We start from the raw sequence: 72,089 nt of genomic DNA, 5'->3' as shown, positions 1-72,089 counted from the left end.
CAAGAGAGTCAATTAGAAAACCTAAACAGAAATTTAGTTCATAAACATGACTAAATCAAACATAAACATAGAATCAAAAGATAAAGTAAAAGAAAAAGAACTCTGAATTTTCTTGTTGTTTCTTCTCTAGCCTCCTTGCTTAATCTCCTCTCCCTCCTAAAAACGTCAATAAAGAAGTTTTTATAGACCCTAATTCATTTTTGCATGAAAAGACAAGATTACCCCTGAAAATTCCCCTAAATTGTGTTTCCGTACGGACCCTAGCGCTGGGGCGCTACGGGATAGCGCTGAGGCGCTGTAAATAAGTCTCAAAACACGTTTTTGGAAAATTGATGGCGATGGGGCGCTAAAACGTAGCGCCTAGGCGCTATAACCTGCATCAAAATATGCTCTCTGTTTCTCGGCAGCGCTGGGGTGCTACTTTGCACAGAATAAAACTGACTCGTTTTGAACAGCTTGCAGCGTCAGCTCATCGAATTTTGATCATAACTCCTTCAATATAACTCCGAATTGAATGATTCAAAAAGATGTGGAAATCTAAGAGAAATATCTACAACTGCTTTTTCCAGACTTGTTTCCAGAAAGCGATTAAATCTTTGTCAAAATGTGGCATAAATTCTCAGACTTGCGTTATAGAACAAAAACGACGTCGGTTGAGCCTCTTTAATGTAGTATCTTCCACACATGATGTCTTGAAAGTCAACAATCAACACTAAATCCATCTTATTCATCATTTTTAACATGTTTCTTCTCATCTCATGCCATAGTATGCACTTGACCATTAATACCTGAAACAAAAAGAAAACAAGCGTAAATCTTCACTGAACAATCCTAAATAACTAAAAACACAACCTAAAACGTTCCCTAAAACAAACCTAAAATGACCCTAACACCTACCATACTGCGATATATCGCCTGGCGTATGTACTCGATAAAAATGCAATATCTAATGTCGTTTCTACTTCAGCCAAAAATTGAAACTGCTCATGCGGCGATATATCGCCCAAGACAGGTGATATATCGCCTGTACCAAATTTCCAAATATTCACCAATTTTTACTACTCAAACAGATATATATCAGCATTCTCATACTAATCAGAATTATTACGACACACTGCACAAGTTCACCAAACAGATTAAATAAAAACTTTCTCTTGAGAAAAACAACCAAATCAAACTAAAAAAGTTATAAATAAGTGTATATTTTGTACGCTTATCACACCCCCAAACTTGACTGGTTGCTTGTCCTCAACCAATCAAAAGAAAAAAAAACAAAGAAACAATCCAAAACTAGAAAAAAAACTATTAGATGACTTAACTTCACAGAAAAATTTAAACTTAGACTAGGGGCATAACTTTTCTCAAAAATTCCAATTCTTCTTCAATCGTTCAACCAATGCTTTAGATCATGTGACTAGAATTTCAACATATCAATAATTTCTCCAAATACCGTCATTCATGCAAATACACATTTTATTTAACAAATATCGTACAAAACATAATTTTACAAGTATTAACATTCATTCATACCACAAACCCATCAAAATTCACCATAAGCTTGCTCAATTAACTTGTCTCCAATAATATAAAATCTGTATCAAGTAGATCAAAAGGACTTTGATAGGCTCATAACATTAGGCTTAGGTAAAGGTAGATAAATAGTCATTTAGGCTTAAAATTACCATAAGCATATAAACCTCAAAACCAACCAAATTTCTCTTCACCACACCAAAAATCACCCTTTTATACAATTAGAGAGAGAGAGAGATTACAACACTTTCATCATTTTCTACTTTTCTTTTTGTATTAATTTTTTTCTAGACTTATCATTTTTTTTTTTCAAGTCACACTCCCCCAAACTTAATATTTTCCATATATATATATATATTTTTTCTTTCAAGGAGTGTGACAATCAAATTTTTTTTTTATAATCTCAAAAACTTCTCTCTCTCTTCTTTTTGTACAATCATTCATACCAAAACTTCACCATTTTCTATTCTTCTTTCCCACAAATTATATGCTTATGATAACAAAGGAAAAGGAAAAATAATAAAGTTAGGAAATTTAGGCACAAATAGTACAATCCAGAAAAAAAAAACCAAAGGTTTAGGCTCAAAAAGGGTAACTAAGGATAAAAATTTTATCGGTTAGCTGGAAAGGCTCAAACGTTTACCAAAGAAAATTGCCTACATCATCTCTTCTTAATACTTCATTTAGAATTTCGTCTGAACAAATTAACTGAGCAAGTTCTAGCTTATTTCAATATCCACCAAACATACCAATTCCCACAATACTTATAAACTTATATAATGTAAAGCATAAATTAAATAAAACACATATAATACAACAAATGACAATACTCAGATCAATTATCAATAGGTTAAGCACACAATCTACATATCCAAAGCATCAATCTAACAACATCAAAGAATTAGCATAATTCATCATTGAAGCCCCACCTGTCTTAGTCAATAATAGTTTCGTACAGTCATCCAACATTAAGAATAAAAATAAATAATCAAAAGAAAAATAAATAGTTCCCCAAACTTAAAATAAACAGTGTCCTCACTGTTGCATGAAATCCAAAGGAACTTAACGAAAAGAAGAAAAAGAAAATAAAATAAAATAAAAACCTGACAACAGAACAGTTACTTGTCTTCTTCAGAATCTGGAGGCGGTTGATATGGTTGGCGCAATTTTGGAGGACATTGTGGAAAATCATTAAATCCTGTGTATCGCGCAAATGCCCCACAAAAATCTTCCATGTAATTCGTCATGTGGAACTGACGATCTCTAATATCTGCCTGACCATGCAACAACAACTGTTGTTGTCTCTTTAAATCTTAAATATCTTGTTGCATGGTGCTATATTGCCAAGAACTAGAGCCTTCAGTAGCTCTAGAAGCGGATGGTTTTCTACCCTTTCTCTTCAGCCGAGTAGACTCAGGTTGTTCAGCTGTAGGTGGCAATGGCAGCAGACTCGAGTCTACAGGCTCATATCCCAAACCAGTTGGCCTACGAACACCCCCATAATTTTCATCCTGATGCAACACTAACTGATGACTAATTACGGGAGATTGTTCACAGATTTCATTAATATTCATGGGCACCCCTTGATCCTTACATAACTTGTAATCAGTGAAGAATGTCCATGACCACCAGATGTGGCCCCTCGCGCAATATAACTAATACTCTCTGCGATAAGCCTCCCAACGTTTATGGATTTCCCTGAACAAATACAATATAACAAGTATAGGCGTTCAATAGTTACCTCCATTTGTTGAGTGGAAGGCATAAGAGTACTAATGACGAACCTGTTCCAAAGCCGCCCATACGGACTCAAACATGTGGCCTTGATAGATCATGGAGTGACCATGTCACTCCCCATTTTGTATGTAGAGCCGTGTTTAGTCATTTCCTTTAAGAGAAAATCATAATCCTTGTCATCGACTCCTGCGCGATAATCATCATCCCATGGATCATTGAGGCCATAGAACATGTTTATAACTTAAGGAGAATAACAAACCTTTTTACCCCGAACTAAGACTGTATGATCATCCCTCTCCACAAAAGCATTTGCATAAAATTCCCTTACCAAACTGATATTGGCCAAAAGTTTGGGCTCACACAATTGCTGCCAATTTCTATTAATAATCATCTGCGGAAGAATGCCATCCAATTCACTTGGCCGAAAGTGAGACTCCACAATCACTGTTTTATTTTTAACAATCCATTCCTCAAATTTGTTTAGAGCAATGGGGTTAACAACCGTATGAGGAATAGTGACATTTTCTCGTTGGACAGTGGACATGGTCTTCGCTTTCTTAGGTGCCATGGAGTTGTTCAATCGCAAAAATACAAATAACAGTTGTTGAACACACTGACAACCCCAAATCAACTCAGAAACACCCAAGAATCTCCAAAATATTGCAAAACCGTTCACTGAGTACTTTTATCGAACACGTAGTGTGCAATCGTGAAAAAGTGTCCAAAAATACTCAAACAACCCCACAATCTTTCCCAACTATATATAATAATCTCCCAAGATAACAAAAGCAAGAAACACAAACCAATCTCACAATAATTCCTAAAAATCCGTCCAATGCCCAAAAGAAAACCTAAGTTCTTCAAATTTCCTCAATATATCATCGGACACATCAAAACCCAACAATGTACCTTAAAAATCTTGAATAGGATGAGGAAAATGGTCTTCAATCACAGCAATAGTCGGACCTTTGATGCTTGATGGAGATGATTGGATGCTTGGATGAATGATTTGCTTGAGAGGAAAAATGGGATGCTTGAATGAATGCTTTGGTTCTAGAAGAGTGGGTCGAATTGGGGTTATTTTTGGGGGAAAATAACAGATATTAGGCAATCATGTGTTCCCCACGTGCCATTTTTTTTTTCAAAAAATTTGAACATGCGATATATCGCCTATATGTGGTGATATATCGCCACAAGCTGTATAGCCCAGCGTCGTCTCTGTCCAAAATGGCGATATTTCGCCTCGACCACCAGCGATATAGCGCAGCCCCATTCACTTGTGCCGATATATCGCCATTTGTAGGCGATATATCTCCTGGGCACCTGCAAAAAATTGTTAGCAAAATTGCAAAATTCTCCTCTGAATCTGTTGTTCATGCGATATATCGCCTGGTGTAGGCGATATATCGCCTAACCGCAGTTTAAAAATGTCTATTTTTTTAACGTTTTTCACGGTTCTATTACATTAAAAGAAATAATAAAGAAAAAATAAATAAATAATAAAAATAGAATGTCAAACGAAAACAAAATAATATAAACTAACTAAGAATTGTTCATAAATTTTAAAACTAAAAACAATTGAAAATTAAAAATAATGAGATGCCTCTCAAATGCGCTGTCGTTAACATCATTTAGCCGGACGCTTCTTTTCTTGACTTTAAGAATCCACCAGTGTAATATTGACCTTCTTCTCAATTTCGTCTCCATAGTAATGCTTCACCCGCTGTCCATTAACTTTAAACGGCGAAGAATCACCTTGTTGAATCTCCAAAGCCCCGTATGGAAAGACTTTTGTAACAATGAATGGCCCCGACCATCGAGACTTTAATTTTCCTGGAAATAACTTGAGACGGGAATTAAATAACAGCACCTTATCGCCCACTTGAAAAGTCTGATTGACAATATTATTGTCATGCCATTTCTTTGTCTTCTATTTGTACATTCTTGCATTCTCGTAGGAATCATGACGCAATTCATCTAGCTCATTCAGTTGAGCTAGCCTTAATGCTTTCGAAGCGACCAGATTGAAATTCAACTTTTTTAACGCCCACTGCGCCCTATGCTCCAGTTCAAATGGCAAGTGACAAGCTTTACCATATACAAGACGATAGGGAGACGTACCAATTGGCGTTTTAAAAGCTGTCTGATAAGCCCATAACGCATCATCGAGCTTATTCGACCAATCATTTCTATTAACTTGCATCGTCTTCTCTAAAATCAGCTTAATCTCACGATTTGACACTTTCGCTTGCCCATTTGACTGCGGATGATATCCCAATGCCATCTTGTGTTTAATTCCATACTTCTCCATTAAGGAATCGAGAATCCTATTGGAAAAATGAGTCCCTTCATCACTTATAATCGCTCGAGGTGTGCCAAAACGAGAGAAAATGTTCTTTTTCAGAAACTTGACTACCACCTTAGCATCATTAGTTGAAGCAGCTACTGCTTCAACCCACTTACTTACATAATCCACCGCCAACAAAATATACAAATTACCAAATGACGGTAGGTAGGGTCCCCTAAAGTCAATACCCCAAACATCATATAATTCAACCTCCAATATATTTGTGAGAGGCATTTCATGACGTCTTGAGATATTACCTACCCTTTGACAACGATCACAACATTTCACATAGTCATAGCTGTCTTTATACAGAGTAGGCCAATAAAATCCACATTCAAGGACCTTTGCAGCAGTCCTTGCTCCCCCAAAATGTCCACCAGTAAGTGATGCATGGAAATGAAACAAGATGTCCTTCATTTCTCTTTTAGGCATACATCTTCTGATAATCAAATCTAGACATTGTTTGAATAAGAAAGGATCATCCCAGTAGTAATGCTTCACATCATGATAAAACTTTTTCAATCTCTGCCCTACAAATTCTGGTGGCACTACGTTGGCTGCCAAATAATTCACATAATCAGCAAACCATGGCACCAACTCATCTTCCACTGCAAATAATTTTTCATCTGGGAAACTCTCATTAATCTCCCCTGCAGCAATTTCGGATTCATCCCCCAACTCAAATCTTGATAAATGATCCGCTACCAAATTCTCTGTACCCTTCTTGTCCCGAACCTCCATATCAAACTCTTTCAAAAGAAGTACCCAACGAATAAGTCTGGGTTTGCCATCTTTCTTAGCAATAAGATGCCTAATTGCTGAGTGATCTGTATACACAATAACTTTGTTCCCCATCAAACAAGGCCTGAATTTATCGAATGCATATATAATGGCAAGAAGCTCTTTCTCAGTGGTGGCATAATTCAACTGAGCACCATTTAGTGTTCTGCTGGCATAATAAATAGTCCAAAAGACTTTGTTAACACACTGCCCTAGAACTGCACCCACTGCAAAATCACTTGCATCACACATTAAATCAAATGGAAGCTCCTAATCTGGTGAAATTACTACAGGTGCTGACACCAATTTCTGCTTTAGTATCCTAAAAGCTTCAAGACACTTCTCATTGAACTCAAATGGCACCCCATTCATCAACAATGCCGAGAGTGGCTTAGAAATCTTGGAGAAGTCCTTTATAAATCTTCTGTAGAGCCCCGCATGACCAAGGAAACTTTTCACCCCTTTCACTGAAACTGGAGGTGGTAAGTTTTCAATAATAGAAATTTTAGCCTTATCAACCTCAATACCATTCTTAGACACCTTGTGCCCAAGTAATATGCCTTCATTTACCATGAAATGGCATTTTTCCCAATTCAGGACTAAATTCGCCTCTTCACATCTTCTCAGCACAGCCTCTAAATTCCTTAAGCAATCGTCAAAAGAAGACCCCATAACAGAAAAATCATCCATAAAGATCTCAATGCTTCGTTCCACCATATCAGAGAAAATAGCCATCATACACCTTTGAAAAGTGGCAGGAGCATTGCACAACCCAAAAGGCATACGACAGAATGCAAATGTACCATATGGACAAGTGAAAGTCGTCTTCTCTTGATCCTCAGGAGCAATGGCTATTTGATGGTACCCTGAGTAACCATCTAAAAAACAGTAATACTGGTGTCCAGCCAACCTGTCTAACATCTGATCAATGAAAGGCAGTGGAAAGTGATCTTTTCGGGTTGCTTTGTTCAGGTTGCGATAATCAATACAAATCCTCCAACCAATTACTTTACACGTTCGGATAAGTTCATTATTGTCATTCTTCACTACTGTAATCCCTCATTTCTTAGGGACTACCTGAACTGGCTTACCCAACTACTATCCGAAATGGGATAGATCACACCAGCATCTAACCACTTCAAGATCTCCTTCCTTACCACCTCTTTCATTGCTGGATTCAATCGACGTTGTGTTTCAATGGAGGGCTTACTGTCATCTTCCATCAAGATCTTGTGCATAACTGTCGATGGACTTATTCCCTGAATATCTGCCAACGTCCATCCAATTGCCAACTTATGGGTTCTCAACACCCTTAACAGTTTTTCCATCTCCTCATTAGAAAGAGAAGAAGACACAATGACTGGTAAAGTCTCCTTCTCACCTAGAAAAGCATATCGAAGATGTGCTGGCAATGATTTCAATTCCAACTCTGGAGGTTTCTAAACTGATGGTAATGGTCTTTCAGGTCCTTGGCCCAAATCTTCATATTTTTTATTATAAATTGGCCCTTTAGAATTCATCCACTGTACACACTCTTGGACCTCACTGTCTAACTCAGCATCTATATCATCAATTGTCAAACTCTTTTGAAGTGAATCCTTTGTGAGATTAATATCTGCCACTGTTTTCTCTACCATGTCAACTTTGAAACAGCTGTCATTTACATTTGCAAACTTTAAAGCCTTAAACACATTGAATATCACTTCTTCACCCTGAACTCGAAGTGTCAGTTCACCTTTCTGCACATCAATTAGAGCCTGCCCAGTAGCTAAAAATGGTCTTCCCAGAATGATTGGGACATTTTCATCTTCTTCCATATCTAATACTATGAAGTCTGCTGGAAAAATGAATTTGTCCACTTTAACAAGAACATCCTCTATGATTCCCCTGGGATGTTTAACTGAATGATCTGCTAGCTGTAATGTGAATGTTGTAGGACTAGCCTCCCCCAAACCAAGTCTTCTGAATACAGACAAAGGCATCAGATTTATACTCGCCCCCAAATCACACAAAGCATGCTTACACTCAAACTTCCCGATTGTACACGGTATAGTAAAGCACCCCGGATCTCTCACCTTTTGGGGCAACTTCCTCTGCAATATCGTACTGCACTCTTTAGTGAGCGCCACCGTCTCATAATCTCCCATCTTCCTTTTCTTGGATAGAATCTCTTTCATAAATTTCACATAGCTAGGCATCTGCTCTAATGCCTCAGCAAAAGGAATATTGATATGCAGCTTTTTGAATACCTCTAAAAACTTAGAAAGTTGTTTATCCAGTGTAGTTTTTCTAAGCCTCTATGGATATGGAACTCGAACTGGCTGGTCATCAACAAAGGGAGGACACTTGTTTGAACCCTGGTGGTCTTCAGTAACCCCTTTCTCATTTGTATCTGATTTCTCTCCCAACTCTTCATTCTGAACCACTGACTTTTGTACACTGGGCTGCTCCACTTGCTTACCATTCCTCAACAAAATTGCTTGACAATTCTCTTTAGGATTTACCACAGTATTGCTAGGAAAATTCCCTTGCGGTCTGTTATTAAGCATGTTGGCCAACTGACCCACTTGTGTCTCAAGGTTTCGAATAGAGGATCTGGTCTCAGTCATGAATTAAGTCTGAGTATTAGTGAGAGTCAACAAGGCTGCTTGCAAGTCATTAGGCTTTTCTGGTTGATCTTGCGGTCTAGGCTGGTGTGACGATGAAGCTTGATTCATAGGCTGTTGTGACATGTTTTGCTGGTATGGCCCTTGAAACTGTGACTGTTGGCCCTGATTGTTTCTCCATGAGAAATTAGGGTGATTTCTCCACCCAGGATTGTAAGTGTTGGAGAACGGGTTTTGATATGGCCTCTGAAAATTACCAACTGCCTGTACCTGAGCCTGATCAATTGGCATATTACCATACATGTTGAGCGTTGTACACTATTCATACAAATGAGGCCCTCCACATATTTCACACCCTGCTTGCATCTGTATAGCCTGGGCTTGAGCTGAGATCTTGTTTTATTGCAACTGCTTTGTCAATGAAGCAACCTGAGCAGTTAAAGCAGTGATAGCATCTAATTCATGTACCCCAGCTACTTTTCTCTATGAGGTGTCTCGTTCGGCAGGCCACTGATAATTGTTCATAGCCATCTCCTCTAACAATTCATATGCCTCATCAGCACCTTTACTCATGAAAGCACAACCTGCTGCTGCATCTATTATAGTGCGAGTAGTACCGCAAAGCCTATTATAAAAATTATGGACTAACATCCACTTCTCTATACCGTGATGAGGACATTTCCTGAGCAGGTCTTTGAATCTTTCCCAAGCATCGTACAATGACTCTCCCTCATTCTGATAGAAGTTATTGATTTCTCCCCTTAACTTGGCAGCTTTTGCAGGAGGAAAGAACATGGAGAGAAACATCTGAGCTAGTTCCTCCCATGTATTGATTGAGTTGGCCTGTAGAGAAATAAGCCAACTTTTTGCTTTGTCCCTTAGTGAAAAAGGGAACAATCTCAACCTTATTGCATCATCGCTCACCCCATTAAACTTGAACGTTACACATAGCTCAAGGAAGTTCACTATGTGCAAGTTAGGATCCTCATTCGGGAGACCACCAAACTGGACAGACTGGACCATTTGTATCATCGTCGGCTTAATCTCAAAGTTATTGGCAGTAACAGTCGGCAGCCTAATGCAGGAGTGCACTCCTGTGACAGCAGGGAGCACATAATCTCTTAATGCTCGCACATTTTGGTCCTGAGCGATGTGATTTTGACCATCATTGTTGTTAACCCCGTCTCTTTGGTTGGCAGCCATTGATGCTTCTAACCTCTTATTCCTTCTGTTTTGTCTGCATGATCTTTCAATTTCAGGATTAACAGGCAAAAGGTTTGTAGATCCTTCACGTCGCATACAAAAGATTCACCTATTATAACAAAGCGCGACAACTTAGATTAGTTCAAATAAATAAAAACAGCAAAATTAGAATAAAATTAACTATTTTGATATTAATCGAATATCAATTACCCGACAACCGGCGCCAAAAACTTGTTGCGATTTTTTTACTGCGCAAGTATACGCAATCAAATAAACAAGTAATAGTAGTGGAAATACACTATCGTTTCGTCAGGGAATTGATCTAATAATTACCAATAGCAAACTTTTATTTCTATTTGACTAATAAAAATTTAATGACAATTAACAACGAACAATAAACTAGAAAAGCATAACTTAATTAACGAAATTTAATATAAGAGAAATATTAGAGCATTATAATTTCATCAACCTTCAATTCTATTCAAACAATAATACTACTAATATGTTTCTTTGATCTATGATTATAGCAAGTTTACTATTCACAATTCTATTCTTTCTCAAGATATAAAATATTCAGTTTACCTGCGAATTCTCTACATTTCTGTGATAAATTCTACACATAAACCGCATTAAGAACAAAAACCTAATTGCTACACAGACCAATTTGATACTTTCGTTCTAAATTGAAATCTATGTCTATTGCCTAAAGCTATTTCAATTCTCACTTTTCAGATATTGAATTAAAATCAATAATCATGCAAAAGATGCCCAATCAATTACAAGCATTAAACATAAGAACAATAGATAAACATAAATTCAAAGAATCATAGAAATTGCATTAAAGATTAATAGAATATCCAGTGACTACATTAAAATACTCTGAATAAGAATTTAGTACATAATATTAAACCTCATCACACAATCTAAAATTCAAAAGCATAAAGAAAATAATAAAAGTGAATTCTTCTCTGTTTCTTTTCTCCTTCCGTCAGAACTCCTCCTCTTCTATTTCTTCCAATCTTCTTTTTATTCTTTTTTTCAAAAACCAAAACCTACGAATTTCCATAAAAATTTCCAAAAATACCCTTGTGCCGATATATCGCCTACCATACTGCGATATATCGCCTGCCGTATGTACTCGATAAAAATGCAATATCTAATGTTGTTTCTGCTTCAACCAAAAATTGAAACTGCTCATGCGACGATATATCGCCCAAGACATGTGATATATCGCCTGTACCAAATTTCCAAATATTTACCAATTTTGATTACTCAAACAGATATTGATCAGCATTCTCATACTAATCAGAATTATTGCGACACACTGCACAAGTTCACCAAACAGATTAAATACAAACTTTCTCTTGACAAAAACACCCAAATCAAACTGAAAAAGTTATAAATAAGCATATATTATGTACCCTTATCAATCATCAAATTGATTCTCCACATGATTTCCACCACCATCTGAAATTCCTTCATGTAATCTTTTTTCATTAGTGTCTTGTTCACCAATAACATCATTGATGATGTTAATCATCTCATCAGTCACAGGAGCCCCGTCGTCCACTACCGGAGGCATATCAACTTCACCGGGGTAGGTCCACTTCACGTATCGCTGCAGAAACCCGTATCTGTGTATGTGAGCCTCCACCACATCAAATTTATCATTCAGCATATTAACACATTGAACGCATGGGCATTTGACTTCTCCCGAAGAATTCACATGATTCTTGGCCATTTGTATAAATGCTTGAAGACCATTCCAAAACTCATCAGAGTTACATGGTCTATTAGTTATCCAACTCTTGTCAATCGTCATAACTGATTCAAGTGGAAAATAAATTATCACAATGTGATAATAATAAAAAACTACCTTTATTTGCCAATAATTTTTTTATAACCAAAATACTAATTTTTTTAAGTAAATTATGAAATCTTATTGAATCTTATGAATAAATTATTAAATTTTATGAATATATATTATCAAATTTTAGGAATATATATTATTGTTAGTTATGCATGTATTATAAAGTTTCACTATATAAACAAATATTTAATTATAATTATTATGTTCTTTAATAATGTTCAAATTCTTATTATAATTTTCACTTTTTATTTAAAAAAATAACAATAAAGTTTTATTATATTAAAATTACTAATATAATTTAACTTAATTACCTATTTTATTTACATATATTATCAAATTTTATGAATATATTATAAAATTAATTTAATAAACAAATATATAATTATAAATTTATTAATTTACCGTTAAAGATTATTATTTTAATTTCTACTTATTTTATAAAAAATATTAATAAAGTTTTATACTTGTAAAATTATTATTTTAATTTATGCTTTATAATTTTCTTAATTAATTTTTATTAATTGCTTTAAAATTTATTAATTAAAAAATTTTAATCACACTAATTTTAAAACTACTTTGTAATAGTTAGTTTTTCTAAATCTACTTAAATTTCGGCATCATAACAACTATAATCTAGACTATTCCAAAATTTAAAATATGCATGAAAACATATAAGCCTGTCCCAGAACATACATAAAATCTAGTACAATCATTTAAATTCACAAATAAACAACAAAAACATATTATAAACATATTCCTAAATCAACATATTATTTATCTAACCTAACATAAATAATTCAAAACACAAATTTTATTTAACCAAACATATATACAATTCAAAAAAAAAAAATCTAACCTTACAATTTTTCATAACTTAATGTCAAATTAACTATAAAATTAACAAACATACAAATTTAATTTGAAAACAATTTATGTATACAAATAAACTATCAATATTTATCAATACACTAATAATCACAAACAAACAAAAAACAAAAAATATTAAAAATTGGAAGCAATACCCAAAAGCTAGAGATGATATCCAAAGACTCCAATGCTATCTGAAAAACAAAAACAAAAAACAAAAAATTTAACAAACATTTATCAATTAATATACTAATCAATCACAAAACAAAATATAAATAAAAATTACAAATAATACCCAAAGGCTCAGGATGATATCAATGAATTGGGAAAAGGCTCAGGATGCTCCAATACAATCTAAAACAAAAAAAAAAAATCAGTAAAAAGTTTAACAAACCTATTACAATAACATACAAAATACACATAAATAATCACAAAAAACTCTAAATTTAAAAGAAATAACTAGATTATAAGGGTATACAACAACTAACCTTAACAATGGTGTAATATATGTTTTCCCGGAACGACAATTTCATAATTTTTTCCACTATGTGCATCTTTGTCATTTTTTTTCTTTTCCTTTGATGGAATATTGGATATTCATGATTTCCAATGACGATAAAATTCATGGTTTCTTATGTTTAAATATCTTGGAAATGATTGTAAAATCCCGGCATGATAATGCCAAATAAATAAATAATGACTCGGATTAAAGTTATTCTTTATTTTATGAATATTATTATTATTATGAGTATAATAATAATAATATGGTATGAGTTATTTTTATTTTTTTGAGTTATTATATTATTATTATTTAAATAGATTAAATAATAGTAATTATAAGCAATTATGAAATGACTATAATGTCCCCATTTTTTTGGATTTGTTGAGGGATATTTTGAGGACATTTTATGATAAACAATATTCCAAATATCTGATTAAAAATTCATGATATAACAAGTTATTATTTATTTTAGTTGTTTAATTTTTAAAACAAATCAAAAATCTCTAGTTTTGTGGGAATTAGAGGAAGAATTGTTCTAATATCAACATGTTATGTTTTACTCATTTATTTATTGTTATATCACGATCAAGAGAGGTCTGAGGGAGAGAAATCGGGGGAAGCAAGCTAAGAGAGAGAAAGAACTGTTTTTTCACAATACCTAGAGAGAGAAAGCTAAGGAAGGTTTTTCATGTGATAAAAGGACCTAGAAGTGTTGTTTTCGAAATCCACCATTTTTCACCATTAAAGTTAGGGTTTTTGCATAATTTCGGATTTGAGAGTGTTTAGATGAATTCTGGGTGTATGGAGGCATGTGTACAAGCTTAGGGGACTCCAAGGATTAATTTGGACGGAAGGAATCGGAGTTTAAAGGCTTAGAACGCAAAGTGCATTTTTTTTGCTCCATTTTTGGCGGTACAACAGACTTGGAGAAGAAGACTTCGGAACAAGGGGTTGCGGGCATCTTTTTGGGCTGGGGTCTATTGTTTTGAAGTTCTAGACATAAGGGGATCATTTTCCAAGCAAGAGAAGGGTTGGAACGCAGCAAAACTCAGACCTAGAGTCGTCATCGCCAGAGAAGAAGACAACTCTGGCGAACCCAACCTGAGCATTTCCAGAGGTTTTTTTTTAATGTTTTTCTTGTTTTAGATTCTACATGATAATTTAGAGTGTTTGGTGAAGTTTGGTATTCTTTTGATAAATCCTTGATTTATTATGAATTATTTAAATTTTCTTAGGAAATAATTATGAAAAATACTTAACCTGTTCATAAAATTCTGAGATAATTTGTATATGATCTGTGATTGATATCAAACTGTTATGTATGTTTAGATTGAAGATTTAAACGTTTTTTTTTTTATAATTTTCATGAATTTATTTGGTTATTTCTTAAATAATTATAGAAAATACCTAGGCTAATATAAATGACTCATAATAATTATTGTAAGCATGTTTAAGGGTTAGAAGCTATTCTGTGAAATTTGGGATAAATATTTACTGTTTTATTATTTATCTTGAATTAAAATGGGTTATCTACGTAGATAAATTATAGAAAATAACTTGGTGTTGCTAAAATTATTGTTTATTGTTTGGGCACTGTTCTTATGAAGTTAAAATGGTATCTTAGTGTTTGGTACTGATTTAGAACTATGTTAGGTTGATTTGTTATTTTTGGTTAATTATTTGGTATTTTATGCATGTAAAAAAAGGGGTAATTTATGCATAAATAATTACAATAATTTGTATAAGTTTCTAAGTTATTTAATCATGTTTTATAATCTGTATAAATTGTTAGGAAGCATGTTAGTTTTTGGTTTGGGTAATTTTATTGAGTATCCAATTATTTTGGGAATTATGTGTAATTAAAATTATAATTATTGAAAATAAATAATTATAAGGAAATAATTAGTTTAATCTGACTTTATAGGTGTAAAAATAAACTTAGAATCTGATTTAGTAAATTGTGGTAATTTATTTGATTATGATTGTACGCCCTGGTTTTCCCACGGGCTTCTTAGCAGGACGAGCCTCGGACTAATCAGGTTTAGTCCGAGGCTCCCGCAGGCCGGAGGTCCTATTTCCAGGACGGACCCTTCTCAGCTCGAGGGGGTCCTGTTTCCAGCTCGCATTTGTTGCCCAGGGGCTGAGAGTGACATCCGAAGGCCACGGACGGGAGCAGCTCGGGTTACGAACTGCTCAGGTCACGAGCTTCTCAGGAAGCTCTGACCCTATGGGAAGTCAACACACGCAAGATAAACGTGCATATTCCTGCCATCACGTGCCCGATATCGCCCTGACTTCTCGGACACGCAGCAGGAACGTGCGTATTCAGACACCCACGGACGGGTTGGGCCGTGCGGCCCATTATCTCCTTCCATGCTGATTAGACCACACTTGTGTGTCAGGTTTAGGAATTAATCATGAATGTCACAGAGTTGATATGACAAATGGTAAGGTCACGGGATGACCTCCCTACCAACTTCCAGGTGCCTTCTCCTATAAATAGGGAGACCCTGGGAGTTGATAGGGGTTGGAGAAAATAGTCTTTGAAGAACTATATACTTTGTAAACCAAATACCTAGAGAATATCAATAATATTGACTAGTGGAGTAGAAGGATTTTAACCTTCGAACCACTTAAAAATGTGTCTTGAGTCACCTAGTTCTTTCCAAAAGATTTCATATCTGTGACGGTTCTACTGTTAGTACTAATCTCTTTCTCTTCTTCTCTTAATTACCTGTTGCCGAAGAACCGCGTCAATAATGATCTATTTGCTTTGTGCATAAAGATGATAAGAAATGGGATGATTAGTAGTATAGGTTGTAATTTTGTGGTGAGACCTTGATGTGGTTCATAATTGTGTTTTGAGTGTGTCATTATATTGTTGGGTGTTTAGAATCTAGTTCTCAACAAGGACACTCAGCGAGGGGTTCGAGGTAGAACAAAGGAATATTTTTGCAATTGAGGTAAAAAGAGTGGACATTTGCGGACAGGGTGTATGTTTAAACATACAACCTTGTTTTTTGGTTTGTATTTATTTATGTTATGTATTGTGGTTGATTACTATATACACTTAGTATTGTTAGCATGAGAATAGTGCTAGGGTTTTCACTGCTTGTGTGAGCATAACACTTGCAGGTACACTAAGAGCTTATCATTGGTGAGTACAACTTGTGGTAAGTGAATGCCCCGTTGGATGCCAAGTGTGAGAATAACACAAGGTAGGGCATATTACATTTCATGTTTGATCAACATGAATGTATGGTTGATTATCGTATGTGAGCATAATGTGCGATATGAGACTTTATTTGTTATGTGTGTGAGTGTAACATGCATTGTATCAGTATTATATGAATTGTTATTTCTTAAGGTCTTGATTAAGCTATGTTGTATTATCTGGTTAGGGGGGGTTATGTCCTACATAGCTCTTCTTACTGGGCGTTAGTTCATGGGTACTCTGTGTGCAGGTAAAGGCAAAGCAACGCAGTAAGTGAAGCGGGCTTGAGGCGTGGATGTTACATGTTAGTGGAGGGTTCACAACGTTTTAATGTTTTAAAGACTTATGAAATTTTATCACTTTTGGACTATGTTTTTTTTTATGTTAGATTAAGTTTTAAGACTTGAAAATATTTTATTTTGAAGAAATAGTGAGATTTCATGCCTTGTTTATTTCAATAAAATAATATTTTAAATGGTTATTTTATTTATTGATTTAAATAGACTTTCATAAGTGACATCTCAAGAAATCGGGGCGTTACAATTGGTATCAGAGCATACGGTCCTAAATAGTCTGTGGTAATCCCTAACATGTAAAATACACCACCAAGGATGAGCTCGACTCACTGTACTGTAAGTGTAAGTGGTAATTCTTACTTGTTTGAAATTTGATTTAATGTTTTGCACATAATTGTACTTAAGCGATTGTCTTCGTAAATATGATTTCATGATGGCATTGAATATTTCTTCCTTATGTTTGTTGGTCTGCGTGGTTCAGAAATTAGAAAATGCCTCTTAGAAGATCCATTAGACTAAATGGAGGTGGAGGGTGAGGCCGAGGCCGAGGTGGAGGGCGAGGCTGTGGTAGAGGTCTAGGTGAAGGAGAAAATGCTGAGCCACCGCTAGCACCACAGGGATGGGACGAACGTTTTTCCGCAATGGAAGCAACCATTCGTAGGCAAGAGGAGGTGATCCATCAACTAAGGCACCAGCCTGCGCCGCCAGTACAAGCAGAGCCACAAGTGCAGAATAACAGGCAACTACCGGCTTTAATGGTAGCTCCTGTTGTAGTGGATGGACTAGAGCCATTGTTTGAAAGATTCTGAAAGCAGCATCCGCCTGAGTTTTATGGGAGCACGGATCCAGTTGTAGAAAAATAATGGATTAGCCGCATTGAAAACATACTGAATATGATGAGGGTCTAGGGCAATGAGCGAGCGTTGTGTGCATCTTATATGCTGAGAATGGATGCCCGTCTTTGGTGGGAGGTGGTGCAGCAGGCACATAATGTTAATACCATGAATTGGGTTGGGTTCAAGCAAGTGTTCAATGAAAAATATTATAACTCTACGGTCCTGGTAGCAAAGACTGATGAGTTCATGAGATTGGTGCGAGGAAATCTCTCGGTGACAGATTATGCACAGAAATTTGATCGATTGGCGAAATTTGCACCAAATTTGGTACCTACTGATAGGGTACGGGCAGATTGTTTTGTGAGAGGATTGAAACCAATGATTGCTCGGGATGTGGAGATTGTTTTGAGGGGTGCGTTCACATACGCCCAATTTATAGAAATGGCTCTTACTGCTGAGAGGATCGAGTAAAGAATCTGGAAAGAGAATGCCGCCAGAAGAGATGCAAAGAAGGGTGGGGCAACCGCTTTGAATGATCATAAAAAGAGAGGGCACGAACAGTCGGGACAAGACAAATGACCCAAGCCTAGTAATGAAAACCGTTCAAATGGGGGTAGAAACATTCCAGAATGCCCTAAATGCATTAAGCGCCACATTGGAGAATGTCGGGCCAAGGCATGCTATAAATGTGGAAAAGAAGGGCATATCAAGCGCAACTGTCCATTGTGGAATCAGGCTGGAAACAAAGAAGAGCCAAAGAAGGATGATAAATATGTTCCAGCCAGAGTCTTTACGATCACTCAGACAGAAGCTGACGCTCGCCCTTCAGTCGTATCAGGTCAGATTCCTATGGCCAATACCACATGTAAAGTTTTATTTGATTCAGGTGCATCTCATTCATTTATTTCTAGTAGCCTTGCAAATCATGTAAATGTACCTATAGAATTGTATAATGTGGGTTTTGGGACTATGCTACCATCCGGGGAAATTGTAATATCTAAAAATTAGGTTAAAGTTGTACCTTTATGGATAGATGGGAGGGAATTGTATGTAGACCTGATTGTATTAGATTTATCTGATTTGACGTAATTCTGGGGATGGATTTTCTTTCCAAATACGGAGCATCTATCGATTGCAAACGCAAGAAAGTGGTCTTTGCACCAGAAGGCAGAGATCCGTTTGAGTTCGAAGGCATAAGCAAGAAACCCGGAACTCCTATCATATCAGCGATGAAAGCTAGAGAAATGTTGCAACACGGATGTTTGGGGTATCTCGTGAATATGGTCAATGAAACTGAAGAGACAGAAAGGATACCTGAAGAGACAATAGTTGTAGCTGAGTTCCTCGATGTTTTTCCAGAAGAACTACTAGGTTTACCTCCGCACAGGGAGATAGAATTTGTATTCGATCTGATGCCCGGGACAATGCCTGTATCTCGAGCACCATACATAATGGCACCAGCAGAATTGAAAGAGCTCAAAAATCAATTGGAGGAATTACTTAAGCTAGGATTCATAAGACTGAGCTATTCTCCTTGAGGCGCACCAGTTCTTTTTGTCAAGAAGAAAGACAGGTTTATGAGGATGTGTATTGATTATCGGGAGCTGAATAAGGTCACAATAAAGAACAGATATCCTTTGCCGAGAATCGATGATCTGTTCGACCAACTTCAGGGGACCAAGGTGTTTTCGAAAATTGATCTTCGGTCGAGATACCATCAATTGAGGATAAAGAATGATGATATACCGAAGATAGCCTTCAGAACCATGTACGAGCATTACAAATTTCTGGTGATGTCGTTTGGACTCACAAATGCCCCAGCAGCTTTTATGGACCTCATGAACAGGGTTTTTAAGGAGTACTTGGATCAGTTTGTCATTATGTTCATAGATGATATATTGGTCTACTCCAAGACAGAAGAAGAACATGAGGAGCATTTACGTCTGACCTTGCAACGATTGAGACAACATCAGCTATATGCCAAATACAAGAAGTGTGAGTTCTGGTTATCTGAGGTTGGTTTTCTGGGTCATATTGTCACCGATGGAGGAGTGAAAGTAGATCCTGCAAAGATTGCTACAGTGAAAGAATGGCCAAGACCAAAGAATGCCTCAGAAGTCAGAAGTTTTTTGGGCTTGGCGGGCTATTATAGGAGGTTTTTCGAAGGGTTTTCGAAAATAGCCGCATCGATGACGGAATTGACAAGAAAGAATTTGAAGTTCACCTAGTCAAATAAATGCGAGCAGAGCTTCCAGGATTTGAAGAGTCGACTTATATCAGCACCTGTACTAAGCTTACCCTCAGAGGACGGCCAGTTTATGGCTTACTGTGATGCGTCAAAAAAGGGGTTGGGATGTGTACTGATGCAGTCTAGTAAGGTGATAGCCTATGTTTATAGGCAACTGAAAGATTATGAGCAGAGGTATCCGACACACGACCTGGAATTAGCAGCGGTTATCTTTGCACTGAAGATTTGGCGTCATTATCTCTATGGGGTAAAATGTGAGATTTACACCGATCACAAGAGCCTCAAATACTTCTTCACCCAGAAGGAGTTAAATATGAGGCAGAGGAGATGGTTGGAGTTAGTCAAGGATTATGACTGCGACATACTATACCACCCCGGTAAAGCCAATGTGTGGCAGATGCACTTAGCTGTAGAGGGTCAGGAATGGTTTTTTTTTTTACAAGGAGTATAAAGGAAGATCCTAGAAGACATGGAACGAGCTGGTATAGAACTGATCACAGGAAAACTTACAAAGGTTACACTTCAGTCCACCTTGTTAGAAAAAATCAGGGAAGGACAGAATGCAGACAAGAAGTTAAGTGACCTAAAGCAAGAGATGCAGAATGGGAATGCCAAGGATTTCACTATGTCAGATACCGGACTAATCGGATTCAATGAGTGTATTTGTATGCCAGACAGTGATGAGTTGAGGAAAGGGATTCTAGCGAAAGCTCATACTACCCCATATTCAATTCACCCCAGGACCACTAAGATGTACCACGACCTTAAGGTATTGTATTGGTGGCCGGGAATGAAAAAGGATGTAGTGGAATATGTAGCAAAATGCTTAACCTGTCAGCAGGTTAAGGCAGAACATCAAAGACCAGTGGGGCTACTGCAACCGTTGAATATTCCTGAGTGGAAGTGGGATGAGATATCTATGGATTTTGTGACGGGGTTACCTAGAACCACAAAACAACACGATGCAATTTGGGTAATTGTGGATAGGTATACCAAGTCGGCTCACTTCCTACCAGTGCGCATGTATTATTCTATGTATCAGTTCGACGAGTTGTACATGAATGAGATAGTACGGCTACATGGGACACCGTACTCTATTGTGTGCGATTGGGATGCTCGATTTACATCATCATTCTAGGAGAGTTTGCAGAGAGCAATGGGAACTCGGTTGAAGTTCAGTACAACTTATTACCCAGAAACGGATGGTCAGACCGAGAGAACAAACCAGATCTTAGAGGATATGCTCAGAGCGTGTTTCATTGATTTTCAGGGATCCTGGAATAGATACTTGCCACTGATTGAGTTTTTGTACAACAACAGCTACCAATCTACCATCGGGGTAGCACCGTATGAAATGTTGTATGGAAGAAAGAGTAGGTCTCCACTTCACTGGGATGAACTGGGAGAGAGAAAATTACTTGGACTCGATGCAGTGCAACACACCAATGAGGCTATTCAGAACATTAGGGCTAGAATGGTCACAGCTCAGAGCAGACAGAAGTCTTATCCAGACCTAAAGCGCAAGCATGTTGAGTTTGAAGTTGGTGATCATGTATTTCTGCGTGTGACTCCAAGGAAAGGAATCTCAGTGAAGAGGTTTGGCAAGAAGGGAAAGCTAAGTCCCAGATATGTCAGACCTTTTGAGATTTTGGATAGAGTGGGCAATGTGTCTTACAGGGTAGCTTTACCACCATCATTGTCTGGGGTGCACATTGTATTTCATGTGTCACAACTTCGAAAATATGTATTCGACCCATCGCATGTGCTGAGCTACGAGACCTTGGGTTTGCAGGAGGATTTGTCATTCGATGAGCGTCCAGTGAAAATACTTGATCGAAAGGACAAGGTCCTAAGGAATAAGACTATTTCCTTAGTGAAAGTGATGTGGAGGAACAGTGTTGTTGATGAAGCAACCTGGGAACTCGAATCAGATGTGCTACAGCAGTATCCATAATTGTTTCAGTGAAATTTTGGGACGAAATTTTTTTAGGGGGGGATAATTTGTAATATCTGTTTTCCCAGAAGGACAATTTTGTAATTTTTTCCACTATGTGCATCTTTGTCATTTTTTTTTCTTTTCCTTTGATGGAATATTAGATATACATGATTTCCAATGGCGATAAAATTCATGGTTTCTTATGTTTAAATATCTTGGAAATGATTGTAAAATCCTGGCATGTGCATAATGCCAAATAAATAAATAATGACTCGGATTAAAGTTATTATTTATTTTATGAATATTATTATTATTATGAGTATAATAATAAGAATATGGTATGAGTTATTTTTATTTTTTTGAGTTATTATATTATTATTATTTAAATGGATTAAATAATAGTAATTATAAGCAATTATGAAATGACTATAATGTCCCCATTTTTTTAGATTTGTTGAGGGATATTTTGAGGACATTTTATGATAGACAATATCCCAAATATCTGATTAAAAATTCATCATATAACAAGTTATTATTTATTTTAGTTGTTTAATGTTTAAAATAAATGAAAAATCTCTTGTTTTGTGGGAATTAGAGGAAGAATCGTTCTAATATCAACAAGTTATGTTTTACTCGTTTATTTATTGTTATATCACGATCAAGAGAGTTCTGAGGGAGAGAAATCGGGGGAAGCAAGCTAAGAGAGAGAAAGAACTGTTTTTTTTTTTTCACAATACCTAGAGAGAGAAAGCATAATTTTGGGTTTGGGAAGCTTAGGGAAAATCTGGGTGGTTTTGATCATTTTAGATACATTATTTATGATCTAAGGAAAGTTTTTGATGTGATAAAAGGACCTAGAAGTGTTGTTTTCGAAATCCACCATTTTTCACCATTAAAGTTAGGGTTTTTGCATAATTTCATATGTGAGAGTGTTTAGATGAATTCTGGGCGTATGGAGGCATGTGTATAAGCTTAGGGGACTCCAAGGATTAATTTGGACGTAAGGAATCGGAGTTTAAAGGCTTAGAACGCAAAGTGCATTTTTTTTGCTCCATTTTTGGCGTTACATCGGACTTGGAGAAGAAGACTTTGGAACAAGGGGTTACAGACATCTTTTTGGGCTGGGGCCTATTGTTTTGAAGTTTTGACACAAGGGGATCATTTTCCAAGCAAGAGAAGGGTTGGAACGCAGCAAAACTCAGCCCTAGAGTCGCCGTCGCCAGAGAAGAAGACAACTTCGGCGATAACTCCGGCGAACCCGATCTGGGAATTTCCAGATTTTTTTTTTTACAATTTTTTTCTTGTTTTAGATTCTACATGATAATTTAGAGTGTTTGGTGAAGTTTGGTATTTTTTTGATAAATCCTTGATTTATTATGAGTTATTTAAATTTTCTTAGGAAATAATTATGAAAAATACTTAAACTATTCAGAAAATTCTAAGATAATTTTTATATGATCTGGGATTGATATCAAACTGTTATGTATGTTTAGATTGAAGATTTAAACATTTTTTTTTTGTAATTTTCATGAATTTATTTGGTTATTTTTTAAATAATTATAGAAAATACCTAGGCTAATATAAATGACTCAGAATAATTATTGTAAGCATGTTTAAGGGTTAGAAGCTATTCTGTGAAATTCGGGATAATTATTTACTGTTTTATTATTTATCTTAAATTATTTGAATTAAAATGGGTTATCTACATAGATAAATTATAGAAAATAACTTGGTGTTGCTAAAATTATTGTTTACTGTTTGGGCACTGTTCTTATGAAGTTAAAGTGGTATCTTAGTGTCTGGTACTGATTTAGAACTATGTTAGGTTGATTTATTATTTTTGGTTAATTATTTGGTATTTTATGCATGTAAAAAAAGGGGTAATTTATGTATAAAAAATTATAATAATTTGTATAAGTTTCTAAGTTGTTTAATCATGTTTTATAATCTATATAAATAGTTAGGAAGCATGTTAGTTTTCTGGTTTGGGTAATTTTATTGAGTATCCAATTATTTTGGGAATTATGTGTAATTAAAATGATAATTATTGAAAATAAATAATTATAAGGAAATAATTAGTTTAATCTGACTTTATAGGCGTAAAAATAAACTTAGAATCTGATTTAGTAAATTGTGGTAATTTATTTGATTATTTGATTATGGTCTATTTGTTTTGTGCATAAAGATGATAAGAAATGTGATGATTAGTATTATATGTTGTAATTTTGTGGTGAGACCTTGATGTGGTTCATAATTGTATTTTGAGTGTGTCATTGTATTGTTGTGTGTTTAGGATCTAGTTCTCAACAAGGACACTCAGCGAGGGGTTCGAGGTAGAACAAAGGAATATTTTTGCAATTGAGGTAAGAAGAGTGGACATCTGCGCACAGGGTGTATGTTTAAGCATACAGCCTTATTTCTTGATTTGTATTTATTTATGTTATGTATTGTGGTTGATTACTGTATACACTTAGTATTGTTAGCATGAGAATAGTGCTAGGGTTTTCACTACTTGTGTGAGCATAACACTTGCAGGTACACTAAGAGCTTATCATTGGTGAGTACAACTTGTGGTAAGTGAATGCCCTGTTGGATGCCAAGTGTGAGAATAACACGAGGCAGGGCATATTACATTTCATGTCTGATCAACACATGAATGTATGGTTGATTATCGTATGTGAGCATAATGTGCGGTATGAGACTTTGTTTGTTATGTGTGTGAGTATAACATGCATTGTATCAGTATTATATGAATTGTTATTGCTTAAGGTTTTGATTAAGCTATGTTGTATTATCTGGTTAGGGGGGGTTATGTCCTACATAGCTCTTCTTACTGGGCGTTAGCTCACGGGTACTCTGTGTGTAGGTAAAGGCAAAGCAACACAGTAAGTGAAGCGGGCTCGAGGCGTGGATGTTACATGTTAGTGGAGGGTTCACAACGTTTTAATGTTTTAAAGACTTATGAAATTTTATCACTTTTGGACTATGTGTTTTTTTATGTTAGATTAAGTTTTAAGACTTGAAAATGTTTTATTTGGAAGAAATAGTGAGATCTCATGCCTTGTTTATTTCAATAAAATAGTATTTTAAATGGTTATTTTATTTATTGATTTAAATGGACTTTCATAAGTGACTTCTCGGGAAATCGAGGCGTTACAAATGGAGGGCCAAAATAGCGTCAGAAATCCTTGGGCGGCAGAAAAAACGGAGAGAATGCTCTCTATTTTAAGGGAAAACTTAGCAGAAATGAGGAATAAAGGCTATATCCGGGGGGCTATATCACTGTGAATTCTATAGCGACGACATGTCACAACGATAGAACAACATGTCGACCAAGAATTTGGAGGGAAAAAGAGGCGAGAACTAACTCTACGGCGATGACATGTCATCGCCGTAGAGTCCTCGTCGAAAAAAAGAGAGGAAATATCTTCGTTTATAGCGACGAAATGTCATCGCTATAGGGTAAAGAGGGAACTTGACTACCAAAAGTTGGCTGTCAATTTTCACTCTCTATAGTGACGACATGTCATCGCTATATAGACTCTTTTAATCCTTTGGGAATTTTTTTAGTGTATAGCGACGACATGTCGTCGCTATAAGGTAAAAATATGGTGGGAAAGTACCACAAAAATTTCAGTTAAATTTTCACTACCTATAGCGATGACATGTCGTCGCAATAGATAAGGAAATAGTACACGAATCGTTTCGTTTACCACGCGTCCATTGTATAGCGACGACATGTCATCGCTATAGGTAGTGAAAATTTGACTGAAATTTTTTATGATCCACTTTCCAACCATTTTTTTTGAGCCTATAGCGACGACATGTCATGGCTATACACTAAAAAATAACTTCCCACTGGATTAAATGAGACTCTGTAGCGACGATGTGTCGTCGCTATATGGAGTGAAAATTGACAACCAAGTTTTGGCGGTCAAGTTCCCTCCTTACTTCGTCGCTATAGACGAAGATATTTTCCACTCTTTTTTTTTACAAGGACTCTATGGCGACGACGTATCATCGCCCTAGAGTCAGTTCCCACCTCTTGTTCCCTTCAAATTTTTGGTACCCTACAACGATGACACGTCGTTGCTGTAGCTTACTTTTTTTAATAAATTAATTTTTTTTTTTGTGGATTTCAACTACATACAACGACAACTATAGAGTTGTCACAATAGATGTCATTGCTGTAAAGTCTTTTTCTTGTATTGCATGGGATGGAAATGGTGAACATCCTCTGTCTATATTGAGCGATGTGGTCATCGGGGTCCGACGTTCCATCTAACATCTTCATGTGGGGGAAGCTAATCTTCTTAGGCATCTCAACCATGGCTATGTTATCAACGAAAGGGGAGTCAGCGTAGCAGCTTGCTACATTCCTTTTTATTAGTGTCAACATTACATGAATCTATAGGAGGAGTGCTTCCATCTCGACCAATTTACGAGCCAACTCAGGATCTTGGATCAAAAGTGAACTGATGGTGGTATGGCGGGCTAGCTCACTTACGACTGGCTGACTCAAACTGATTTATTGCTGCTCAAGCGTGTTCTGACCAACTCCAGTGAAGGGCTGGCTGGCTCCTAGGGCCTGCTGGTGTTCGACTTCAGTGGCTGGCTGACTGGCTCCTGGAATCTTCAAATGTCCAGCAGTAGTGGCTGGTTGAGTGGATCCTCGAATCTGCTGCTGTCCAACTCCAGTGGCTAGCTGACTGACTCCTAGAATTTGCTGTTGTCCGGCTGTCGAGGCTGGGTGGTCGACTCCTGGAGTCTACTGTTGTCTGGGTACAGATGAATGTCAATTTTTAACCATGGTTACTTGTTCACCTGTATTGACAATAGAATCATGTATATTAGGCATGTTAGGTGGAGTTTGATAATTCCTTACCGACGATGATGGATCTGTCTAACTCGGTCCATCGTTGTTAGAGATAGGGGTCAAGTCACCCAAAGGCTACATTGGGTTGATTGGGCCTCGAAAGCGGAATGGCTGAACTTCGACAGCCTAAGAGGAAATGGCTTCCATTCGCACGAGCAGGTCAGCATTCTCAGCTTCGAGCATCCTCATTTTCTCACATTCTTCATTCATTTGGGCAGTAAGGGCAGTGAGTTGGGCGACCAGATGGGATGTCTCAGTCACGTTTGACATTGTTTTGCGAATGGACTCTTGGATCTTTTTTTAATCGTCTGGTTGCTAGGGCCCCACTGTGGGCACCAGAAACCTATCAAGAACAAAGAGAGAGAGAGAGAGAGAGAGAGAGAGAGAGAGAGAAGAGTTCAATTGGGAGTACCATTGTGGTGTCATCCAAAGGGACTCTGATGCTCAAGTCAGTCAAATTGTAGTAATATTTAATCAAAAGTAGTAAAATAATAATGTTAATAATGATGAATAGAAGAATGGTCAAGGTGAAGGCGGTGGTGACGGCGAAACTTGACAATCGGGTTAGGTCCAGTCAGTTTCGGTTAGGCTAACTAATTCGACTCACTTGACTTGATTGCTTCAAAAGAATAATGCTAGTGAGAGAGAATAGTCAAAGTAATGGTGATCAGCTCATCCACCCTTGGCCCCTGAGGGTCCTCCTTATAGTCGTTTTCCTTACTGTTGTAGTTCTGCTTACCTGATCCGTCTGACTCGCTCTGAGTCGTTCTCCTCTAATTTCCATGGGAGGGGTTGCGTATACCTTGACTGTTTCAAGGTCTCCGACTGACTAAACGGATTCAGATTCAGGCCAATTGGATGGTTCATTCGTCATATGTGAGTCCATTTACATTAGGTTGGGCCTTATTAGCTAGTCTGACTGGCTTGTTGGGCCCGGTTGGCTAGTCTGACTAGCTTCATGAACTTTTTTAACATGTAGACAGATTTTTCCCACTACATTGTTATCATAACTGGTTACAACTAGGTCTTAAAATAATCGGATATGAATAAAAAGAATTAGTCATCATGGTAACTGTTTACTTAAATAGGTTTGAAAAAAACTCACATCTAAAAAAAATGAACAAATCGTGATTGTAATCGGGTTAAAGTTAGGGCTAGAAGAAAAAAAAAATCAAATCTGAAATATAAAATAAGATTTAAAATGCAAAATCAAATGTGAAAAATAAAAAGAAGAACAAATAGAAAAAAGAATAACATTAAAACCATAAGAAGAAGAAGAAGAAGAAGAAGAAAAAGATTGAATAATTTAATTGGTTACAACTTAGTCCGCAAAAAACTATGATATGAAAACAAAACTAGACCGTGACAGTAATTGGTTACTTAGACAGATCTGGAAAAAAAAAATCAAATCTAAAAAAAAAAACAGATCTGAAATAACAAAGAAGACAAAGAAGAATGTGAAGAAAAAGAAAAACGCGAAGAACAAGAAGACGAACCAGAGATGGCGTCGGTGGTGACCGGAAATACGACGCCCGTTTTTGGTTGTCGATGGCAGAGACCTCCAATTGTTACGAGAGAAACATGTTGGTTGCCATTGGGTAAGAGAAAATGAAGAGAGTGAGTGAAAACATACTTGAGGGAGAGAGGTAAGTAAGAGAGAGAGTGTATGTATTTTTGTTTATAGTATTTTGTGAAATTCTCGTATTTAATTTTTTTTTGTTAGAGTTACTATATTTTGTGGCATAAGTTTTATGCCTATCTTGTTTTTTTTCCATATTTATGTAAAGTTCCCATACTAAAATTACATCTTCGAAAAGGGTGCTACCCATGAGCTCAAATGGTTGCGCTAGAAAACGCTTAGAAAGTGGCAGACATACCACAAACTCATCAAAGAACGGAAACTATGTAGGAAAAATGGTGATTGGGTTTTGTTTGTCTCGAGATGCTTGTTCCTATGGAATCACTCATTGGCCTTGAATTGAAGTAGCTAGAGTTGGCTCGAAAATGTAGTCAAAATCACGCCTCCGAGGACTTTGACAGGAGATTGTGGCGTGCTTGGACATTGTACTGACGAAACTTTGCCTTCCTAGGTGGTCCGTGTGTGTGGTGTCGGAGTATCCATAGGTGGCAACTAGATATTGTCATGGATATCCATGGAGATAGAGGAGGAAATAAAGAAAAAGTAAGTAGGAAAAATATTTTTTTTTTTGGGGGTATGGTGAGTTTGTGTAAATAAATTTCGTACGTTATTTTTATTTTTAAAACAAATTTAAAAAATGAGTGAAAAATATAGGGGCTGTTTGGTAACACTTAAAAAAATAGTTTTTTTATTTAATTAAGTAGAAATTTGAAAATTAAACATAAAATGTGTTTGATAATTCTATTTTTATTTATTATTTTTTTATATTATAATTAAAATTTATTAAATTTTGAAAATAAAAAAAAATTTCTTTCAAAATTTTTTTTAAACCGTTTTTATTTTTTCCTTCTCTTCCTCAAATCAACATCTCATATTATTAAACAAAAAATAAAAATAAAAATTATCAAACACATTTATTATTTTTTGTTTTTAAAAACAAAAAACAAAAATAATTACCAAACATATTTTTATTTTTTAAAAATAAAATAATATTTCTATTTTCGTGTTTAAAAAATTAAAAAACAAAATTTTTACTAAACGGACGCATAATTATTCCAATATTCTAGGCTGTAATTAATTTAGCTTTACAATTATTCCATTTCCTCACAAACAACAAAACGAACACACAAGCTCCAAAAACGGATCCTCTCCTCCCCAGGAACGACGGCCTAAGAAGGCGATGAAGTCAAAGATGACGGAAAACTCTCTACGCTTCCAACCCCAAAGAAAAGATCAGACAGAAAACTATCTACATTCTCAGGTGTATATCTGACCACAGAATCGGACCCACAAAGTCTCATTAACTCGCTCCGATGCCTCTCGTAGAATGCCTGGTAGGGAGGCACTATCTTATTCGCCACCGAGGCTTTGATCTCGTATCGTAGTTTTGGGTCGGGTGCAACCCACGTTGTCTGCTTACAGTAAGCTTCTTGGAAACTGAAGATTAATTTCCTGAAGATCTCCTTAGCTTGCTCCGGCGTCATATCAGCCGTCGGATCTTCGGGTATAGCTGAGAACACCGTGTTCCATCCCACGCGTTCGAAGTTCAACACGTACTGTTTCACCTTGGCTTCGTGCTTGGCCATCCAATCCTCCCCAAGTAGAAGCTTTAGATTTGAGCTTTGGACCTTTACGATGACGTACTGGAGATTGTTTGCCAAAAATATATACGGGAGAGAAACATCCTTGTAAAGCGTGGCTTTCCCGTCCAGTTTGCAGAGAAGAACTAAAATTAGCCAACCGATCCGTACGGACATGCACGACAATGACGAGCCTTCGTTATCAGTGTTCAAGCTCCCGAAGTATGATTCCGGCAACGGCGAGTGAACTGGCAACTGCCAGTCGGAGACAATGATGGATAGTACCTCGCTATAATCGCCGAGGAATGAGATGTAGTTCATAACGTAACGAGTCAGCGGATGGATTCCACCGGCGGGAACCGGCTTCTTCGATGAATCCTTCAGTATTGCCGATTCGAAATCAGTCAGCATCGTTCGTACTGATTCGCCTAACCTGACGAGTGAGGTCAAAGCCAGAGATCGGATGGCGGAGGTTGACTTATAGGAGAAGATGGAACTGATCTCGGGCCATAGATCGGTGATGGCTTCGTACAAATCCAAGGTGCGAAACATTTTCTCGGGAGATTTCTTGGATTTTGCTACAATTTCTGGGAAACCAAACAGCAATGCGGCACCTTCTCCACAAATCTCGGAAAACCATGACTCTCTTATCGATTCCGAAGAGGCGAAGACGTGGTCGCAAAGAATCCTCTCTCCGTAGAACAATGTTTTCACGGAGACCTTCACAGCGTTGAGCCAGCTCTTGATTTTTAGCTCCATAACATTCCATTCCATTTTCTGGATCTGAGAAACGGTCATCTTCTCCACTCCGAGACGGTACAATCCCTCGTCAATAATATGCTTGCGTACTGTCGTGTAAATCTTCACACACTCCTTCGCATAACCAGCCGAGATCATACAATCCGCAATTGACCTCAAATCCGCCATGGCCGCCATCGATACCCGCTCCACTTCTGAAATCGATTCAGTGGTGATTCTTAACTCTTCTTCGAAGTCCGAGAAGCTCGAAATGGTGGAAGCCCGGGACGAGTGGCTCGAAACCGATTCTGGATCCAAATACTGGCGATTAGAGGACAAGATATGGTAAAACTCTCTCTGGAACCTTCTCATGGTCGTTTCCATCAGAAACTGTGCCCTGATGAGCTTCGCCGACGCTGAACTCTGAGAAATGAAATGCTGCATGGCCGACTGTAAATCCTTAACGGCATTAAAGTACTGCCTGGCATCTTGACGGTCGCCGTTAAAAAGTGAAACGGTGTCGTTTGATTCCCATTTATTGATTACGGACTGAGCCACTCCAACTTTCTCGTCCATTAACGAGTCGGAAAAATGAATGTGGAGAAGATATTGACTTCAGGATTCGCTAAATTAAAATATATTTTTAATTAAAAAATATAACAAAGGAAAAAAAAAATTGAAAAATCAATGCAGAACGAGTGAGAATTTTTACTATATTACAGGCTGAGGGAGAAAATTTCCCTCAGCCAACATATAATGAAAAAAAAAAATCAAATATCAAAAGCTTATGGAGCTCTGCCATAACATGTAGACGAATTTATATGTGAAAGAGGTAGCGCGCATTAAGAGCTAAACCGCTTTTAAAAAATGAGGTCAACGCAGTATGCGCTGTCCTTTAACGAATTTATCATGAAATTATCAAATTTAAAATAAAAACATTGCAAATCCGATTGGATATATTATGTGTTTTTCTATTTTCGTTAACCATTCAATTCTCATATTTTTCCTTTTTTATAAATAAAGATTAAATCCCATTTTTTTAAATTTGTATCATACAAATCATTGTTCAATGCGTTAACAACGAAGGTTTATTTATCAATTTTTATTTCATAATGAGATGGTGTATACTAAATTTGATCTTCAACCACGGTTGAAGAAGTAAAGAAAGGAATATAATCTATCCCGATCAAGTCTGTAAATAAACTATAATTAAACACAAGTATTAGGTGAATATATAACTTTATTCTCATGTCTAAATATAAAGTTACAAAGATTACAAACATAGCACTACTAGAAAAAATATTGTACCGATCACCAAAGTAACCTTAGTTTTCTTTCTGTTGGCTGTCAATTCTTATGTATAATTATTTTTTTTAGTGCCAAAAATAAACTCTATAATTAGAGTGATTTGATAATGTAAAGTTACTAAAATAGATAACATTTTAAAATATCTAATAAGTATAAAAATATAAATTTAAGAACAAACTAAAAAAATATTTAAGGTTTAAATATTCTTTTATAATTTGATTTTTGATTACTTTATATTTTTATTATTATATTTATTTATTCTAAACATTATTACTTTAAATAAACATATAAAATAATTATAAATTTTCTAATGAGCTAAAATCTCAGCTTTAAATTCTAAGCTTATGCTTCTACAGAATTTTTTTTAACAAATTGTTTTATGCCTCTTTACTATATTCTTTATTGCAAAACTTTTTCCAAGAATATTTTTTAGTTTTTCTCAAATTGTACCAAATTGGTTGAACAATACGTGTTTTATGGATGCTAATATAATTATGTAGAAATTTGGCTTTGTTATGTCACTACAAAACTTAGTTATTTTGCCGCGATCAATTTCGTGGCAAATACTTCGCCACAAATAGATCATCGTAAATATCATTATTTAGGGCGAAGAAAAACTCCCTACAAATAATCCCATTATTTGCGACGAACAAGCCGCCGCAAATTGTCATAAATACGTTGCAAATAATTTTGGATTTTGTCGTAATTGACCCTTATTTACGGCGAAAAATTATAGTTCGCCGCAAATAGTCCTCTTTATTCGCCGCAAATAGTGGCTGCTTTAGTCTTGCCTGACTCTTATTTGCGGTGAGATATATATAAATTATTCGCCGCAAATAGGCCACACTATTCGTTGCAAATAGTGTAACAGAAATAAAAAAAAATTATATAATTAAATTTAACATATAATAAAATTTTAAATCAGAATTGTAGTCTCCATTAATTGATAAAAAAATAGATCACACAATCTAATTTTAATAACTGTCTACTAATTATACAACTATATAATCTATCCTAAGTTGATTTCATCATCGTCGTCATCTGGAAACTGAATGACTGGTGGTGGTGGAGATCATGGCGAAGGTGCTGACGAAGATGCGGCATTTCTGAATGTAGATTGAGGTGATACTCTAGGCGCATCATCTCCGAACATATATGATGGCGGTGGTGGAGCTTGTGAAGGTGCAGCTGCATACGTCTCCCACCATTGAGTTACTTCATCTGATCTCATTGTTTAGGGTGGTGGACGGGATTCAAAAGGAAGGAATTGAGACAAAACTCAATATACACTTTGTATTGTCTCAAAAAAATTAGCTATCGTCTGTCTGATCATGTTATTATTATCATTGGATTGAGCAGGTTGGGTGTATGACGATGATTGCGCCCAACCCAATCCTCGTTCATGGCTGGGACGTTCACCCAACACTTTTCTCATGATCATTCTTTCGTCAATCGTGATTCCTTCATAAAAAATGGAAGACGTGACATGTTGGCTCTACGCTTCAATATCTTTGTACATCTTTTCCTATTTTTACAGAAAAATGTCAGTAATACATCCAAACCATAGCGATTTTAAGGTGAAACAATAAAATAATTCTTACAAAGTTCGTTCTCGCATGCTCATTGATGAATTCTTCTTTCTCCTTCCGGGTGTGGAATTGCTTCCAGATTCGCCTGAACACAATGAAATAACTTATTTGATAAGTAATTAATTGGTAAAGAAATTTTATATTTTTTTGTTACTTACTCTATCGTGACGGGCAACCACGGATGACTTCGGTCCTTGAGTAGAAGGATACTTCATCATATATCCCTATTGGTCGGATTCTTTTCAACCCGTTTAATTACTTTCTCATCCATCCATAAGTCAATGCATTATTTCTAATCTTCAGCATTAACACCATAGTAAGGGTTGTTGAGGGCCCGCTCTAAGTTCGTTTCTTCTATAAAATTTCTTGAAGTGTGCCTTCCGACGCTTTTCCAATAATGATATTTGACGGCAGCATCATCATTTACAGCGTCAATAATCTAATCATAGTTTGATTGCCCTACTATATGAATATAGTGCTATATTTTGAAAACAAAAAATAATAGTAAAATGACGTACCTCCATAACACATATTATTTAGAAATATATTTTAATTATTTACCTTTACACTGGTATAAGGCAATTGTCTGTATTGATCTAGCAATTATTTCCAATTCCGATAATATGGTGGTAATTTTTTATTGACGGTGTTCCCGATACAACATGTGAACCATGCTCCATGCTTACCCAATGGCTTATAAGTGTCTGGGTCAAAAGCTATTGGAAGTGGTTTGCCAGCGTTGCACCTTGCCTTTTTCGAGTTCCTGGCCATTACTGTTCCACACCCTTTTTACGGAGCTGATTTATTTATTTGTAGAACAAAACAAAAACAATGATAACCAATAAAAAAAGGATTACTTAATTTTTTAAAATTAAAAAAGACTAAATTTCATTACCTGGTTGACAAGATGAAGGGATCCTAGTAGGATCAAGGGGAGGATCACCACCTGCATCTCCATCATGAGAGTGTGTGACATCTTTATAACAAAAAAATTTATTGAAATATGAAAAAATTAGTTAGTGTTAGTGTAAGACACACATATAGATCACTAAATAAATACATATTATTATTTCTAAACACAACGTTTTTTTACATATATAAAAACAAAATTCTACTACATAGAGTAATCACTATCATCACTACTTGAAGCTACAATAATGATATTCAAATCATCACTAATGTCTTCAAGCAGTTCTTCCTCATCACTTGCTCCTCCTTCATCATCATCATCGTTAATAAAACCGTCATCGTCACTGTCATGGTCTTATTGATTAATAGTAGAAGGACGAGACACAACATCACCATATTAAGCTGGTTCATTAGACTATTGCACAATCAACACTCCCAAATTGGCAGTTAGGATGAAATTTGATGAGTTCTCATCATGGAAAAAATCAATGTCACTGATGACTTCATTAGGCTTCGGAATATCCTAAACATGTTTATGATTCTCGGCTTGAACCACCTTCCAACCTCGACCTTTCACTAGATCGTCGAGATAGAAAATTTACTTCGCTTGGGTAACAAGTATATACTGCTCATCTTTATACCATTCACCGGTGACATTTATACTAGTAATATTATTTTAGTGATTGATTTGTTCCTGCTCGGATCAGTATTGAACCATTTACACCGAAATAATACTACTTTATATTCACCAGTATAAGATAGTTCCAATACTTCTCAAGTTGGCCATATAATGTCAAAACTTTTTCTCCAACAATAGATACTCCACTATTTTGGTAATATGATTCTGATCTCGATTATGTGTCACAACTCAAACCCCATTCACAATACAAGTTTGGTAGGAATGGGCAAGAAAATCTAGCCCAGATGTTAAAGCTAGTAATTCATCTATACAGTTAAGCGACTCGAGTTGGTGCAACTAAAATATCTATATATAGATCAAACTTAAATTAAGATCTTGGAAAATAAAACGATGCACAATGTTTGTGTAAATAAATTGGTAATTACATATTCCCTTCTCATGAAACCATGTCCAAAACTCTTTCTCTTGTAATTCCCCATGATTAACAGATAGAGGATGTTGTTGGATCTCAAGAAGGTGTTGACTGCTAGTTAAATAGTTGGTATATTAGAATAAATGATAACAATTTATTATCGCCAAATTTAATTTTATTAAAGAACTTAGTCCAAATAACATTGAATTTTAGGAGAATTGTTGAGAATGAACCAATTAGCTATGTTGCGAGTCTCCTGAATTGAACTCACTGGATGTCTCTTACTAAGTGGAAGACATTGAGATTGAAACACTGAAAGTTATCATGGAACATAAACTATATCTTTATTCTAATCAGGATGGTTAAATTTTGTTTCAACACCTTAGAAATACATTGAGCAAAACATCAAAGTCTCATTCACAACTTATCCTTTCGCTATAGACCCTTCTGGATGACCTTTATTCCTGACATAGTTTCTTAATTTTATCTTGTACCTTTTGAAAGGATGCATCCTCCTCATAAATATGGGGCCTCCTAATATACCTTCTTCAGGCAAATGCAACACCAAATCGATCATTATAACAAAGAATGTTACAGGAAAAATCAACTCCGTCCTACATAAAATGATTATCAAATATTGTTTTGCTTTCTCCATGTCTTTTATGTTCAACGTCCTACAGCACGACTTTTTGAAGAAATTGCGCAATTCCATAATTGTGCATGATATGAATTCTGTTAGAAACTTTTGAACACCTATTGTAAGCAACCGTTGCATTATCACATGACAGTCATATGACTTCAACCCAATAGTGTTTGTGTCATTATCAGTTACTTTCTTCTTCAGATTGGAACAAAATCTATCTGACAACTTAACTCATTTTAGAAATTTACTAAATTTTTGCCTCTATTCAACAGTAAAAACGTACGGAGCATGCGACTTCAATAGCTTTTTGTTCTCATCTTCGTAGATCCACAACTCTTTCCTACATCCCATTTTCTTCAAATCATGTCTTGCATTATTAGTGCCCTTATACTTATCATTGTCTAACAATGTTCCAAGGAGACTGTCATATACATTCTTCTCGACATGCATCACATCCTGATTGTGTTTCATCTAGTTTGTACTCCAATATTCAAGTTCATAGAATATTTTTTTTTTTCCTCCAATTACTTTCATCTTCACCTCATTTGCACTTCACACCCCCAAATCTGTCATGTTTACCAGGAACTTGAGGTGGTAGAGCAATAACTTGCTCTAAAATTTGTTGGCAAGTAAATTGTCTTGGACAACCTCTCTTCTCAACTTGGACGTCAAATTATGTGTTCTCTCTTCTCAACTATGACCAACATAAGATATTTTACCAATCACTCGCATGGATGAAGTTTCTTCATGACATGTTGGACAAGCGTTGTATCCATGCCCACTCCATCCAGACCAACTACTGCGAGCAGGAAAATCATTAATCATCCACAAAAGTGTCGTCCTCTTCTTAAACATTTCATTCTTTCTACCATCTCTTGTGTCAACTCCGTTAGTGCATAACTCCTTCAACTCATCCACCAAGGGTCTTAGAAATACATCCATGTCCTTACGAGGTGATTTTGGCCCCGGAATTAGAAGAGTTAACATGAAATACTCCTCCTTCATGCATAACCATGGCAGTAGATTATAATTGGTCAAAACCACTGGACACATACTGTACGATAGACTCATGTTGCCAAATGGAGTAAACCCATCGGCAGCCAAGAGTAAATGAACATTTCTACCATCTATTGTAAACTCTGGATGTCTAGCATCGAAGTCCTTCCAAGCAGCCCCATTAATAGGATGACGCAGCACCCCATCTTCTTTCAATCTCCCTGTATAATGCCATGTCCTTTGTTGTATGCTTGGAGCTGTACATTCGTTTTAACCTGGGGGTTAATGGAAAGTAACACATCACTTTATTCAGAACCTTTTTCCCTTTCTTCCTTTCATTAATCCATCTACTACTGCTGCATATCAGACATGAATCTTTAGTTGCATGATCATTGTAAAATAAGCAGCAATCATACTTACACACATGAATTGATTGGTATCCCAACCCTAACTTACTCATTTTATTTTTGGCATCATAGTGTGTTGGAGGAATTTTATTATCTTTCGAAAATGTAAACTCTAGTAACTTCAACAATTCATCGAAGGAAATGTTTGACCACTTCCCCTTAACTTTCAAGTGCATCAACTTTGCCAAAAAGTTGAGGGATGACATCCAATCGCAATCTGGGTACAACTTGGCTTCAATCTCGTCGAATAACTCATCATAATACTGACATATTCAATTACGACTTGTCTCATCTGTTTCCTCTGTATTTGTTGGTAAGATGAAATTGTCAACGATGTCGATCATCTCATCTACATCTTTATTATCCTCGACTACTTCATCAAAAACAGCTTTGTCCACCTCCCCATGGAAAGTCCACAATTGATAACTTTCTTGAAAACCCCATTGAAAGATATGTCCCTCTATCGTATTCACGCGATGGAACCTTGAGTTTAGGCATTTCAGACATGGACATCTAATATCATCGTCATAGTCTTTGTGTTGTGTTGTTGGTAAAAACTCCTCAACAAACAAGTGAACTTAGAAAAACATAGACAAAAGTTTCAGAAAAACTAGTGTATTTCTCTTTTAATGATTTGGGGTTACAAAAATTTCCCAAAGCCCTTCAATGATGAAGTGAGATCCTATTTATAGGTGAGCTCTTGGTAAATTGTGGTCTAGAAGAGACAAGAAGCTGCATATCCAGGCTACAGGTGGTAGTGGTGTTGGATGAGTGGTGGTCGGCTCTAGTATGTGTCAAGGGTCTGCAAAAGTACTCCTGCCATAGTACCATGTCGTACCTCCACTACTTGTTGGGTACGAATCTCATAGGCGTGCTTGGGAAAACCTTACTATGTACTACTATTTTACTGCCACTACTTGTCTGGCGTGGCCCAGGTGCAAAGTACTCTCCTGGTGGGAGGCCCCTCCAGGCACGAGGTGCCCTCCTGGCGCGAGGAGCTTTCCCAGGCACGAGGAGCCCTCCTGGCGCGAGGCTCCATCCTGGCGCTAGGCTTCTCCAGGCGTGAGGCACTTCTTTGGTGCGAGGCGCCTCTTTGGCGTGAGGCAACGTGCTTCGTGAGGTGCGACCATCGACCTAAGGCCACAACCCCGCGAGAGGCCACCTCCTTTGGTGATACTTTTCCTTGGTGCGAGTTGGCTTGTCGATGAGGCATGATACTTTTAGTAAGGTGTCAGGTCACCTCGCGCAGGGTGCGCTTGTGCCGGATTGTACTATTTTTTTCCTATGCTTTTTTTATGCCTTCGGGGACATGTAATGAAGGTCTTTTAAGAGTGGGAATATTTTGGCGTCCACATGTTGCTGGTTGGGTCAATTCTTAGAGACCCTTACTTGTTTCAACATGGGATCATACATTTTTCCTTGTGGATTTTTGGCGTCCACACTTGCCCCATAGTTTATAAGGAGGTCTTTAGGCATCCTTTTAGACTTGTTATGGTGCTACACTTACTCTCCGATGGTAGTGCTGAGTGCCTTATTGTAATATGAGTTGTTGATGGTGAGTATTTGTTAATGAAGTTCGTTATGCTTGTGACAATGGTAGCATACTCTGGGCTGTCATGGTAGCGCGAGTGGAAAGACAGCTAATCGATATTCAGGTGTGCATTACATCCATGGGGGAGTTGTCAAGCAACATGGCATGGTGTTATTGTCTCGTGAGACCTCACGGGATGACTAGGCATAGATGAAGCGTATGGCACTTGAGAACAAGCTTTGGAGGGTATAATTGAGTGCTGGGTGAAACAAACTAAGGATGGACATGAAATGTCAAAATACAAAGTCATTCGGGAGCATTGGGTCGCTATGCGAGACTTTCTTACATAGCAAGGCCTTTCGGCCTCCCTTCATGCCTTAGAGTCTTCAACCTTCATCCATCAACACGCGAAGGCCTTTCTTGTCACCTTTTTCATGAACACGATACTTGCATTATGCTTGGAGGCATATAAAGCAGTGACGGATGTCATTCAACATTTTTTGGTGAGGAAGACCTCGCTATGCGAGATGGTCTTGCACAGCGAGACCCTCTCACATGGTGAGGCTTGCCTTCTTCTCTTCATGCTTCATCTGTTGACATGGCAAGACCTTCATCGACCTTCCTTTCAAGGATGAGGCTTATATGAGGCTTAGGGGCACGTTAAACCCTTAGGCAAGAATGCTTGGAAGCATTAGGCTATAGTTGGTCTCGCTATGCGAGGGCCCTCTCGTTGTGCAAGGCCTCTTAGCCTCGTTTTGTGTCTCTGCGACTTCATTCTTCATTTATGGTTGTAAGGTGGCATTTAGATAGATGTCCAATGAAGTAGTTGGGCCTGATTGAGTTAGAGGGCCAAAGACAAACTTGCCAAGGGAGGGTGCCCTTTCTACACGAGACCATTTAGCAAGGTGTGAGGCGTCTCATCCCTTTGTCGACTTGAGCTATTCATTTTGGACATCTTTACTTGGTGATGCTACGACGAACGTCTAAGGTAGGAAGTGAACTCAAGTGGGAGCCAAGGTCGAGGGAGGATTTCCATCATTCACACTTAGTTTGAGATGCCTCTTGTTTTGTGAGATGAATATTGATAAAGAGATATCCCAATGTTGATCTTACATTTCGACCTCGTGATGCGGGCGCATTTCCCCAAGAGCCTATGACATAAGGAACCCTTGTCTTACAACTCTTCCAAATATACCATGTTCACAAGATAATTTTACATGTTCACACAAGTATAAGGGAAGTATAAATCCATTTCCCTTTCTCTCATTGGTATGAGACTTCAAGGAGCCTCGTTTTCCTCGGTCTGGGACTTTGAGAAGTCGTTATTGTTCTTGTGAGGAACCTTTGCAAGTCCTCATGGTCACGGTGCCAATAGCTTTATTTTGAAAGGGTTCCCTTTTGGACCTCTATACTGCTTGTGATTCGTGTATGTTGGTGCACCTTGACTACTTGTAAGGATATGTTGACCCTTTGGGTTCTCGCTATCCTTTTATATATTTTTGCGCGTGCATTTTATTTTGTGCAAGAAGCGTCCTTCTCGTCATTATGCATGTTAGGAAAAAATAGTTTTGCCTCAATGGAAATGATTATAATATTACAACTCTATGCAATAATATTACAAGTAAATATAGATTGATTAAATAAGGTTACAACTCTATAACTAAAAATACAAATAAACTAAAGAAAGGAAGAAGATGATGACGAAGAAGAGAATAGTGAGAATACAACTCTAAGCAAAAGATTACAAGTAAAATAAAGTGTTTAGACCAAAAGAAAAGATTACAACTCTTAAACAAAATATACAAGTAAATAGAACAAGAGAATAAGAAGAAAAGCAATAGAATAAAAAGAAGAACAGAAACACAATCAAACTCTCACTTAAACAACCTAAGTGAAGAGGATTAGGGATCACCAACTTGAACAAGGTTTAAAACCTTTGTCCAAAAGCTTATTTCCCCCTAACTCAAGCACTAAGGGATCTCTCTCAGATATTGGAAAAGCTTTCTGGAATTATCAAGCCTCAAGGTGTTTCTAGCCAAGTGCTCTAGTGGATAGAAAAGTTGTGTCTTTCAAGTGAGCTATAGGCTCCTATTTATAGAGTTTAGAGACACCCTTTGAATTTCAAATTCCACCAACCCTCATGGTTGTTACCAATGTTTAATTGGATTAATATGGAATTAAAAAAGAGATTTAAGAGTTATTTGGGTTTTTTGAGCCGTTCAACAAATATCGAAAAAACTGAAAATTGGTCAGTTTTTGGCCTGTGGCCGCGGCCACTGGTCTCTGTCCCACAGGCTGCGGCCACTAAATGTTGGTGGCCGCGACCACTGACCAATTTCAGCACAAAAAATTGTGCTGTTTTTCCAAACGGTTCCAAACCCTCCCAAAAGATTTTGTAACTCCCAAAACACATTATTGGGGTTAAAATCATATTTCTAACAGCCATATCACATATGGCTTTATGAAATTCATCTCAATATTGTGTAACAACAATTTTACACAATAAAGGGTAATATTTGGAAGTTACAAATTTGTAACACCAAATATGTTACATTATTTGGATATATCTTATATATCTAAATATTGTAACTCTCTATTATATGTTACAATATGTGACACACTTTGTCATATTTATTTAATCTAAAACATTATATTATAATATAATATAGTTTTACATTATATTATAAAATAATATAACAATGCATAATACTATTTTTGAAAGCGTCAACTTTGAGACCCTTTTTGCAAGCGTCTTCTTCGAGACCTTTTTCACGTGCGTCTTCTTTGAGACCCTTTTTGGGATAGGTGACCTCGACTGACGTTGGATCATTATGAGGACCCTTTTTGGCCTTTGAGGTGATCTCCGCTTGGGTTGGGACCCTTATAGGGAGATGGTTCTTGTGAAACCCCGCAAGCACCTTTTTTCAAGGCCCTTTTATTGATTGCGAGGGAGATTTTATTTTAAAAGACCTCCTTGAAGGTTTTTTTTCCTTGCTAAGGCAACTTGGTCGATCTAGACTTAAGGATCTCTTTGGGCTCCCCTTTTTGTCTTCTGCGACGTGGTCCCTTTGTAGGTTAGGCGTGTTTGTGAGGATGTAACGTCGTACTTCCTTAGATCCGTTACCATGTAATTTATAAAAGTGCCATTAGCTCCCTAATCGAGGTTTTAGGTTTAAAAGTGTGATTAAAATTGATTTTAAGACTCATTTGACAACATTGGATATAAAGATTTGGACATTCATTAAAATCATAAAAGTTATACATCTGGGATCCCAAAATACTATTTATAAAATGTATTACAACTCAAAAATATAGTTACGGTCGGCCTAAGTGACAAAACAAATCATTACAATACATTTCCCAAAATAACCCTGGCCGTGGCAGCCAGGTAAGCCAAACATGTACCCATTGCTCCACGCTCTCCAACTCATGGTTGGTCGACCTTTCACTTGCCCTTACTTGCACCATAGAGCACTCATGAACCGAAGCCCAGAAATCACACATATCAATCCATAATATATAGCAAACAGTCAGTAGACTAAACACATAGAGGCCTACGACAAGCCAACCCAGGTGCTTTACCAGGCCCTGGGTTCGCAGTCTTCACCGAGCGGGTGGATACAACACCCTTGGAGGGTCTCTCCCTAGCAGCCTGCACTCCGTGTGCTTAACGCTGATCCCAGTCCCTTGCCGTACCCAACTTCTTCGCCATTCTCGGCCTTCTCCATTCCCAACCTTTGCCGTTCATTCATAAAAAAGCATAACATAACATAGAATTCCTAGATTCACACGTATATTAAATACAAGCAATAGGGCCACGCCCTGAAACACAAACAATAGGGCCATGCCATACTCTACGGGTACAACCGTTGTCTTACCTATGTCCCGAGCTGATTGATTACCGCGATCCCGAGCACAGTCCCCTAATCTGAGCTTTGATGTAAACCTAGTCACAACGCATCCATAATAACAATCCATCAAGCCTTAAACCAAATAATAACTTCAGAATATTATTCTAGCCTCCAGGACCTTGAATTCTACTAAACTGGGTAGTAGAATCCTTCCTGAGCCTTAACATTTGGATTCTTGCGCTTAAAACCCTCAAGTAGCCAATATTTCCCATTTGAGTCGCAGCCTAGCCCTTAAGGGCTGCGGCGCGCCCAAGTCAGAGAGCAAAGCTCTCTCTGCTGAAGTACACGGGCTGAGGTGCTTGGGCAAACTTCCGAGGCTCCCATGCCTCAGTATTCAAGCGGACTACGGCGCTTGATGAACAAGGCTGCGGCTCGAGCCTCAAAACCATGAAATCTCACCATTTCTCTACATTTTCCCAGAGCCAAATCAATAATTCATAGCCCCAACATCTTTTAAACCTAGAATTGAGTCTAGATTTCCTATCCACGCATCCTAAGCAACATAACAATCCCAAAAACAATTTCATATACTCACCAAAACTTAAAACCAAATTGAAACCCAACTTCCATTCAAACTTAAGGTTCTAGCAGAATTCAACAGAAACAAATCAAGACTAATCCTTACCTCTGTGATCTCTCCATCCTTGAGCTGATCCCTAAGCACTACAAGCCTCTAGTCCTTCAGTTCTTTAGCCTAGAATCTTCAAAGTTTCATCACACCACCAAGCATCAAAGAGAGGGAGAGAGAGAAGCCTGAGAGAGAGAGAGAGAGAGAGAGAGAGAGAGAGAGAGAGAAAGAGGGTTCTGTTTTCTTCTAAGTTATTCTAGAGTGTGTTGTGGCTAAGCCTAGTCCCAGCTACCTAAGTCCCAAAATACCTAAAATTCCCTCAAGTCTATCCTAATCCTTTTGTGCCACAAAGGGAAATCTCGACATTTTCCACGTCCTGCTTAATCCTCGAGTGTTCCTATAATTCCCCATTTAATCCCTGACACACTTAAACAAAAATTAAATCACTACCCGTTACCCGGTGAATCCCGAACACCAACTGTGTTCCCAAAAATCCCCTAGGCTCCTCCCGAGTTGGGTATTCAACCCCGTTGTGACTATTTTTCTATTCCGCTCCCTAGGACCATCTCAGATTGCACATTAAAAAATATATCACCACAATCTCGTGGTATCAATCACAACACACACATATATATATTACATTTATGCCCTCAACGGGCTAAAATTACAAATATGCCCCTAATAACCAAATTGGGCCCACATGCATATTTAATTCACCTAACACATGCATTTCTAATCACATAATCATTTAATTCACATATTAACATAATTAAATCAATTATTTCCCTCCCGACACGGTAATCAAGGCTCTAAGCCTTATTAGAAAATTTGGGACGTTATAAAAGATGTCACTTTTGAGGGACTTTTTGACTTTCTTAGATTATTTAAGGGTAGCTAGTCCTTATAGATTCAAATGTTGTCTTATTAGGTTCACCGCTCACACACATATATATTATAAGAATTTTTATATATATCTGACATGGTCAGACACCTATTTTGCACATGGCTAGATGTCTATTGAGGCTGGGTCTAATATCTCCCAAGTGGTTGATGAGATCTATCTTACCAAGAATTTTGTTTTCCGTCATCTCTGATATGCTTTGACAATTCCAACGGACAAGGGTAGTATGTGTGTCATATAAGTGTCCTTGGAGATGAGAGATGTAATACATAAGATGGGTGCTTGACATCAGTAATAGTAAACAACGTGCAGGGATAAGCACAATGTCATTATCGTATTACATCCTGGAGTCAGCTTGGCAACCTCTTTGGATCCTATCAAGATAAATTACATCTATGGGAAGCCAACTATGGTGAAACTGTTGATTCCTTATGAGGCATAACTCAAATAAAGAAAAACCACCACTACTACTACTTCATGGGGACCAATTGAGATGACTTCTTTAGTTTCTAAGCAACTCAACTAAAGGGAGTATTATCAGAGGTTATCCTTGATAAATCTCCCTAGCTTCTCCTTGAAGCCTTCTTGTAGACCTCTTCCAATTCTTCAACTTGATCAACGACTTCTCTATCACATCGATCTCTTCTACGCGGAGTCTTCGGACATATTGGTAGAAGGGTGATTGGAAGAAGGTTTGCTTTCCCCAACATGCAAGGTCTTATGGCCCTCTTCCACATGTATATACTTTTGTGCTTTTCGAAGAAGTCATCTAAGTTTGTAATCTCCCTCTTGAGCATGTTTTCCATAACTTGCTTCCTGGACGAACTCCGACTGTCATAGCCATCATGTGCTCCGCTTTAGTTGTACTTCCTAGCTTAGTTGCTTCCCTATTGAATCGTTGGATATAGCTCTTCAGGCTTTCACTATCGTCGTGATTTATGTTAGCAAGGCTAGTACTCGGCATAACATAATCACAGACTACGTGTTGTTGCTGAAGAAATTTGCCAGAGAACTACTGCCATGACCTGATTGTTCTTGGCCTTAACCTCTTGTCTTATGAAAAATAGTTTTGCCTCAATGGAAATGGTAAGATAATTACAACTCTAAACAAAATATTACAAATAAATATTGATTGATTAAATAAAGTTGCAACTCTATGACTGAAAATACAAATAAATAAAAGAAGAAGTAGAAGAAGAGAAATAGAGAAATACAACTCTATGCAAAATAATACAAATAAAGTGAAGTGTTTGAAACAAAAAGAAAACAAGATTACAACTCAAAACAAGAAATACAAATAAACAAAAGAGAATAATATGAAGATCAAGAGAAATAGATTAGAAAGAAAGAACAAGAAAACAAAATAGAAACAACTCTCACTCACACTACCAAAGTGAACAGTGTTGGGGATCACCAACTTGAACAAGGTTTGAAACCTATGTCCAAAAGCTTATTTCCCCCTAACTCAAGCACTAAGGGATCTCTCACAGATTTTTTGAAATGCTTTCTGGAATAATCAAGCCTCAAGGTGTTTCCAGCCAAGTGCTCTAATGGATAGAAATGTTGTGTCTTACAAGTGAGCAATAGGCTCCTATTTATAGAGTTTTGAGACACCCTTTGAATTTCAAAATCCACCAACCCCCTTGGCTGTTACCAATGATTAATTGGATATTTATGGAATTAAAATAGAGATTTGGGAGTTACTTGGCTGTTGGAAACGTTCAAAATTGGATAAAACCGAAGTTTGGAAAATGGTGTTAGCGGCTTAGGCCGCGGCCTGAAAAACACGAGCCGCGGCCCATGGTGTGTTTTTTTTGCCTGTTTTTGCCTCTTGGGCCGCGGCCTGAAAAACTCAGGTCACGACACAAGACGTTTTTTCAGCAACCAATTTTCCAAACTTGCCAAAATGTTCCAAATTCATTCCCACTTGTTTTGTAACTTCCATACACATTATGGGAGTTAAAATCACATCTCTATCAGCCATTTCACATATGGCTTTAAGAAATTCATCTCAATATTGTGTAACAACAAATCGACATAATAATGGGTAATATTTGGAAGTTACAAATGATTAAATTTGTAACACCAAATATGTTACATATTTGGATATTTCACATATATCTAAATAATGTAACTCTCTATTATATGTTACAATATGTGACACTCTTTGTCACATTTATTTAATCTAAAACATTATATTATATTATAAAATAATATAATATTACATTATATTATAAAATAATATAGCATTCCCCCACTAGATTAAATAGTTATCTATTGCAATACTTATTTAATCAATCATTATATTTTTAAAATATAACATATCCCCCACTTGATTAAATAAGAACTCTCGCTTATAGGAGTCATTGCATCGGTGCATAAAATAAAGTGTTTTTCAACTTAAACTTTACTATAGTGTAATTATCACAAAATTTGTCGAAAATTTGGTTGCACTAGGCATTGAACAATCTTTTCATGATAAAAAAATCGGTGATAACACACACACATTTGCGATGTTCACTTGAGACCTCTATGTTTCGCTTTGCACCATTAATGGCCATGTGCACTTTCCATTCATGGACATTCTTGAGAATACTCCCAATTCTCATGAGAGGCGGCACCACCCCTAGGTCCATATAGGTAGAATTCTTACAGTATTTTGTTGCCAAAAATACTTGTCTTCACAAGACTGAATTCTATTAAAATCCTTTCGGTTTTAACCCTCAACATGGTAACTCACAAGTACTCAATATCTCAGATGGAACTTGTTTTGAGTACAGCTAATATTCACTTGATTGACTTGTTGTTAACAATTGAACCTAACACTAGTTAAATAACTAGTGTTAAGATAGGTTACCATCAATCGTGAATCTCTTTAGGGAGTTTAAGTCCCATCCCTCGAGATGATGTAGCCACTAAATCCCTCGTTAGTGGCTTAGTGAAATGATCCGCCAGATTTTCACTTGTTCTCACATAGGATATTGAGATGACTCCTCTTTGAATCAATTCTCTTACATATCCATGTCTTAGACTAATATGTCTAGACTTTCCATTATACACTCCGCTGTATGCTCTAGACAATGTTGCTTGGCTATCACAATGTATCGATATAGTGGATACATTCTCTTTGATTAGAGGTATCTCTATCAACAGATCCCTTAACCATTCGACCTCTTTGCCGATAGTAGCTAGAGATATAAACTCTGCTTCCATAGTGGAATGAGATATACAGGTTTGTTTCTTGCCCAAACAAATTGCACCCCCACCAAGTGTAAATACCTAACCAGTTGTGGACAAGTTGTCCCCAAGATTGGATATCCAACTTGCATCTGTATATCCTTCTAAGATTGAAGGAAATTTGGAGTAATGAAGGCTTAGTCCTTTGGTTTTTTTGAGATAACCTAGGACTCTTCCAATCGCCTTCTAGTGATCCACACTTGGATTACTTGCAAACCTACTAAGTTTACTCACCGCAAATGCTATATCAGGTTTAGCACATTGGGCAGCGTACATTAGACTTCCTATAGCACTAGCGTACTCCAATTGAGCCACCGCTCTTCCTTCATTCTTCTCTAGTTTTACACTATGATCAAATGGAGTATTGGCATCTTTAACCTTGAGATGGTTAAATTTTTTCAATACTTTCTCAACATAGTGGGCTTGCCCTAATGCAAAACCCCCACTATGTTTCTTTACTTTGATACCAAGTATGGTGTCAACTTCTCCAAGATCTTTCATCTTGAAGGTTGATGATAGAAACCTCTTCGTTTCTTCTATCTCTTTCATGCTATCACTTAGAATAAGCATGTCATCCACATATAAGCAAACAATGATCACATATCCCTTACAAGTTTTGGAATACAAACATTTGTCTCCATTGTTATGTCTAAACCCATTAGACATAATGGCTTGATCAAATTTCTCATGCCATTGCTTAGGAGCTTGTTTCAATCTGTATAAGGATTTTACAAGTCTACATACTTTATGTTCATATTTTGGTAGGACAAACCCTTCCGGTTGTTCCATATAGACCTCCTCATTGAGGTCACCATTAAGGAATGTCATTTTGACATCCATTTGATGAACATACAAGTTGTGTATAGAAGCTAAAGCGAACAAAATTATTATAGAAGTTGTTCTTGCAACAGGCGCATAGGTATCGAAATAATCGATACCCTCTTTTTGCCTAAACCCTTTAGCTACTAATCTAGCTTTAAAGGTTTGGATAATGCCATCAGTGTGGTATTTTCTCCTAAATACCCACTTACACCCAATTGGATTAGACCCCGGTGGGAGGTCTACCAATTCCCAAGTGTTGTTGGAAAGAATTGAATCCATCTCATCATTGATGGCTTCTTTCCAAAATGTACTATCTCTTGATTGCATAGCTTCTTTATAAGTCTTAGGATCATCCTCAAAAAGAAGTACAATAGGAATTTTCCTAATGACTTCCTCTCTATTTCCTTCTACCATGTAGAATGAAATTCATTGAGAATCTATCTCATCCACCACTAGACTTTTCTCATTATTTTTTAGCCTTTGACTTCTTCTAAGTTCAAAGGGTTGCTTTATATTCTTTTGAGAATTCTCCTCTTGAGAATTAATTTTGGATGTAGAAGCTTGAGAATTGTTCTCATATAACACATTCTCCTTTAGAGATGTTGAAGCTTGAGAATTGTTGTCACATAACATGTTCTCAAAGAATTCAACTTCTCTAGATTCAATCACAATATTAGACTCTAAGTCTAATAGCCTATAAGCTTTACTATTATTGGTATAACCAACAAAAGCACACTTTATGGCTCTTGAACCTAACTTTGTTCTATTAGATTCATTTTTTCTTGCCATATGCAAGACACCCCCACACTTTGAAGTACCCTATGTTGGGTTTTCTTCCTTTCCATAACTCATATGGAGATATCTCATTTTTCTTCATCGGTATTCAATTAAGAATGTGACAAGCGGTTAAAAGCGCTTCACCCCATAAGCTGAAGTTCAACTTAGAAAACACCAACATAGAATTTATCATCTCTAGATAAGTCCTATTTTTCCTTTTGGCAACACCAATGTGTTGTGGTGTATAAGGTGCGGTGCACTCATGAATTATACCATTTTATTCACAAAATGTATTGAATTCATTAGAGAAGTACTCTCCTCCTCTATCACTTCTTAGCACCTTAATCTTTTTATTTAGTTGATTTTCAACTTCTAATTTATATAATTTAAAAGCATCAAAAGTTTCATCTTTATGCTTTAAAAGAAACACATAGGTATATCTACTAAAATCATCTATAAAAGTAAGAAATTACCTTTTACCACCTCTAGTTAAAACACCATTCAATTCACAAAGATCACTATGGATTAAATCTAGTAAATTAGATGATCTTTCTACACTAGGAAATGGTTTCTTAATCATTTTTTCCTTAACACATGTTTCACATTTACCATAGTTATTAATATTGCATGAAATCATACCACATTTTACTACTCTTTTCATGGTTGAAAAACATATATGCGATAGTCTAAGATGCCACAAATATAAAGAATCATACTCAACAATATAGGCAGAATTTGCATTTTTATTGATAACATTGAAAGTTACATCACTGGTGCATAATTTAACCATACCCTCACAAGAGTACCCCTTTCCCAAAAATACATTTGATTTGGTAAGTATAAGTTTACCAGACTCAAAGATGGCTTTAATGCCGGGCTTGCCAAGCAAATCACCACTTACCAAGTTTTTACTCATTTCGGGAACATAAAGTACATTCACTAATGGAGGTGAAAAAGACCTCAATGGTACCTTTGCCAAGTACCTTGGATTTTCCCTCATTGCCCATTTGAATCTCATGGTTGCCCTTTGACTCTTCAAAGGTCTTGAACAATGATTGGTCATAGGTGACATGGACGGTGGCACATGTATCATACCACCACCCTTTCACCTTGCCTTGGACTGCATTCACCTCACTAAGGGTAGCAACTATGTTTTCCTCTTGAGTTGCATTCACCTTAGGTCCTTGTTGGCCTTTTCTATGCCTACACTCTCTAGCATAGTGACCCTTTTTCCCACACACAAAACAAGGACCTTTCTCAACCTTAAACTTGTTTGGGTTGGTTTTTAGACCCAAAGGTTTCTCATTACCCTTTTTCCCTTTGTTTTTGGGATGTTTTGGTTGTGACACTGCTTTTGCTTTGGAAGTCTCTTCATTAGACCCCTCCACAAGTTTATCTCTACATATCGATTCCTCTTTGATTCAAATATGTTTTTGGATTTCCTCCAAAGAATAATACTCATTTTTATGAAGGATTCTTTTCCTATAGCTCTTCCAAGTTGGTGGTAATTTAGCCACTATAGCACCAACTTGAAAGGCCTCGGGAAGCTCAATCTTTAGTACTTTCAATTTGTTAACAATAATTTGCAATTCATGTATTTGAGGAAGCATGGGTTTATTACCAAAAAATTTGAAATCAAAATATTGCGATATCAAAAACTTTTTGGTACCTTCCTCTTTCGCCTTGAATTTTGTTTCAAGTGCATTCCATATCTCCTTTGCCGATTTGGTCTCGGTGTAGAGGTCATAGAGCCTATCGGAAAGGGTGTTGAGGATATGACTCCTACAAAGAAGATTGTCCTCCTCCCTCTTCCTTCTTTTCTCCACCTCCTCGGGAGTGTCCTTGTCAGATGGCATTGTGAGAGGTTCTAGAGTGGATTCTATAATGTAGGCGATTTTGAGAGTGGTTAAAAAAAACCTCACCTTGTCTTTCCATCTAGTAAAATTGGGCCCATCAAACCTATCCAATCTCACTAGGTATTGATTCATGATCTTGATGGTCTCACCTTCCATTGAAACAAACAAGGGTAAGCTTTTGAATGTTATGAAAAATAGTTTTGCCTCAATGGAAATGGTAAGATAATTACAACTCTAAACAAAATATTACAAATAAATATTGATTGATTAAATAAAGTTACAACTTGTTGACCGCATTTTTGGCCAACGACATGTAGATGTAAAAACGACAAAAAACCTTCAAGAGAAAAATACGACACAAACAATTTTTATAGTGGTTCAGCCCCAAAGTGTTGGTAATAGCGTAGTCCACTTAGAGTTATGATTATGAATCTACACTCAAGATCAGATGAACCTGAGTCAACTGAGTTTCTTCAGTGCAGATCAAAAGAATACAATATTTCTCTCAAGATACAAATATTCTCTCTCTGGAAAATTAGAATCTGAAATCTTTCTGAGCTTTGTATTTATTAGCCCAGGATCGTACAAATGTAGTCCCTCATAATCGGGATCTTTATGTTATTCTTTCAATATTTAATTAATAATAATATCTAAAGTACAACAATATGCGATTCTTTGGGATAAAATGAGAGATTCCCGCGCAGGTATGACCGATTCTTGCTGAAGCCGTTACTAGGATCTTTTGCGTAGCACTATTCTGTTTAGTCGGTCCACATCACACCCAGAAGGAAAATTGAAGGGCCAAAACACTTCACTGGTCGGCCACATCCTCACTGGTCAGCCAAGACAAGTGACTGGTCGGCCAAACACTTGACTGGTCGGACAAGCACCTAACCGGTCGGACAAGCACCTGACTGGTCAAACAAGCACCTGACTGGTCAGACAAGCACCTGACTAGCCGGACAAGCACCTGGCTAGCCGGACAAGCACCTGACTGGCCGGACAAGCACATGACTGGTCAGTCAAGCGCATGACTGTTCGGTCATGATACTTGACTAGTCAGTCAAAAATCTTCACCGGTCTACCGAATCACTCCTAAGCTAGATTACCCAGCCTTGCCATTTGTCACTTCTATTGCCACATCATCGTTTTCAAATTTTGGGGATAACATTTGCCCCCCCAAGTTTATTATATGATATTCTCACATAATAAACTTTTTTCTCCACTGCTGACAGCACAATAATAAAAAATCTAACTGTACATTTTCCCGCCTATGCTACAAACCACGACGCCACAGCAGACCACGATCACTGTAATCAACTGCTCCTAATCGTGGGGAGAAAATATACCCAAGGGAATTCCAAGAGTCTAAGAATAAGTGACAATTTCCACTCTTTCCCTTTAAATAGGCCCACAAGTGTTCACAATCTTACAAGCAAAAAAGGAAGATCAAAAGGCTCACAAACTCCTCATTTTCTCTTTCGGCTGTGGCTTCTTAAAGCTCTCCATCTCTTGGCCAAAAACCTCCAAAAATCCAAGGAAGGCTCCAATTTTCTCCAAGCAAACACAAGGGTTCTTCAAGAAATCAACACATTTTGTTAAGTTCTTCTTCCTCATCTCCATTTATGTGTTTTTTTCTCAAAGCTTAAGAAAAAATGTGTAGGCCGAAACCCCCATAAGAAATACTCCCTTGAATTTGTGTATGAATCTTTGATATATAATGTGTATTGTGGGTGTTTTGATGTTGTTTAGGCTATGGGTAAATCAATTTTGTCTTCAATTTCATAGAAATTTGAAGAAAAATTAAATTTCATCCTAAATAGCACATATGGGTTTATGGGTATTTGATGATAGATAGGGTCCCTAGAACTTTATATGAATCTTTCAAATCCCACATTTTGATCTTGTTGTTGTGTATTTTGGGTGAGGAAATGTGTTTGTGTCAATGCTATTTAGGACTTAGGCTTTATCGAAATAGGTTTTAGGGAATGTGTTCATGGCCGATCGGCCATGGCTTTTTTTCTTGCTTGAATGTATGGAAATGCTTATGGCTGCTCGGACACAAAGGGATTTGTCTTGAATTTTATGCCCACTGATCGATCACCAAGCAAGAGCCACTCGGACCAACTCCCCATCCGATCGGGTGCCTACGTCTTCTCCTCGGGTGCATTATCATCCACTCGGCCAATGGGCCTATCTCCTCGAACGCGTGCCATCAACAACCGATCGGCCAATGGGCCTAGCTCCTCGGACACGTGCCATCGACAACCTCGGCACCCTCTACTCGGACGCACGCACGCACACACCATCCAATCGGCCCCTACGCACGCCCGCTCGAACATCATGCAGACACCATGCCGAGCTGCTCGGATTACACGCCTGCTGCCAACTCTGCCACTCGGATGCATACCTTGGCCCGGACGCCATTCACCCGCTCGAATGCGCACACAGCCGATCGGATGGCACGCCCATCCGCTCGGGCACCACACGCCACCCGATCGGTCATCACCATCTGATCGGCACCTTAAGCACAAAAGTTCTTTTTCCCTTATGCACATTATACTTTTACCACTTAGATGAATATTTATCTAAGTGTAAAAATAAATATTTTCCTATTGAACTGATTGATTTATACTTGTACGGTTACTCACCTCCCCATTTTTATTTTTTGTAGATGAATCGCTTCTACTATAGGGGAGGTAACAACCATACAAATTCTGACACTTCCATTCCGCAATCAAGTGATACTCCTCACAGTAGCGACTCTTCATCGAAGTCTCCTAACAGTCGCACCCCGGAAGATCGCCTTCGCTGCCTCAAAAAGACCCTTCCCCGATCAACCTTATATTTCCTCCACGAAGAACAGTTTCTCAATCAACAGGCTGAACATTCAGAGAAGAGGGTGAAGAAATTCAATAGACTTCCTCAGGACCAAGACCCTCAGGTGGCTCGCAGGGCCACACAGAAGGTAATGGAACGTAGTGAAGTCCGAACTACGGCTTCTTCAAGGCCGCCCCGCTAGACACAAAAACCCAGCAAGCCTTAGAGAAAAATCATTCAGAAATTTACCACCGAGATCCAACGATTAGCCGTTCAAAAACCAAGAAAAGAAGGTGAAGAAATACCCTCTTGGTTTACAGCCAAACTCTCCAAAATTAACCCCTGCATGTTCGACAAACACATTCAAGCCTCGGGCCTGAAAAGGGTTAATGTGATATGTTCGTTTCCTCATCAGAGAGCCAACAAGCCTGGCGAACCATACTGCGCCTGGTCTAGGTATCACGTATTCGCAGGAGCTACCATTCCGCTACATCCTTTCTTTCGGTCAGTAGCAGACTACTTCAACGTCTCTCCTTTCCAGATTGCTCCCAATGGGATTCAGGCATTTTCCGCTCTATACATCCTTTACTTCCTACAAGGTTGGGATCCACCCACTCCTCATGAAGTGCATTATCTCTTCAACTTCAGGACTAACCCAAGCCACAAGAATACAGGTTTTTTCCACCTCTTCCACAAGCATAAAGGGATCAAATACCTCCATGGTATCGCTCATAAGTCAAATCCTGGAAAATACTATACAGAGTATTTTCTTACTTCAGATATCAAAGCCAAAAACTTAGCCTTTACACATGCGGGTCCATTTCACCAGCCCTTGCCTACCAAGGAAATGTGTTCCTGAGCAGAAGAATTGGCTAATATGTGCACCGAGGAGAAGAATGTAAAAGAGTTGGTTACCGTGGATAATCTTCAGATGGTGGGGCTGTTACCAAGTAACCAGAATATCCTAGTAGAAAATACTACTGAGGAAGCGAATGCAACTGACCAGTCCAACGCTGACACTGAGGTAGTGATCGATCAGTTCTCTCCCGAACCATCTCCCTACTCTCGTAGATCAGGTGACCTTATCATTAGGGAACCCCTGCCAGAGGATCAACGTAGACATGTCATTCCCACACGGCCTGGGAAAGGAAAGACCATTCAGCTTCATAGGGACTTCAGCTCATCATCTGATGAAGAAGATGACTTCCTTGATCAAATCCTAAACTCAGGTCTAGTAGTCATAGTGTGATGTTTGGTTTTAAATAACTTGGTTATATGGGATTTATAGAGTTGTCTGGTAGTAGTTAACTATTTATCTACATATTGCTCTACTTTTTACTAACAAATCTTGTGTTTACTCCTTTGCAGATTCAGAGATGTTCAGGCAATTCAACACTACCCTTGCCCAAAAGAGGAAATCTGGGGAGGGAAGTGGCTCAACTCCTCCAAACAAAGTCCCAAGGACAACCCCGACCAGCCAGGGAAGAGAACCCGAGCAGCTCATCACGATCCCGCAGCTGACTCCCTCATCGATTTCTCCCTTTGCGAGTTTAGCCCCCACTCGCTCGACTGGCTTAAGTGAGCCCCTTCGCACCGCTGGCAACATTGGGAAGGAGTTGTTTGAGCAAAATCTTCATGATGCTTCAACCATTCAGAGCTTTGAATCTCTGCCTCGGCTCAGTGTTGAAGTTGCTCTGCAAAGGGGGCTGGCCCAATTGATGAATGTAAGTATTTTATCACAAGACATCCAAGTTTGTTATTGTTTTCTTTTTACTTGTATTAACTTTCAGTTTTCCACTGCAGTCGCTTATTACGATCAGCCATGCTCAGCACCGAGTAGTGGACTACAAGGAATTAATCAAGGTCTTGAATGATCAGCTGGTGGACGCCCAAACTAAAGTGGAGACTTTAACTTCCTCGGAAAAAGATCTCAAATCCAAGGTGGAGCAGGCAGAGAAGACCGTTGCTGAGCAGGATGGGTCTCTTAGGGAGCTGGCTGACGAAAACAAAAAACAAACTCAAATCAACAAGACGTTGACTGATCAGCTAGAGAAACTGACTCGCGAGAACAAGGAACTAAAGCGAGAGAAGGAAGTCGATCTCGTTCGCTACGAGGAGATTTGTTTCAATTGCTTCTACCAGGTGTGGAAGTTGAACAAACCCCTCAACCTCAACTTTCTCACAGAGGAGGCCAAAACAGAAGAGCTTGCCAAATACGAGGCAAAGGCTGTTGAGGAGGCAGCTAATCCTGTTGGTACCACACCTTTTTCTCCCACGCTATCGTTCCGACCGGAAGAAGCCACTGATCCTGAGGAAGGTGTTGATCAACCTGAGTGACGACCGACCAGGGAGCCTCATAGCCGACCAATGAACCTCCATCCGACCAAATGACTCCTTACCATACTAGTAGACATTTATTTTCTATTTTGCTATTGTACTTTTGCTCGTATGGCCGAGCTACTCGCATGAACACTTTACTTTTCTAGGCCATTTAATGCAATTCTCGGAAGCCGGACAGTCGCCAACCACGACGCTCCACGTGTCCGATACCTGCACAGTGGACGGGACATGGAGAGTCGAAAAGGAAACTTAAAAGCCCCCGCTGTGGAGGTCACAGATAACGTCATGGATCACGAGCAGGGGCTTGGGGGGCAGATGTACGCCCTAAATATCCACGAGCTATCGGTGAGCTGGAAAAGGGCCTAATTTTACCCACCACGTGTAAATCGTCCACTCGGAGCTGTTATCACGGGTTTCCACTTGTCCAGTCCGAGCTGATTAGAGAGTTAGCAGCTCAATTGAAGGCAGCAGGTCAGCGGTATGGATATCACGAGCTGGCGCTACATCAAGCTCGTGATGCGGCATAGGTCTGACATCCGAACCCTTGTAAAGACAACCACGCAATGTAAACGTGCATATATCAAACATCATGTGTCTATTCCATTCCTGAATTCTTGGGCACGCAGTATAAACGTGCGTATTCAGACATCCCACGGCTGGTTTGGGCCATGCGTCCCATTATCCCTCCTTACCTATTGATTAGACCACACATCATTGTCAGGTTTTGGGAATTAATCATCAGTGTCACAGAGATGACGTGAAGGGTAAAGAGGTCACGAGATGACCCCCTTTGCCAACCCAGGTATCCTCTCCCTATAAATACCAAGACCCTGGGCATTGTAGGGGGTTGGACATATTTTTGTAAAGAAGCACTTTGTAAGGATCAACCGAGAGATATCAATAATATCGACTAGTGGACTAGAGAGATTTTAACCTTCAAACCACCTAGAAAAGAAAGGAGTGATCACCTTCCCATGTTATTAATTTCTCAAATGTAGAATTAAACTATCTTCATATTACGATTCACTAATTAGCACTAATCCATCCTGTTTATTCATATAAGTACCTGTTGGCGAATAACCGCGTCAACAGATATATATTTTTCTCTCTGTGAAAAAGACTTAGAATTCTTTAGAATCTTGTAGAAACCAATTTCTATCAGATAGATTTTTTAAATAATTAATTAAATTCAAATTATAAACCAATTATAAAATAAATAAAAGAAATATCCAAGACCTAGTCTTGGACCTAGTCACACGCCAGTCACAGTGCTTGCACTGTGATTAGCGTGTAGCAATTCTAAATTTAGGGATATGTGTCTTAACCACTTTTATTGAATTATTATTTAATAATCATTTATTCAAAAATATATAAACCTTCAGATTAATTATCTTTTTACGTTATTTAAATAAATATCATTTCAAATTCAAATCCAATTTGAATGATTAGAAATATCTTTTTATGTTATTTAAATAAACAAAACTAATTAATTCAAAATTAATTATCTTAATTATTTAAATGTTATTTTTGAAAACACCATTTTACTTAAAAAAATAAATTTTAAAAATTATATTAATTAATTTATTCATTTCAAAAATTAATTTATCTCAATTACATATTTGACCCTTAAGAACATATTTCTTCTAAATATGCCATATTGGAAAGATAATAATGAAGTCTTCAGTTGTTGTTTCAGTGCTTCTTCTCTCTGAATGAATTATTTATGTTCTATGTATATGTATAGTTGTGTGTGCATACACTTTTGAAAAAGATTGTTTTGAAATTTTAGATTGTATAGCAAACTAGTATTATTATACTTATAAGTGTTAGGAGACAAAAGAGAAAAAAGGTAGTTACATGGAATATAGTTCATTTCTCTAATGCTAATAGATAAAAGATATTCTCCATTTTCTCTATATGCATATTCATGCAAATTGATTTATAAACTACGTAGAAATGTTGTATGATTTGATGTTTTATGTTGTATGTGTTTTGTTCCGGTTGAATGTGAAGATAATTCTAGCGTGTTGCCTGTAGTAATTATTGGAAAATAGGTTCATTCACTGTAATAGCGCACTTGAATTAGTGAAACACATCAACCGAGGTATCTGCCATTATCGTGAAATAATTATCTTCGTATTTATATTCAAATTCTACCAAATTGTATCCAATGATCTTATTTTATTGTGAGGAAAGAATTTATAATTTAGAAACCATTGCTAACATCTCCAGATCTATATAGTGTACTGAACATATCAAGACATATAAATATACATGGTAGCAGCAAACTCTATAAGTTGCTTTATTTTTTATTGTGAATATATTTGCTATAGTTGGATCTCTTCTCTCCAGCTAAGAGCACTCATATTGGATGAGCTAAAATGTGTTATTCTTTATAATATAGAGAAAAAATAGTTAAGTAGCCTTCTATTGGATGATGCAAAATTATATTTTTTTACCTAAATGAATAGTATTTCTTTATATGTAGTGAAATACTATTCATCAAGTTATAAATATTTTATTATTTTTTATAAACTTTTGTATATATATGAGTGTGATATTATTATGTTTAATTATTTTATTTCTTAAAATGAATAAAATATTTTTAAAAATATAATATATAAATAATGTAAAGAAGCAGATGTATGGTATAATGTAAAAGTTTTGAGGTAAATTATAAAAATGTATTTTTTGTGATATATTTTATAATACACTTTTTTTATAATATTTAGCTAAAACTCATAAAAACATCTTCCACGAGCTCATTTATACATATATTTATAATAGCTATGCACAAACTCCAATTAATCAATATCTACATTTACATAACATTTACATATCCTTTATATAATATTTTAATATTTTTTTATAACTTCTCTCTCTCTATTTAGTATATATTTATTATTTTTTTTCTTTTTTAATTATTTTATTTTACTTTAAGTAATAAAATATGTTTAAAAATATAATATTTAAATGATGTAAAGAATATATAGAGAAGCTGATATATGGTATAATGTAAAACTTAGAGGTAAAATAGAAAAATGTGTGTTTTGATGAAGTATTTTAAATGATGGAGTAGAGCACCCAATGGTAGTGCTCTAAGCAGCTCCATAATATATATTTCATGGACAACTTCTTTATAACTAATTCTTTATATTAACATATTATTCTCCATGCACATGTAATCTATAATACAAAGTAATTGGACAAAAGAAAAAAGACAATAATTTATAATACAAAGCAATGATAGGATAAAACTCCTTCAAACGTCCACTTGTCATACAATGTATATTAAAATATCAACTGTTTTGTTGCTTAGTTTGTGAGTATGACCAATTTTAGTGGTCATTCTTACAAATATAGTACTCAAGTTGTTAAAACAATTCTTTTATTCACAGAGCTTCACTATGCACTTAACACCATCGCCTTCATCCTCGCTCTTTAGCTTTTACACTCATCTCATTTGCCTTATTAGGGTAAGTCCATTTGAATGCTTGGAAAAAGAAAAAGAATTGGAGTTAATTTTTTCAAGACGTGTTATAAGACTTTCATATAGGATACTTATTTTTCAAATCATTTAAGTTGTTCCACAATAAAATAAAACCTTGTGACAAATTTTCTTTTTCCCCACTCAAAAAAGGTTCTCTGCTCAAATATAGTAAGATGGAAGTTGAGGTGGACAGAGCTTCACTAAAAATTATTGAAATTGTTAATACACTTAGATTTTGGAGGGGGAAGAAGTAGTTAAATAGTAAATAAATAATGTATCATTTGCAAAGTTTGAAAATTCAGCATGTCTCTTTATTTTTTTGAATGTTATTGTTTTCTTTCCTCTTTAGCATGCTTCCTCTCCATTGCTTAAATTTGTACTCCTTGTATCTCTTTCTCTTACCACTTCATCATTTTTATGATTATCTAAAGTTTTTCTGTTATTCATACGTTGACCATTGTTTGTCTTTCATGTGGTACACTCTTCTAGAGGATGAAAAAGCAGTTTAGTTATAATTTTATAAATTTACGTCAATAACTTTTAGGGCGGTGGTAATTGATATTTAATAAATATCAGCATAAAAAATTAACTTGCTGAGCTAGGAGAAACCTGAAGCTGCATACAAACACAAATCAAAAGGTTTTTCATTTTCTTTCATGATCCCAAATTCACCAAATAATTTAGCTTTAGTTCCTATGCATGTAAAATGTTCGCATAAATGTGTGTCTATTCTTCCCTCATCTCTCTGTGCTTCTCTCTGTCTATGTTGAGTTTTATTTGTATCTTGTATTTATGTTAGACTACTCTATCAGTACTATGTTTACAATCCAACTTTTATATTTATATACTAATTAATTTATAAAACCATTTTCTATGAAAAAGTCCTATAGCCATGATCTTTATTTATATATATATATTTATTGTCGAGTTGAAGGGGAATTCCACCTTTACCATAAAATCACTTTATGGTTTCTAAAAGAGCATTCATATGACATTAATGGTAGGTTGGCATCAAAAGAAAATTTTAGATTTATGTATATATTTGTATAATATGCAAAAGAGAACAAATATCCAGTGCAAAGAACCAACACTCTGTTCGCTCTGCACCTCTTACTCACAAAATGAGTACAATCATACTCATAGTTAACTCTTCCTCTAAACACTCTAACTCCTACGATGAATAAGTAGTACACTTAAGTCTCATCTTCATTGTCACAAATTCATAGAAAAAATTTCCTCTTTTGAAAGTTTCTGCTTATCTTCGCAACTAACCTTAAAAGCTTTGTCCTTCCTCTTAAACAAAAACATAATAATAAAGCCTTTAATTGTTGTGTCTATATATATATATACATTTTGTCCTTATATATTCTTTTTGTTAACTGTATATGCATAGTTTACTTTGAAAGTCCCATTTCCAAAAAGCAATAATACTAATAATATTAACCTCACGTAATATCTTAATAATTATTCTTTTCTCCATAATTTCATTGAATCCTCATGTTTAGATTGTTTAATGTTAAAATAATGTTAATTCTTATTCTTTCATTACACCAGTGTTATCCTAAACAACTGGGACATACAACTTCATTTTCCTGCCCATAAAGGTCTTCAATCGGTAATGTATTCAATTCTTTTTCTTTTATTTAATAAATTATATTGTTAATTTTGGCATATATACTACAAGGAAAAATATTTTTCATGTCCTTAGAAAAATGATGCTATTTTATTTTTGACTTAGTATCCTCATTAACATTGAAGTTAACAACATTTTAACTATTGGTTTTGGCATCACTAAACCATTGTCCAGTAAAAGTGTCAGTAGTCTATTCCTGCATTTCATCAAATTCCAAACAAATAAAATTTAATATCATTTATGCATTGCTCATGCCTTGCCACACCACTTACTTAAATAATCCATTAAATGAGCAAAAAAAAAAATACAATTAAACTCATATCTAAATAATTTCCTTCTCCATAATGAACTTCTTACTGTATTTCTTTCAACGTTTTACCTCTTCCTCTTACCAGGACCAGTATTTTGTTCAACTTGTAGTTATTACTTTCACTAGGGCCACTACGAAAGAAATGACTTCTCGTTTGTAAAGGGAAAATTGGTATTTAAATTTATCTCCACAAAAAAAAAAAGATGACATAAAAAAGAGAAGAAGGGAGATGTACATTGAAAGGAACAAGGTTGTGATGCCTATGGATGGAGGCATTTGCATCAACTCTACCAACCATTTTTAAATCAGTTAGTCAGTATTTTGGTTTTGAAAACTTCTCGAAGAATTCTACACTAAAAATCTACAAATTCATTTTAGGATCTTCTTTCACCACCTCAATGACCAACTCTATTGGATGTGGAAGACAACCACATATTCCGCTTAAGAAGAAAGCCACCACATCCGCATTAACAAATATTCCTCTTAGGCAACATTTTTTACCAAAGGAATCAGCTTGCATACACTATCATGCAAAAAGATTTCATACTGAAACTAAATGTTTTTGCTGCTCTAATGGTGATATATCATTAGTGTCCAACCATGTTCCACGTTAACTTCATGCTCTTTTCACATTTGATTATGATGAGTTAGCAAAATTTTAAAAATATATTCGAACATATAATAACACTTTTGCATTTAGATACTTCGGTGTTAAGTATGATAAAGAGTTATGCAAGATAAATAAATAAATATATACATTTCGAATTCAAGGACAAGTGTATCATTTCATAAATGAATTGTTGCCATAAAATAATCACCCTTCTTATTTGAAACTTTATTTTTACGACACAGAGCATGAACTCCAACATCGAATGTGTAATTCATCAAAAATGAAATTTTATATATTGACAAAATTAATTGAGATATTATCGCTGAACCCTTATTTTCGCTTCTTTAGAAATCTAAGAGAATTTTCTGATTTAGATAATTGTAAAATCCTCATTTGATCAAACACTCACATAGATCAACGAGTATACACCGCTCCTTCAATTTCTCAAGTTGCAGCAATGTGGACTAATGGCCATTCCTCTAGTGAGCATAAAATCGAGATATTATTGTTCAAAGCCACTCAGGATATTCACACAATGTTGAATATTATTTCAGCTATTATTATCCTTTGTAATATCCTTTATTATTTCCCCATGGAGAAAGTGGTTGCAATTGTGGAATTAAACGAGCATTCAAAAATACTAATACACCATATGCCCCCAACACTAAATTATTTGATTTAGACCACATAGAACTTCCTATAGAACTTCTCCAAAAAGAAGCACAAGGTACATAAAACATATGAATTGGTTATATTTTAAATGATATCTTCAATATAATACTTTCTCTTCGTATTTTAGTATGTACAAATAAGACAATGCCAACCAAAGTTTCTTGTCGAGAATATTATTGCTACAAGTTACAAATTACGCCATCAAAAGAATCAATTTTATTGCAAGCAGGAAGGCTGTCGAGAATATGTTGTTGATATGTATGTTAGGTTGGAGACATATAGACTATATTATTTTCTTCATAAGAAAAAAGAGATCTGAGCTGAATTATATCAAGGAATCATTGATAGTATTGAGGATGGTGAAAATCGAGAATGTAAAGTTGGTCGTAGGATGATTCTACCATCACAGTTTATTGGAGGACCTAGAGACATGAGAAAAATATATATGGATGCAATGACATTAGTTCAACGATTTGGAAAACCAGATATATTTCTCACAATGACATGCAATCCTAATTGGTATGAAATCAAGCAAGAATTAGACCCTAATGATGAAGTTCAAAATAGACCAGACTTAGTTGTTCGTATATTTAAGTGAAGTTACAGGAGTTAAAAAAGGATTTATTCATTAGAATTTTTTTTGGAGAAGTTGCAGCATATGTCTATGTCATTGAATTCCATAAAAGAGGACTTCCGCATGCACACTTGTTGATCATTTATGGACCTAAAAGTTTTGATAAAATTGTGTCAGTAGAAATACCACATGAAAACCATAACTCTCATTTATATACAATGGTAGTTAAACATATGATACATGGTCCTTGTGGTTCTTTAAACCCAAAGAATTCTTGCATGACAAAAAAAGAAAATTGTAGAAGTCGTTATCATAAATCTTTCTGCTCCATGACAACACAAGCACAAAATGCATATCCTATATATAAACGATGTGATGATGGTAAACACATTCAAGTAAGAGGCACTACTTTTGAAAATAGTTGTGTTGTTCCATACAATCCATTTTTACTTGCAAAATTTGACTGCCATATGAATGTAGAAATATGTTCTACTATAAAAGCTGTGAAATACTTGTATAAGTATATTTACAAGGGACACAATCGTGTGACTTTCAATATTACATCTTCAAATGATGAGAATATGATTAATGAAATTGATAATTTTCAATAAGTAAGATGGATTTCTGCTCCTGAAGCTATGTGGAGAATATATGGTTTCACTTTAAATGAAATTTACCCAGTTGTTTATTCACTTCAAGTACATCTCGAAGATAAACAACTTGTTACATTTAACACATCAATAAAATTTTTGCATATAGTACAATCAGATGTGTTCTCACAGTCTATGCTAACTGAATTCTTCCGTTTGAACATCTACAATGAAGCCGCATGAACACTTATGTATAAAGAGTTCCCTGAAAATTTTGTTTGGAATCAATAGCAAAATATTTGGACACCACGAAAGAATGGAGTTGTCATTGGAAGAGTAGTGTATGCATATCCAACTGAAGGTGAACGATATTATTTAAGATTATTGTTAAATCATATAAGAGGAGCAAGTTTTTTTGATGATCTTAAAACTTTCAATAACATTCGAGTTACAACATTTTGCAAGTCAGCTATGTGACATGGATTATTGGAGTCAAATAATGCCATAGAATAATGCTTAGAAGAAGCCAGGTTTACCACATGCCTTATACTCTACGACGATTGTTTGTTACTATTTTAATTTATTGTAGACCTACTAATCCTAAAAAGTTATGGGAACTATTTGAAAAACCAATGTCGATAGATTACTGTACTTCACATTCACCTTTATCTCACATAAGTTCACAAGTACTCCACCATATTCATTCAGTGCTTCAAACAATGGGAAGTGATATCAATAATTATCATTTGTTCGATTATACAGTCACATCATGAGTCACATCATGAAGAGGATATGGAACTAAAAGAAATACATGAAGAATTAAATATATTGATATCTAAAGAGGACTTATTATTACCAGAAACTTTGAATGTCAAACAAATAGAGGCATATGATACAATTTTTCAAAAATTATTTGCTGAAGAATGTGCTACCTTTTTCATAGATGGACCTGAAGGAACTGGGAAAACTTATTGATATAGAGCTATTATTGCTACAGTGAGATCGTGAGGCATGATTGCTCTGGCAACAGCATCCTCTGGAGTGGCTGCAATTTTATTACCTGGTGGTTGCACTACACACTCAAGATTTAAAATTCCTTTCACTTGCGAAAATGATACTACATCTGCAGTTAGCAAACAATCTGGATTAGCCAAATTACTATAATGTGCAAAATTTATAATATGGGATGAAGCTCCAATGTCTCATCATCAATCAATAAAAGCTTTGAATTTAATGCTAAAAGATATAAATGAAGTCGCTCAACAATTTGGTGGTAAAGTTGTTGTGCTTGGTGGAGATTTCCAACAAGTACATGTTGTTCAAAAAGCCAGAAGAGAGGTAACTATAGATACAACTTTAGTGAAATCATATTTATGGCATTTAATTCACAAAATTCAATTAACAGAAAATATGTGAGCACAATTAGATTCGAAATTTTGTGGGTTTTTACTTCGTGTTGGCAATGGTGAAGAACCAACAAATAATGATGAAAAAGATTGAAATTCCTGCATCGATGATTATTCCATATGAAGATGCTACTTTATCGTTAAAAAAATTAATAAATAATATCTTCCCAAATTTAGATTAATGTTCAAGCAATACACATATGATGATCCATCGAGCAATATTAACACCGAAGAATGAATATGTTGATCATATAAATAATTTATTTATACAACAATTTCCAGGCGATGTAACTACGTACTACAACTATGATGAAAACATAGACTCTACTAAACAAAGATTGGAAGAAGATTTTTTACATATCTATAGACCAAGTGGGTTTCTCCCTCATCAAATTCTTCTAAAACCAAATTTTCCAATCATATTGCTACAAAATATTAATCCTTCTGAAGGGTTGTGTAACAGTACATAACTATTGTGTCGTCATTTCAGCTCAAATTTAGTTAACACAGAGATAGTTAGTGGACAATATTATGGAAAAGAGTCTTCTTACCGAGAATTTCATATATACCAATTGAACATAAACAAAACTTGTTCCCTTTTAAAAGAACTCAATTTCCAATTCGCTTAAGTTTTTGCTATGACAATAAATAAAGCTCAAGGTCAAAGTTTAGAGCATGGTTGATTATACCTTCTGGAGCCTGTATTCTCTCATGGTCAACTTTACCTCGCTCTATCTAGAGCAAAAACTACGCATTCAATGAAAATACTCATTCGCTCGAGAATTCATGATATATGTGACTTCAACCTAACAAAAAATATTGTCTATCATGATTTACTACAATTAAGCAATTCACAATAAAATTCAAATCATGACCTATTATTATTATTATTATTATTATTATTATTATTATTATTATTATTATTATTCCACAGTATAATATTATTATATTTATGTATCCTTAATATATGTGTTGACGTCATTTTTCATCAACTTAATTATGAAGAGCATTAAACAATAATATAGAAAGAATAGAAGTCATCAGATATTTTTACGTTGTTCAGCAATTAAAATCTGCCTACGTCCATGAGTCACTATTATTATTAATATTCTCTCAAAGCTTTGAATGAAAGAAATTTGGCATAGTTTCTCTAGTACAATTTGTGCATGAATACAAATGAATCAGTCCATGCTATTTATAGATCTGGTTGTAGAAATATCTTCTCCCCATTTCAGGGAAGTTACAATCAAATATTCAATTTGAAATAAATACATTCAATGTGCTAATTACGTAATATCCCATGATAATAGGGATTCAATATACAACTTTAATGAATCCCTACAAAATAGAGATTTCCTAACAACGGTTATGTGTGGTAAGTGCATCATTGAGCTTGATCATTGTCTTGATGCGCTTTCGAGACTATCCATGCTTCGAGCTCATCCTTCAAGATGTTGCCTCCTCCTCATTCATTAACTCGGTCGAACTCATTCTTTGGAGAAGGTTGGTATCTTCGAGCCTACACGTCATGCTCGAATTCTGATAACAGCTCTGGAACATCTCAAATTATACAAGTGTACTACTAACACTTGTTATTTTCAAGCTTACTCTTTTCGAGCCTATAGTTCGAGCTATTTATTTATTCTCGAAATTTGGTTGTAACATTTTTCCCCCTCAGAAGTGTTGGTTCGAATCCTTTGAGAAGGAAAATTTTGAACTTCTCTCTCAGAAAATGAGCCCACCTACCACACTCGAGTGTGGACATATGTCACTAGGGGATTGCTCATCGAGAGTACTCGAGTACTCTTTTATTAGCACACGTCCTTTCCTATTCCATTTTTTCTTCCATCTTTAAGATTGAATAGGGTCCGTCAGATCTTGTTAATTTCTCATGAAACGGTCTAGATCCATTTGACTTTTACCATTCCTCTTGCCTATATATACATCGTATCTTCTTCTCCATTTTTCACTTTTTCTTTTAACTTCCAGAAAAGAAAACACGAACCAGAGCTTCTTCTCTTTGCATGTTCTCCAAACCGAAGAAGCAAAGCAACCTCATCACCTTTGGCTCCGTGGGATCATTTCTGCTTCCCCTTCTCCAGTCGACAATCTCTTCATTCCCACAATCAACATTGATCTTTTCCACACATTATTTCTTTTTATACATTTCATCTCTGTACACAAGAAAACTTCTCTGGTTCCTACTAGATTCTTGAAATTTCCTTTACAATGGGTATTTTTATATTGTGTAGACTTATATTGATTAGAAGCATGTTTTAAGCAAAAAAGTTTTGTAATAACAGATAAAAATGGAACCTTTTTTAGGTTATGGGGTATTAGGTTATAGGTTTCATGTAGCTTAAGGAAAAGGGTTCTAGATTAGGGTTTTAATGCATGTATCCCAATAGTATCTCCTTTTTCGGTAACTGTCCACTTTTTCCTAGAAACTCGTGATACTCCAAACAGACAGTAACTGCCCCACTCTCGCATGGGTACACTCTCGATGCCCCGAACTTTTTAATAGTTCGGTGTTGGCATTTGAGTTAATCTCGCTATTTCGAGCTTCCAAGCTCTATCAAGGCAATCTTGTTATCTCGAGCTTGTAAACTTGAGTTATCGAGATTTAATCTTTTCCACTCTTTTAAACAATGGGCCCTCACCTTTTAGTCATTCTTGTTAGAAGTCATAGTCTTCAAAAAATCAGTGGGGACCCAAGCTCTCGATCCCTTACCACCCATTGTCTCCTCGACCTGAGTCATTGTTTACCCAAAAATTAGCGGCTGATCCGGGAGCTCAAAGAACGTCTCGATCAAGAAGATATACGAGCCCACTTTCGACGTCAGATCGACGAGGTCGATGTGGGAAAAAGGAAAAGGCTTCGATTTTCTGTGTATTTGGACCCGGACCCCGAAATCTGACCAATTTCTTTAGATCCTAAGTGTAGGGTCACCATAGCCTTTTCCCCAGGCGAGCTTTCATTCAGCCTCATGGAGAGAACTTCGAACCAGAAAAGCATACACATAACCTCTAAAGACCATTCCATTCTAGTCTCGGAGAGTTCTTTCTTTGAGGTTGAACATTATCAGAGCTCTGTCACCTCCACCGGGCATATTTCAGAGTTCTTGGCCTACCATGGGTTAAATTTATCTGGAAAACTGATGTGTCAACCGGAAGCTCAAACGAAAGGAGTTGCTTCGCTTCGGGTGAAAACAACCCTGAGATGAAGGTTAAGCCTGCGGCGTGGAGTCACGAGCACATGCGAGCTGGGGCCCCACTACCCCTAAGGGACTATTTCTGGAGCTTTCTAGATTATGCTGGCATCACTCCGTTCCAGATCCAGACCAATTCATTCAGAGTCTTTGCTGCTCTGAGATCATTATACCACGAAATGAAATGGGACGAGCCTTCGGCACAAGAGATTCTATATCTCTTCTGCCTTAAGAGTAACCCCTCTCGAGCTCATGGCAGAGATGGGTTTTATTATCTCTCAAGCTACCCAAAGTAGAAGCGGTTGTTTGAAGATATTCCTAATCATCCTCCCAACTTCAAAACAATTTTCTTTTGGACAGACGGCCTCGCTCCTTCCCAATTCTACTCCATTCAACGTATTTGTAAGTATCTCACCATAGTTCTTTTTTATTTCTTTTTTCATTTTGATCTCAAAACGCTCATTCAAACTTTCCACACAGCCAACTATCACTGACCACAGCCCACAAAGGCCATGAAGGACCATAAGGAAGCGATTCTCAAGCTCCCCTATGGTCGACGATCCCTCACTTATCTTCTTCATGAGGATAAGCTCTGAGCAAGCAGTCTTCTAGGTGAAGGCAAGTCTATTGATGACTCAGGAATCTGCAAATTCACAAGATGGGAAGACGTCCCAGTCCCAACTGCCAAGCTTCCCACCAGAAGGAGACCCTCAAGCTTGCACACCCAGTCTGTTATTCCTCACCTACCCGAGCCTCCTTGCTCGGAACTGAAGCCCAGGACAAGGCTTAACCGAGCTCAGCCGACGGAGGTAAAGTCATGTTAGACCTATCCAAGTGGTCTCCCACTCTCCTTAGGCGGGAGCCTAATGTAGTGGTTATTTTTAACAACCCTAGGAATAATATTTTGGTCTCGTTGAGGGTAGATCTTAAGGGCCATAGGTTATATAGTTGGTTAGGGAATTACCAAACTATGTATAATTTAAATGAAGTTTGGGATGGGATAGTAGTCCAATATGGGACCAATGATTATAGGGATTTATCGAGATTGTCTCCCACCTATAGAGAGGGAACCCCTTTAGAGTCATCAGAAGACAGAGGGATTTCCTAGTCCTCGAGCTCAAGCTCGACAGAATCTTCCAATTAGGTTTCCTTTCACCTAGAAGTCTCATTATACATTGTAACATATAATCAACTCCTGATGTTTTATTTTTCCTTTTTTCAGGTAAGATGGATTCAAACCTAGATAACCTCCTCAACCAACATGTCGTCTCGAAAGGAAGCAAACGACACCAGGCATCTTCAAAGGGGGGCTACCCTTCTAGGCTCACCAAGAAGTTTGAAATGCCTCAGTCAGTCTAGAAGCAGTCTGACCTGGGCCAGGTCACCAACCCTACAACACTTTCGAAAGTCGTGGCCCATTCTCCAGCGAGTCAACCAAAGCAAGATCGTCCTACCCAGCCTCCTATTTGAGACCGCCACCTCATTGTATCAACCTACGTGCCTTTGTTTGTGGTCGACAGTGCTGCCATTACTTCTGGGGTTCAGCTTGGTTTTGATCCATTGACTCGCGTGGGCCAATGCCTCAGCAACCTCGAGGCTCCCCAGTGGAGTTCTTGACCACCTGCCAGAGTGCCAACACTCTTTTTGACAAGAATGGATAGTTACTTTCTTTGGTAAGTTATCCTCTAAGAATTGATAGGTTCCCTGTGTCTATGTCAACTATTTATTTCTCTATCTCTAACATCAATTTTTAATTGCAGGCCCCTTAACCTTCGTTTAGCATAATTATATCCTGAACTATGAGGTCGCAAAAAGCAAGGTGCATACCCAAGAGGCCAGATATGCATAGCTCAGGGCTGAAGATGGCCTTAAAAGGATCGGCAGGAGCAAGAAGTGACCCAGAGGGAGATGGATACAGTTCGGCGGGAGGTGAAGGCTAAAGAGGCAGAGATCAAGAGGATCCAGAAGCTGAACGACAAGCTAGAGGAGGACAAGAAGAAGACTTTCGAGTTCATCAAGAGTGAGAAGGCTCGCCTTCTTGAGGAGTTTAGGACTAAAAAAGATCACGCCATCGACATGGCGATGTATCGAATCTAGGCCAACAATCTCGACCTCAACACCAACTTTATGTCTGTCAAAGAGACCAAGTTCGTCACCAGATGGAAAGCTCGACTGGAGGAGGAATAGGCCAGGCTCAATGCTCAAGAGGCAGCGGAGGCCACCGAGCAAAGCGGGACTGTGATTGATGAAGTTGCTAATCCTTGAAGTCCAACTCATGGGCTGCGACCCATTTTTGTTTCCCTTGTAATTATATATTTTTTATGCCCTTGGGGAAAATACAATTATAACTCGAATGTTGAGTTATTTGACAAGTTCACGTTTTAATGGTAGTTAATATTTCATGCTTAAATCTCTTTCTCTAAATATTTATGCATACTATCTACCTTTATCATTTTTCCTTTATAGCATACTTTATATTTCTAGCTCGAAATATTTTGAGCATACTACAAAATACTTTGCTTTTATATTTGTTTACCTACACAAATATTGCCGTGCTTGAGTTCGAACTTCCAAGTATTCATACATAGTTCATTCAATTGCACATTTTTTGACATCATTATCCTCAAAATCAAATATTACTTTTACCACGTTTCTTCGTTAAAAATACTTATTGGCGTGTAACCTCGTTAGTCTAACTATTTCTCGCTTAACTACAGTAACTTTTTATCATCCTCAAGTATGGTCTCGAAAATACGAGATCGAAACTTATTTGGAAAAGTTTCCAGCTCTATCCCAACTCATGATTTTTGTTGGTTTATCAAGAATTCCAACTTTTAATCGTGTCGATTAGAGTTTACTAGTTTGTTCAGACTTATTTAATCCATGTTTGGTTAATACTCCATGCACTATTATTTGTTTGGCTAATAATCCATATTGTTATTGTTTACTTCGTGCTTGGTTAACAATCCATACACTACTATTAGAGTTTATTTTTATTAATGTTATGTTTTTTCGAGTACATGGTATGATTGTATACCACTTATGCCCCCTTAATATCCTATGATTGTAATCTTAGCTTATTGAATTTTGAGAGCTTGCAAAAAGTATAATAATAAAAATATA

At 36.7% G+C, this 72,089-nt stretch overlaps 1 protein-coding gene across 1 annotated transcript; it reads right to left on the bottom strand.

The window, feature by feature from the left end:
• Positions 1 to 29,482: 29,482 nt before the first annotated feature.
• Positions 29,483 to 52,935, bottom strand: LOC133791966 (exocyst complex component EXO70H1-like). The gene is made up of 9 exons (XM_062229875.1): positions 52,779 to 52,935; positions 37,990 to 38,286; positions 37,243 to 37,559; positions 36,590 to 36,777; positions 36,207 to 36,277; positions 34,834 to 34,965; positions 34,598 to 34,678; positions 33,715 to 33,787; positions 29,483 to 31,418 (listed from the first exon to the last, which is right to left on the bottom strand). The coding sequence occupies exons 1-9, from the start codon at positions 52,933 to 52,935 to the stop codon at positions 29,657 to 29,659; spliced, it is 3,078 nt and encodes a 1,025-aa protein (XP_062085859.1). The 3' UTR covers positions 29,483 to 29,656.
• Positions 52,936 to 72,089: the final 19,154 nt, after the last annotated feature.

Source organism: Humulus lupulus, chromosome 7 (assembly GCF_963169125.1).
Source record: "Humulus lupulus chromosome 7, drHumLupu1.1, whole genome shotgun sequence".
In the NCBI taxonomy this organism is placed as follows: domain Eukaryota; kingdom Viridiplantae; phylum Streptophyta; class Magnoliopsida; order Rosales; family Cannabaceae; genus Humulus; species Humulus lupulus.
Note: the sequence above shows the minus strand (reverse complement) of the source record. Positions and strands in the feature narration are given on the sequence as shown.

What these genes read in the sequence shown, in the direction of transcription:
- LOC133791966 (XM_062229875.1), bottom strand. Translation starts at nt 52,935, where the DNA reads ATGGAGATGAGGAAGAAGAACTTAACAAAATGTGTTGATTTCTTGAAG. An exon ending in GCCGAAAGAGAAAATGAGGA is followed by an intron (nt 38,287 to 52,778) that starts GTTTGTGAGCCT and finishes TGTTTTTCTAAG; the next exon opens with TTCACTTGTTTGTTGAGGAG. An exon ending in GTTGCATTTGCCTGAAGAAG is followed by an intron (nt 34,966 to 36,206) that starts GTATATTAGGAG and finishes TTAATCAATAAG; the next exon opens with ACCATGACAGTGACGATGAC.